At 46.1% G+C, this 71,525-nt stretch overlaps 2 protein-coding genes across 2 annotated transcripts in view; both read right to left on the bottom strand.

Moving 5' to 3' along the window:
- ANXA8L1 (annexin A8 like 1) overlaps positions 1-3,951 on the bottom strand; it is a 10,974-nt gene extending 7,023 nt beyond the window's left edge. The window contains exons 1-5 of the mRNA XM_088528905.1: positions 3,869-3,951; positions 3,715-3,761; positions 1,060-1,150; positions 689-783; positions 93-206 (exon numbers count right to left, since the gene is read on the bottom strand). Of these exons, the coding sequence (XP_088385031.1) occupies positions 93-206; positions 689-783; positions 1,060-1,150; positions 3,715-3,735 (321 nt within the window). The 5' untranslated portion in view covers positions 3,736-3,761; positions 3,869-3,951. The remainder of the gene's footprint in view (positions 1-92; positions 207-688; positions 784-1,059; positions 1,151-3,714; positions 3,762-3,868) is intronic.
- A 14,152-nt stretch (positions 3,952-18,103) lies between these two features.
- On the bottom strand, positions 18,104-68,474 carry ANTXRL (ANTXR like). The gene is made up of 18 exons (XM_088528802.1): positions 68,218-68,474; positions 57,580-57,651; positions 57,373-57,444; positions 55,681-55,762; positions 55,547-55,580; positions 53,800-53,879; positions 53,600-53,668; positions 53,305-53,385; positions 53,147-53,207; positions 47,634-47,732; positions 45,687-45,756; positions 43,931-44,009; positions 40,476-40,571; positions 38,799-38,837; positions 35,901-35,999; positions 34,074-34,241; positions 33,026-33,106; positions 18,104-18,841 (listed from the first exon to the last, which is right to left on the bottom strand). Exons 1-18 carry the CDS (start codon positions 68,376-68,378, stop codon positions 18,611-18,613), a joined length of 1,674 nt encoding a protein of 557 aa, XP_088384928.1. The 5' UTR covers positions 68,379-68,474; the 3' UTR covers positions 18,104-18,610.
- Between the last annotated feature and the right edge of the window lie 3,051 nt (positions 68,475-71,525).

Here is a 71,525-nt window from a genome sequence, read left to right as displayed (position 1 = left end):
TCCAGTCAATATCACTTGCATCACTTGCACAGTCACAGGAAATTAGCACTGGAGCTAGGCTGTTTCTTAATAGCAGCATGCAAGTAACTCACCTTCATGGCATCATAAAGCTCCTTGGCCTCATACTTGAACGGGGGATACATGAGAGCTACAATGAGCCTCTCAAAATCACCACTCAGCTCCGACTTCAGGCTTTCAATCAGATCCTGTTAAACATGCACCACAATTTTTAAAAAGGCACTCTATTCATTGTCCCATGTTACTCATTTGTCCTCCTTTCTCACACCACACACATAGCTGCAACAACTACAGTTTGTTTTCCTCTTGAAAATATCATTAAAATAGGTCTTTACTTTGATTTTTTTTGTAAAAGGGCCTCAGATAATTTTTAATCCAAATGACATTTAAAAGGATAAATTGTTATAGTTTCAAAATAAATTATGCTTTAAGTCAAAGTAGATTTAAATATATATGTTTCTGGTAAGGAAAAAAAATGCCATTTTCAGGAAAATGGCAATCTTGGAGAAAATCCAGTTTTTCCACTACAGCATAATTTAACACATTTGTCCCAGACCTTACAATCAAATATCAATGTATTTCGAGAAGAACTGAAAACTGTTTGAACCATACACCCATCTGCTTCATTCTGGCTTTAGTGAAACGTGACTGAATATTGTTTTGAGAGAACCTTTCCAAACTGAGCCTTGAAGGATTTGGCAATCTCTTGACGCTGCCTATTGCTCCTCTTGGTTAGGACATCAATTATAGCTTGCTCATCAGTCCCTAGGGAGAACAATAAACCATTAACACAGTGCACAGTATTAGTTGCGACTAGTCTCAAATTCAGTTTCAAGTACTCAAGCAGCCTTTCCTAATTCACTGCCTTCATGATGTAGAAATTCAAGTGTTTCTTAAGGAAGCTTTAATTTTGACTCCTCCACATAAAAACATGACATCTCTGGCTGCAATTTTCTTAAGGAAGGGCTTTCAACTGAAATATTATAAGCCTAATACATAAGAGTTTACATACATGGTTGATATTAAATGAAGTCAACTCACCAAGTCCCTTCATGGCATTGTACAGAGTCTGAGCATCAGGCTTGGGGTCAAAGCTCAAAGCACCTGTGACAGACCTGCCCTCCTCTTCACTCTGAAAGAAGAATATGAGGCTTTTTTTTTTCCTGCTGCTTTTCATTAGCTGAATAAAAAGCATTTTGGAAAGGAAGTTAATGTTATTATCCCTGGCCTACACCTTGGGAAGACACAGAGAAGTGCAGGATTTGCTTCAGAGTTATCTGTCAGGGCAAAGCGCCAAGCAGAACATGTTTCCTGCCTCTGGCTGGCTGTACTGGCCCATGGCTCCTGGCTGAAATGTGAAATGCAAAGCAGCAGAGCATAACCTACCCTGTTGTGACAGCCTAAGTGCAGGCAGCCCCAACAGGAAAAGGCTGAAGAAGCCAGACTTTTTGATGCGCTCCTTAAAGGCAAAGCTTCAAAGCATGTGCGTTGTTCTACTCTAAGGAAAAGTGGTTGCGACTTACTTCATACAAGGTCATCCAAATTCTGCCTTGGAAAAATTGTCCCTGGAGAAGAGCCCTTCCTAAGCTACCCTTCACACAATCATTGCCAGGCAGAAGAGCTTGCTAAACTTTCATCCAGGACTTTCACTCCTGTTTTTAATGACAGTCTACAGGATTAATGCTGGACACTAACTGAGCACATGGCCAAAAAATGCAAAGTCAAGCCTAGCACCACAGGCAAGGCATGAGCTGAGGCTCGGGATGGCTGTGCAAGCCAGCCCTCGTGTCCTTGCGCAGCGCTCTGCTGGTAGTCACAGCTGGCACATGCCTGCATGTGCATCGAGCTCTGGGGGCAGTGACAAGCAGCTAAAATGTAATGATGCCCAACAAGAGAGAATGATGTGTGCAAACACAGAAGGATCTGGAAGCCCTCCTCTGTTCACAGCCTGACATCAGCATGGGACTGTGTGTCACACTCTGTCACGGGCAGGAAGCAGTTGTGGGGAGGAGGCTGTGGGCGAGTTCTCAGCCCTCTGGTTCTGTTTTCACCAAGTGAAGATCCTCTCTAGCTACATGCTGCAAAAAAAAGCTCTAGATCTGTGCCCAGTAACTCCGGGAAAGAGGTAGTGTAAGCTGAGCTTTCATTTACATAGAGGTTGGAGTATGTGGGAACCAGTCAAACAAAGGACTCTCTAAACTAATTCCAATAAAGATTTACAGCCCATGGTGGCTCAAGTAGCTGACTCATGACTCGCATACTACACCTCATTTTTGTGCAAATACCTGTACCTTTGCTGAAGCAATCGCATGAGTTTAACACAGAAACCCTGTTCCATTTGGTCTCTTTTCCAAGATGAAACTGATCCTATAATTACCTGACTGAAACTAATCAAAGTATCTGTGTAACTGTCAGGTGAAGACCAATAATTGGCAGGAAAGCAGTGAAATCAGTTTACCTTACAGCTGGTGCTCTGAAAAGCTTTAATTTATGAATGGAGGCAAGGGGGATAAAAAATCCTATCAAAATATTTTCAAATCTAAATTGTAATTTATTAAAAATCCAAAATTTATGGGGACAGGCGGAGTTAGCCTTTTGTTCTTTAGAAAGTTTAAGAATAAAATTCATGTTTTTCATTTATTCAGCTTTGAATTGTGATCTTCGTGAAGAATTTGGAAAAAATCAAAATAAATGTTCTACCCTTCTTCCTTTGGCCTCTCCTATTCTCTCCACAGCTCTACTCTCTGCAACACCAATACATAGAAGATTTCTCAAGCTTTTAAACGCTTTACTCCTTTTACTTTTTCACTCTGTTTTCAAAGTATTTCCAGCTTGAAAAAAAAAAAGGGGCGGGGGGGGGGTTGGTGAGGAAAAGCAAGAACGAGCATCTTCCTCCAAGCAAAGCCTGCATGGCACTGGCAGTGCTGCTGGTGGCTCTGGAGACCCAGCTTTTCCATCACAGCTCCTCCTTCCCATGCTGTGCTCCCGCTCGTCTCCAAGACCTGGGCTCACAGGAGTCCCCACGTCCCAGCTGCTGGTGTGAAGCAATGCAAGCAGCCCTGCTGACATAGGTGACAGCCCATGTGGCCCCAGGCACCCTCCGCTTGGCCCTGCTGAGGCTGCTCAGGGCACAGGGCAAGCGCCCTGGGCCATGGACTGCCCAAAGCCACAGGAATCCCAAAGGTGCCCTGCCCAGCGATGCTGCCTTCAGCAAGACGATGCCTGCCCCATTGCATGTCACAGCAGGCAGCGGTATGCAAAACCCAGCGAGAAAACGGGCACGGCAAAACCCAGCGAGAAAACGGGCACGGCAAAACCCAGCGAGAAAACGGGCACTGCAGCTTGGTCAATCTCCCTCGGTGGCTGTGATCTGCTCCTGCAATTGGGAACCAAGATGGAGACAAGACCAGTGCCCTGAATCACTGCCCAGAGCAGGGGGAAACGGAGCCCAGGTCTTTTGGAGCTCTGGCAGAGCTCAGCATTTTCCTCAAGCCAGGAAGCAGGTGAGTGCCTCCTTTAATCAAAGCTTTGGAAGCCCTTTAAAAACTGTTTTAGTCAGATAAGCAGCAAATACATCTGTCAGATTTCTAAAGGGAAGCATTTCATTTCCACACAGCAATTAATGCAGCACAATGTTATCTCATCGTGGTGCTAAAATGAAGGAGTCTCACTTTGATATCAATTTCCTCTACTTACCCAGGCCTTCCACCATGCCATTGCTGTCTCAGTAGCTGTTTCTTGGCCTGTTAATGAGTAAAACCACACATTTCACAACTTGCATTAATGGAACTGGGTTGGGGAGGGAGGGAGCAGAGAAGGAAGGAAGAAAAGTTCTTTCCAATAAACTTACCGCAAGAAAATTAGAATAACTGTGCTGCTCAAGAGGTTTATTCCCTCTGGAAACTACAGGGGTAACTGGCTTCTCTGTGCTGGGAAAGCACAGGTATAAATCACCTTTAACTACAAATTCCACAGGGCAACACCCTCAGACATGGCTCAACCTGTTTTTCACATATGATCTCACAGGGAGAGATCAAGTTGCTTAATAAACCTGGCTTTCCTTGTGAAGAGCCCTATATTCAACCTCAGTTGACTAAAATACACTTTAATTTTTCCACTGAGCCTCCCTTCTCCTGCCCCAGCATTTTGGCCTCTGGCACTGACACAACATATAAACTAGATCCAGGTAATTCCCGGAGTAAGACTCCAGTGAGACTCAGGGAGTTCTGCCACAACTAAATAGGCCACTCACTGTTAAGGACTGGTTCCCTCAACCAATGTGGACCACAGCAAAACAGGACACTAAAACTTTACAAACCCTCCCCAATTTCCCTTCCTTCAACAAGGCCTACTAAAATAAAAATCATGTCCTACCTTTTGCAGTAAAGCAGCAGACTGGACAGAGAGACTTGAGAGGTCTCTCCCCTTCCCTTGGCTAGACTTGCATGACTAGAAAAAGGAAAAGTCTCTAGGCTAACATAGAATCAGTACATTGAGGTTCTCTACTGCCAATGATGCCCACCTCGACAAGATTATCATGGGACTTGCATTAGCTACTGTATTTACATTAAGGTTCAGCAGGGGACTCCTCTTTTTTTTTTTCTCCCCTTTTTATGTTTGTTTTAAAAAACAGCTCTTGACACATTAATTCGGGTAAGTGTTCCTATGAAATCAGCTGAAATATCTTATGGTTGTAGCAATATCTTCCTGTCTAGACTTTTGTCAGAATTCACCCATGCCAGCATTTATTTATTTTAAATGGAAAGCTACCCCGGTGGAAACATTCCTACCAGCTCTAATCTTAACCCTGGCTATAGGGGAACTTTGTCCCCTCTCTGTCCCCTCTCCCAGTTAAACACCCATGTGGAACCCATGTTGGGTTAATGCCAAGGTGGGGACCTCCCTTTCTGCCTTCCACATGGTGGTTCTTTGTTTAACCCAACAAGATCCCCTATGGCCTGGGAAACTGCCCTGGTTATTCCCACTGGAAGTAGCTGTGCTGGCTGCTTCCCTCCAGACACATCCCCCACATGGAGGGGACAGTCTGACTGCAACAGCGCTCATGGGAGGAGGAAGCATCGCTGTGGCGTAGTCAGCACAGAGCTAGAGCCCGCATTGCCCTGCCTTGTCACGCTTCGGAGGCAGGGCTAGGATCAGCACACAGCAGCATGGCCCAGGAGCTGCCCTCCATCCCAGCCTCCAAGCCAAAAGCAGGCCGAAGCCGGTGGCCTTGTTTTGCTGGATCCCATGGCTGCGCCTGACTAGTTACACAGGCCTTTTCCCTGCACTGGGATTTAATTAGGTCAGCCTGCCACAGAGGTCAGTTTTCTTGAGGGCTGCAAGGACAAAGAAGCCCTTCAAGACAGAAAATTGCAAAGTTACAGCAAACAGCTATAGGTCATAGAGGGGAGCAGAGACTAACCCAGACAGAGAACAGGAGAAAGTCCAAGGAGACGTTTTTGCAAGAATGAACGGGAAAGACTGCAGGACACTCATAGGGCATTTTAATAGGAGAATTGTTTCAGTGTGCAGAAATGATGGCCAGATTTTAAAAAATCTGTACAGACAGGCAGGGTAAGGCCTGGAGAAGCTGAATAGTCTATATCCAAGTGCAGTAGTACTGCTCTGAACCAATTCCTGCTCCTCCATATTCATTGTGTTTTAACATGCTAAGAAAAATTGATGCTTTTCTCATGCGAGTGATGAATCTTATTCCAGCCTCAGCATCTGGTGAACGGAGCTTCAATGCAGCAAGGCTCAGAGCAAGGCTGAGCAGCCTTAACAGGCCAGAGCAGCGGGCACCCTCAGGCTGCTGCAGCAAAGGCACCACTGCAGATTGCCCTTTCTTTTGCCAGCGCAGAAGTTTTGCTTAAAATAGCTCAGCTTAACATAAACAGGCTGATCTTCTTATCTTGGTTCTCCCTTAACACATGACCTTGCTTACCCACACAGCCTATCTGTGGTTCCCACACTTTACTCTGTAGCAGAGACACACATAGCAGCAGCAAGCTAAGGAAGGTGTAGCCTGACACGTAACCCTGATAATCTTCAGAAATATGTGAAAATTTGGAAGACAGGCAGGAGATAATGAACAGATTGTCCCAAGCCTCCCTGACACAAACAAAAGTCATTTCCACATCACAGATAATACACATCTTGGAAAGCAATCTCCACTATTAAGACTGTCAATAAAAACTCCACCCCAGGATCACCCTAAGGTAAATTTGACTCAGACAGCAGTCCTGGCTGCCCAACTCTGGAGTCCTTGGATACCCCACAAAACAGTCACGCCTCAGTTACATGCAAAAGGGCTACCTGGGCAGTGAATCAACTGCACTGCAAGGACAGCCACCCCCAAAGCATCTCCACAAAAGAGATTTTCTCTGGCCTCATTCCCCATCACTTATTGCTGCCCCCGGCTCCTGCTCCTCCTGCCGTGCCCAGCTGAGCCATCATCTGGCAAGAGAGGGCACAAACCTCCAGCAGGAGCAGCACATGGCCCACAGTCAGGTTCGGTTTGTGGGTTTTAAAGCCATTTGTTTCAAATCAGCTTTCAGATGAAAATGAACAAGCTGCGTCTGTGCTTGAGTTTTCTTGACTCTGCCCCTGGGAATTTCCAGGCTTGGATGAGGCACATTGGAGCTGCTCTTGATATATACACACAGCCAGTGTATGGGAATTTTTATGAAAGAACTCACATGCAAGATGGCTCAATTTTGTTCAAAATCATAAAGAGTTAAGATATTAATTAAATGAGCTGATAATCTTAGGAAGATGCTTTACTAGCATTGAATCAGGAAGCTTTCACTGCCCATTAAACTCTGGCTCTTCTGCTTAGGTAGAATGAGAGCTGTTTAAAGCATGCTTTAATTCAGACTGAGGTGATCAAGACTCCTAGGGCACAGAGGCAGCCCCCTGTGTCCCCTTTGCCATCTGTAGGTGAGCACAGTTTGGCCACATGCCTGGAAAGTTTCAGACCAGCCATTGCTGCTTCCAAACGCAAGAGCTTATTCCAAACAGGGTCTCAGCTGTTCAGCTATTTCACTTATTCCATGGCTTTCCTTTTTACTAAAATTGTATCAGGCAAGTCAAGAAAGGCAAAGTGGGCTAGAAATTCCACCTTTTTTTTTTTTTTTTAAATAAAAAAACTCCCTCTAACTCCCCCTCCTCAACCGAAGTCAGATGTTTAGTGATTAGGGAAGTAGCTGACCAAAAGGACAGAGAGGCCTTTGTACAAAACGATAATCTAAGAGTATAGTATGACTACATAAAGTTCAGAAAACTCGAGCAAAACCCTCAGACCAAGCAGGCAAGAGGTATTCTGTTGCAGAGCCAACAGATGAGTAATTTTCTCCAGTCCAGCCTGTAAGTAACACCACACAGAACTGTGGCTCTGACAAGGACCCAATTCAGCAAGCTACAGGATTTTCTTTACTCAACACTAAATGCTTAACACCTCAGTCAGTCCTATGCTTTCCAGGACTAGACATTACCTCCTTTTTTACATTCTTCCCCCTCTCTCCCCACAATCAGCATTACTCTGTCCTACCTTCCAAGGATAGGTCAGCCTCTTGCCCCAGTGGCTGCCAGAGTTTGCACCAAGCTTGCAAACCTGCACTGCACTACCTGTACTGCTGCAGACTTTAAGTCACTCTAGAAACAATTCTAGAGAGCAAGCATGCTCCCCCACGACTTCTTTTTATCCCTGCCCATCCTCCCCTCACTTTTTTTTTTGAATTAATTAATTAAATAAACACCAGCAGCTGAATGCTGTCATGATTCTTAAGAGAAAATGCCCTTGCCTCTACTAATCAGGTCATCAGCACCTGAAACCAGATCATTATAAGGGAGGGCTGTGTAAATTTGCTCACAGGCCAACCCAAACAAAGATTTACTGTCTGTTTGTGCAAGAGGTGTGGGCTGAAGGAGGAGAACAGATGGAGAGGACAGACATTTTGAGCAAGGCAAGCATCCATAGTGCAAAAATAAAGTCACTACAGCCTAAAAACATTACACTCACATACTTGGCAGCTCCCTGCTCATCTCTTGCATTTGAACCATCTTACATTGTGAAAATGAGCCAAAAATAGGATTATTCATTTTCAAAAATTACTAGCTCAGTTCCACTTCCAGGTTTCCTTAACAACATACAGTAAGCAGCTTTTTGCCTAGTATCATAGGAACAAATTTGCATCTTACATATTTTGGAGGTTGTTCAATTATGGAGGCAGCAGCAGATAAAAAACTTAGGATCTGATGCCACCCAGTACCTTGTAAATCATTAGGCTGAGCCCTGAGGTCAGTGGGGATGGTCAGTGCTGTGTGGGATTGCACAGAGAGGTTATTAAAGGGTGTGCCAGCTTCATCTTTACAGAGCACCTTTGCCACGCAGAGCCCCTGGCTGCAGATGGGACAGACAGGGTGAAGCACAAGCACAAGTACAGCACAGCACATCATCCATCTCGACTTGCTCTGGCTCTACTCCATTTTCAGTCTGATTCAGTGCTGCAGCATTTTTCTCTATTCTTTCCTTTCTTGCACTAGTGTTAACATCAAGGGATTGTTTGGTGTCACACTAACAACAAAGATGGCATTTGCTGCTCTTGTGTAACCCCAAAAGCCAACAAAGAGGGAATCTTCTGAATTAAAATGGACAAAAGACATTCACTTGGGCCTGACAGGGACATGACAGATGCAAGGAGTCTGAACACCAGCAGTGGGTACAACACAGCATGAGGGAAGCCTTCAGATGCTTGTGTGTAAAATGTTTTGTGTATGTCCTCACCTACCTCTATCTGAAGTATTTTTTTATTTAGCCTTTGATGGAATGAATCCTGGCATTGGTACATAACTAAAAACTCCTGCTGCTGAAAATGCCCCAATGATGGAGAAGGAGGTTTACAGAGTGGCCTAAGTGAGACGAGAGTAAGTCCCCGGATGTCTCCAAAATCCAGCTACTTAGCCTTCAAAGGAGGAGGAAAGTAACAACATAGCCTTTACTGTTTGGAGTCTGACAGGGACACAACAGATGCCAAGGTGCAATGAACAGAGCATCTTGGAGCAGTCCCCATGAGATACTAGCTTGTGCATCCACAGGTAGACTCAGAAACAGAAGTGGGCAGACAATCAGGGTTCATGTATCTGGAGGATTTTACTTGGCAGATGTTTCAGTATTAGTCTGGGGCTCTTCAATAGTAGCAAGCACATGCCAGCTCACCAGTGCCTGTGCCCGCTTGGGAAGTGCAGCGTGGAGCATAGCCCGGGCTCATGAGAGCTGCCCCGCTGCCAGCTCAGACCGTGCAGAAACTGCCAGTGACAGGGACACAGCTGAAAAGGAGGAGCTCTGAAGAAGGGGAAGGAAAGAGCCAGGAAAGAGAGAATGACCATGGCGAGGGCTGAAGGAGGAGCTGAGAATGGAGCATTGGATGGAGGAAGGGAGGCGACAGTGCGGCCTGCTCCAAGCTGCCTGCTCGCTTCAGACTGCAGCAGGAACAGAGCGCATGGAGCAGCTGAACTACTAGCATACAGTTACCTGGCTGCAGGTCTGCCATTTAATGCCCCAGAAATGAACTCTTCGAGGTCCGGAACTGAACATCAGCAAGAGCCCCTAGCCATCACTCCACTTTTATTTGAGAGGAGGAGGGGGTCAAGTTTGGTGCAAGATGCATAACAAGAGATGCTACTGGCCAGGAGGCTGGGAAACAGTTGTGTTCTCCACCGCCGAGCACGACAATGCTGCAGAAACAGTGTGAGATCTGCAGTTGGTTTTTCAAAGTAAGCCATGTCTGCTTTTGGTCATAGAGGCATCTGGGAATATTGGCCGTGACTCAGGCAGTTCCTATATGAGTGGCCATATATACCACCAGCATCACAAATTGATGGTAACAGGGAAACAAATGAAAACTTATCCGAGGTGACTTAGTTCCCATTTCCAAATTTCCTGCCAAAGGACAGTCCTTCAGTTCTCACTGACGTGAGCATGTGCATATGCGTGTGCGTGTGTGTGTGTGTATGAAGTAATTCAAGCACAGGGATACGCTGCTGCATGAACTCCCTCCCACGAGTACAGGCATGCAACCCTGCAACAACAGCGCGCCGACCTCGCTGGGGCAGCTGCCCCATGCGCAGCAGCCCAGCCGAGCAGGGCGGCCTCGTGGCAGCCAGACACCTGCAGCGCGATGCTGGCCGTGGGCGCAGGGCAGAGGAGCAGCGGCTGAAAGGCAGCAGAGATGCTCCTTGGTAAGTCAGACGGCAAGAAAAGAACCTTGGCAGCGCGTTCACTTTGTTGGCAGTAGAATGGGCTATTATTGGGGCTGAGACTGCCAAAATAACTAGGGTTGCCATAGCAAAAACAGCTTTAATTTGATTTTTTTTCCAGCAGTGCTGATATTTTCCTGTTCTGTTTTGAAGAAGGCTGAGCAGGCAGCTCAGCCTGCCAGGGCTTCTGCTTCACCATGCGAAATAGGTTGTCACGTCCTGCCCTCCAGTGGCAGTCCAGGCCAGGCCGGCCTGCGCCACCGCATTGCCCTGCTCCAGGGAAGAACCAGGCTGCTTTGACCCCCACCCTGTCACCTGGAAACACGCCAGGGCACACAGCCATGTTTTGGGGAACAAACTCCCTGAGGGAGTCACTGATGATTGATAAATACATGGATAAATACCCTTCAGAGCAGTCAGACCATGGACGGCCACGGAGCACGCTGGAGTCAGGGAGCAGGGGCCCAAATGGCCAGTCTGGGCAGTGCCATGTGCAGTGACCACTTCCAATCAACCCCTGGGCCCTGGCTGCTGCCTCCAGACCTTTCTGCACCCTCTGCTGAGGGGAAGGTCTCCCTCCACCTCCAACCCTTTGTCCTGCCTTAGGAGAGGGCAGTGAGACATCATCAGGAGATGATCCTGAGCACAGCTCCTTGGTGGGGCTGTCACCTGCAGGAGCCAACAGCCCGCTAGGCAAGGGCGTGCTGGGCCTAACCCTGGCAGAGAAACATGATGCATTTTGCTGCAAAAACACCCACAGGCTATTTTTACACTTATCACCTGCTGTCGAATTTAGGCTTCTCATGACCTATCAAAGATACCTGAATGCCAGGCGTGTATCACGGATATGGCCAGCAGTGGGACCCTGTCCCACCTCTTCCCTCTGCTACAGGAACCCAGAGAGAAAAACTGGCATCTGCTGAGTTTTAGCACTTACAGCTTGGGATGAGCAGTTCCGTTGTGTAGGAAGAGAGAATTTGCATCTAAGAATCATGTCCCAGAGATTTGGCAAGATGCAGGAGGGCACCAGCACGGACAGAGGGCAGCTCAGTTGCACTGTGGAAGTGACAAGGTAGCATGAGGAGAGCTCATTGCATGACTCTGTGGCAGACACACAAATGGGGTTATGTAAGGATGAAAGTATTTATCTATGCATGCCAGTGATGCATCTCTGAAAGCTTAACCGGAAACATTTCTCAATCTGCATGACACGCACACAAATCCTTTCAACCAGGATTTTCCTTCATTCACCCCCCCCTTTTTTTTTTTTTTTTTTTTTTTTGTAGGATTTGTAGGTCTTTCATCTCATTTTGGGGGTCTCAGCTCTTCTCTCCTAAGCAGCAGTCAGGAACGAGTGTAATACTTGTCTAGGAGACTTTGAGGGTGCTCTCCCTTGCAGTAACGGGGAGTGGATCATGATCAGCATGAACAGAGAGAGGAACTGTGCCACGGAAATCACTGAAGTCTCGGAATAGTCTTAAGCCAAGGGCCAAAGCATGCTCCCACAATAAAGATTAGACAACTTGAGTGCAGGCAACATGCTCTGCCTGTGGTGTCTATAGGAATGGGAGCACAGAGGGAAGGAGCATTTTTTTTCAGTTCCTGACCCAGATGCTGAAACCAGTAAAATTCTCAAGACTGATTCTTATGCAGCCAAAGAGGGATGCTGGTATATGTGTTTGCATGTGGATGCTGCTCCTGAGACTGTGAAGTATGTTTGATGAAAGGTGCTAGATCAGCATTACTAGCTATTTATAGACCTGCCTAAAACCACAGCCCTGGATCTGCACATTCCCCATCCCTGGGGAAGCTCAGGCCCTAGCTGAGCGCTCTTGTCTCAGCCATGCATAACGCTAACTAGCCACAGCTGCAGCCAGGGTTGGTTTTTGTTAACGCGGGACACAACTGCCCAGAGCTCTGGCTCCAGGACGGCTTTTGTTTATCTGATCTCTTTGGAGAGCCCTAGTTGCCTTTCCCGTAAGGACCAGATGGAGTAACAAAATAAAAAAGAGTGAAGGCCACAAAACCCTTCTGGATGAGTATTGTCTTGCTGTCAGCTTGAGCAGCAGAGCAGCAGCAAACCCAGCTCTTCATGGGGACGAGGATCCTGGATCCCACTGTGGGTAGAACACGGCTGCCAGGCAGAGGCTATCGGCTCCCCTTAACCACATTGCACGTGGGAGCAGCCAGAGTTGGGTGCCAGGTGGCACCTGCCTCCGCTTTGCCATGAGGACTCGATGCAACGATCAGACCCCCTGTGTATTGCAGAAGGTGAACCCGGCTCCACAGGGACCCAAACTGGGCTGGACTCACCTTTCCCACCCCAGCTCCTTTACTGAGGACAGGAGCCACACTTTTGGCCTGGCCTGGAGAGCCTCCTATTCCCAGTCAGCTGCCAGGTCCATGCTGCCTTCACAGATACAGGGAGACAAAGCAGGTTTGGATCAAAAGCAGAGTTTCCCCCCCGTATAACCTTTGCTAGCAGCAGAGCAAGAGAAACCTTTCCTCCTCCGCAGCTCTGAAGGAAGTGGCTGAGGCCTTCAGCATCGAGGTGGCTCCAGGGCTCCTCAGCTGGGCTCCCATGGGCTCAGCAGCCGCACGTGTGCCAGGACCATCTCCCCCTCCCCACACGCGCGAGGCTGCGGCTTCCACGCTCTGCAGAGTGCACACTGAGCACAGCTCAGCAACTTTGCAGCCGCTTTCATTGCCCATAATTGCAGCCTACCAAGGTTGAGGATTTTTGTGGCCTACCCTTCCTGACCTCCTTGCTTGCAATGTTTCCAGCATGCCACCCTCATCCCCTCAACTCCTTAAATCAGGCTCAGACAGACACAGAGGGAGCATTTGTAGAAGGAAATCTCCCAGAGGAAAAGAAAACTTCAGAGAACGTGAGTGAGAAGGGGTTTTAGGATCAAGTCCTGTGTTCTTCAGGCAAGGCTCCTAAAAATGACTATTTGTGTTTGTGTACAGATGATACCCAGACCTTGGTTGGTGCCTGGTGTCTCCAGACTTTATAGATGTAGGATTTGCCATGGAACTTGCTCCTTAAGACATGAGCATGTCCTCCAGCATCTTATCTTGCTTGGCTTTTACTTTGTTGTTCTCTAAGTTGCTTCTATTTTGTTAGGTCTTCAAGATGGCAACAATACTGCTCAGATCTTGCCCCACGTATTAAGCAATGTTCGAGGACCAGCTCCATTGGAAATTACTCAGGATTTCTACCCAGTTACATGAGATCAAAAGGGATTTCCAACATATGATGCCTTGCCCTTGAATCAGCAAGGATCAAAATTCTCATACTAGAAAATCGTGAAACTGGAGCACACAACACCCCATGTCCTGAGTAAAATAATGAGTCAGGAGCAAGTCTGGTAGCCCAACTCCATGTTCTCCTTCTGATCATAGGATTGCTGAGCTAATAAAACCAGTCTTCAAACACTCTTATTCCCTTTCAAAATGACCCTTAGAATGAAATTTTTGGTATTATTTAACCAGTAGGTATTTTTATTGTTGATTTTGAATCCATTAATGCTACATTATGTTGGATTATAAGACTTTGGCTACATCTCCCACATTTTCATGCAGGTATTACAACATTTGCAAGGTTTTCTCAGAAAAATGGAGCAGGCACTTAAAATGCATAAAGGTTACATGATTATAACATGGAAGCTGCATGTTAGTTACAGAAATTTGTACCACATGTACCAGTAACAAACCCACACCCTCCATGTAAAACTTCCTTGACCTTCAATAATCTGCCTCCTCTGTCCCTCATCTCCATGGCCCAGCAGGCTGTCAGCCCACATCCCCCGTTTCCGAAAATAACACCATTTTCCAGAAAAGTTTAGTACAGTACATTGTTTTTCCTTTAACAACTAAAAAAGTTTCTCCTCCACTACCCCACCCCCCAAATGAAAATCTATAACCTGCACATTTGTTCAAGCACTTAAATGTTACAAATCTCTATTGCATTACTCAAAAGTATCAGAACAGTAACAAACTTCTAAACATACTAAGATGACCCTAAAATTCTTCTTCCCCCCAAACTACAGAGAACTGAAAATGCTATACTGCATTGTCACACTTGCATGCATGTATCCTGAGCCACCTCTATTTATTCACCTTAAGCCCCTTTTAATAAATAACTGTCCAGCAGTAACATCCAGAAGTGTGCTGTCTCCTCCAAATTAAGCTCTATATTTACAGAAGTAGGGCTGTTTTCTCAGTGAAATGTTGTGTTTTCTTTTTTTTTTAAAAAAAAACAAGAACAAAATAACAATAAAAACAGCAAACATTTAAGAGAGAAAGCATATTACCAATCAAGTTTGTTTAAAGACCAACAGGAGTAAAAAGTATTAGGAGCACCAGGTGCGCATGCATCTGAACTAGTACAGTTCATGAAATAACATCATTCATCATCACACTCGCTCACTCAGATGAGGAACTGACTCTTCGCCTTTTTTTCCCGTTTGCATCGAGGGCCGTCTGCTCCGCAGCCAGCTCCCCGGGTGCCAATCATCCACTGAGGTTGAAAGATGGCCATGAACATGCTTTGATCAATGTGGTTCTGTATCAGCATTAATCATATGGGGTTTTTGTTCCCCACTGCTTTGCATCTTGTGTCTTTTCACATCTGTGCCAAGGGTGAGCCAAGATTCCTCAAATCCTTATTTCTCATTTGGATGATGCAAAACTTTAGAAACTCACTTTCTGCAGGTTTCAAATGATGCTATGAGCTTGAAAATACTGGGGAATCATCCCACATGAGAACATTTCTTAGTAGTGCAAGTACTGTAATCACAACTGGCCTACAAGTGTACCAAGGCAAACGAATCCAAACACCCAGTCAGCAGGATTTCGTCCCTCCGTTCATGATGAGCCAGTTCTCAGCTGACAGACACTGGCACTTCTGCCTTGACTTTGACTGGCCTGTGTTAGCTCACACCAGGTGAGGATGAGCTCAGCAGACTACCTAACAGCAACCAGCTTCTCCTCCTGCTCTGTTACAGTGCCTGAGATCACAACAGACTGACACGTTTGCAAAACAAAAAGGCCCTTCTGTAGCCAGTGCAGTACCTTCTGCCCCACTCACTTTGCAAAGGCAAGTCATGCTGTTTCACTTTCTTTTCTTCCCGCTTTGCCTACAAACTGTAACTGGTATCTGCAGTGCTCCCATTGCAGAAGCTGCAGGAAAAGCCTGTTAGACACCAAATGCCTAATTTTACATTGTGAGAATGCTGAAAGCTCCATTTACGCTGAGTGTAATTTTCAAATCTATGGTGCTCCCTACTCTATTTTATATGGACTTGATTACCTGGAATCCCAAACCATTTCTGCCTCTGCTGTACTTGCAAATTACACAGAAATTGTTAAATTCTGCCTCTGCAGAACTAGGCATATTCAAGCAAAGATTCCCCTCAACTACAAGCAAGGGATTGTGACAAGCCCTTCTCAAGCCAACATCTCTACTTTTACTGAAGTTGAATCAGACTTTAACACCAATGCAAGTCTGCAACCAGAGGTCTCTACTGCCTTCCCCTTAAGAACTATACACGGCCAAGCCAAGGCAGAATCCAGCCTTTGGGCTAGATGTGCTCAAGTTTACTCCTGATCCATCAATTCAACTTTACTATCAGTTACTAATTTGGCAAACAAATTTTCACCTTGTGTCACGGGCTCCGTTCCATCATGTGAGTTTCATCACTGTGTCAATTCCATCACTGCTTGCTGCTGAAAGACTTGGCATCTGAGATGCCTGCATGTAGCAGAGATACTGCAGACACCTGCCCACCTCACAGGCAGCTGAACCTCAAGGCCATATTTTACCCCGGCAGGGCAATTTGTTATCCTCTGCCATTTCAATTCCTGGTTAAAATTTGCTGGCTAATTTTTCTTAGATGGCCAACATGAGAGACTGTTACAGCCAACTGTACATGTCCATTAGAACAGGCCTCAGATCTAGCACATTCATTTCATGTAGTCTTTCACATGACCATAATAGCTTGAGCCAATGATCTTTGTTTGCAAAGCCCCTTCCCTCATGCCCAGGTCCCCATCCTCTCTCTGGAGCAACCCATTTCCTTTCACTAGTGTGAGAAGTAGAGCTTCAATGAAAAAAATTGACACATTTTAGTTTTATCTTTCAACTGAAATAGAGATAAGCAAGTAATGACCAAGTGTTGCACTGGCTGCAAAAGGCCTTTCTATTCATGGGAGCGCTACTCCCCAACCAGATTTTGTAAGGAAGAAAAACCAAAAAGAAGCCTACACAGTTTCTGCACAGAAACACACACTTCTCCAAACAGAAATCCATTTTTAAGGACCAGATTATGCAGTCTCTTCATTCAAGTGATTAAAAGAATGAGGACAGGGCTGAGTACATGCCAGTTATCCTTTCTGTTCCTGAAGAAGTCACAGGTCAGCAAAATACATGGGCATAAGGATGTTCATCTCGACCTGCAGGAAATTTTAAGGCATGTAGAAGTGCTTTGCTGGCTCAGGCCTAAACTAGGAACAACTCCAAGGCCAGCAGGTACCAATGAGTGTGATTCCATTACCTGCACCAATATACATGAGGTAAGAGCATAACTCAAGAGAGCAGAGCAGTGCAAGAGCAGAGAGAGGCTCTGTGGTTCTTCCGAGTTTAGTCTTTAACAGCCCCAGCTGTGTACACACGGCATGTCACAGTGATCAGCATAGATTGATGAGAGCTTGGTGTTGTGTTCTGCATGTGGGACTTCCATGGGAAGTAGTAGCGTGATTCCTATCCGTACCTATACAACTTTATATTCCTGTAGCAACAGCATGAAGAGGCTTAAATTTGGAGTAACTGCATGATACAATTAGTGTTTTATCTTTGAGTTATGTGCCAATAACTAGCCTGATGTGCTGTACGACCATACCTATAGAGATGGAGACATCGTAGCACAACATAAACAAAATTTCTACAACTACCTTAGTAACACAGCCAGCAACACCCAGTGTTCTGCAGGTCAAGATGAACCAGCACATGGATCTGCAGCCACCCTCTCCATTACCACATAGCTGGTGGTAAAGGAGAAAAACAACCTTGGGTGTTAACTTTGATTCACTAGGGACTGATCTGGTGCGACCCACACAGGTGTTGCTTAGCAAACACAGCTCATGGGCTGTCCCACAGTCCCGCGTCAAAAATCCCCACCTCTATGCAGGTGCCAACATCACTTTCAGATAGCACAGAGAGATAAAAGTGATCAGCAAGGAGCCACCATGTTTCGCAGAAACCCAACTAAATATCCTGTAGGAGAGGGGAAATGCTAACATTGATACCAGACACTGTTTTCGGCTCAACTATATGCTAACGGGATCTGGGCTGTCTAAAAGAAAAAAAAAAGATATTCATATTCATTGAAGGATTCATATTTGAATCATCAGAAGATTAAATGGCAATGGAATTGATTCCAGTATGCTCCTGCTGTATACATAAAGCACACTGTGTGCATATGGTAGCAATCATGTTTAAGCTACATATGTCTTTGTTCCATTTCAGAGCATGTTTTATGCAAGTGTAAACTAAACACTGAACCAAGAAGTTTTTGTCTAAATTCTGCTGACATCTGGACAAATATAATCCCAGGTCTTGTTCACAGTTTGGACTTTTAGAAACAAAAACCTGACCTTCAATGACTACTCTATGCAACCAAATCTAACCACTTGACGGCAAGTTCAATACTGATTTTCCTCAGGAGAAAAAGATACTCCTCCTCTATGCTAGATTATTAAAGCTAAGTTATTGGCATATAACCTCATTTTACCTCATTAATTTCAACTTACATGGAAATTCCACCTGCAGAATCAGACAAAGACAAAAAGTTATTCTTGCAACTATTGCTCCCTGTTAACAGCTGGATGCAGTACTGTTGGGGAAAGAAAGCAAATTCTTCAATGAACTATGTTTAACCAACTTGCAGGTGGCAGCTATCAAAACAACCGATGCGCATGTGTCTGGCTAAAGTTATTAACGTATGATCTGACATACCAAGTCAGACAAATGTCATATGTAAATAGATCTTCAAAGGTATACATACTAAAGCTGCAGCTGTATCTAGATGATCATTTTTGGTTTGTTTCTCTTTCCCATAGCTCTGAATCTATCTACTGAATGTTTACTCAGCACGTGTGGTATAAATATATTCATACATTAAAATTGACACTTGGCAATTTTTTCTTTTTTTTTTTTTCATTTTTTTGCTGACCAGCAACAAATTCTGATATCTTTAACTGTAAACCAATACTCAATAAATATGCTGTGTTCAGCAAAAAGACGTGTTTTTGTCAACCTGGGTTTTGCCACACTCTAAGCCATGGGCTGGGGGGGCGGGCGGGAGGGGGGCGGTCCCGGCGGCGCTCGGGCTGGGGGGGGCCCGGGGGGCGGCTGCCTGGACGGAGGCTGCAGGGACACGGGAGGAGAGGGGCATCTCGGAGCGTTGTTGAGAGGAACGTCATCGCGCTTGGGCAGCTTCGGAGGGGGGCTGTAAGGAGCGGAGGTCCCGTCTGATTTCACACGGGTGAAGTTTATGCATCTTCCCTGGAGATTAAAGGAAAAAAAAAAGTTATTTTTCATTAGAAAAATGTGTCTTGTCTCAGCAGCAGCTAGACAAAGGGGCTATAAGCAGAAGGATCAGACTGTGCTTAGCGATCTTCATCCAGTCCCATTCTTTGGGTCCTACACATGATATTCAGAGCATGCTGCATTAATGGACAGCACTAGAAAGCAGTGCTGCTTCTCTTGGGTTTCAGAGCTGCTGCCTATAAAGAATAGCCTAGGAGCGATTTAGGCACACAGGGAGCCCGGATTGTTCCTGTTTGCCCTCTCCTGCTGGAGTTATGCAGAATGAGACTAAAGCCACAATTCCACAACACAGTCCTGCTAGCCTTGGCAAGATCCCAAACCAAAGGAACCAAAACCTTCAACCAAAACACAGCTTTGCAGAGGTTCTTGTTACTCAGGTTCCAGATGGACAGAGGGATGCACACACCCCAGGTCCATGTGGGCAGTGCTGGGCAATCCTGCACAGTAATCCCAGTCTTGCACCAAGATCTCTGCGGTCAGCCCTCCTCATCCCCTCGAGGCCACTACATTTTGTTACCAAGTGTCCTGCTGTCACTGTGGAGGCCTCCAGACACCGAACGCTGTGTGTGCATGAATGCAGTGCTAGTTGCCTCCATTGCCTTGCACAGCAGATACGGGAGGAGGCATTTTGCAACAGTCTGGCTGCACAGGCTTGGCAGAAGCCTTGTGCCTGCAAGTCAGAAAGGCCTTTCACTGTCGCGAAGAAGCCTGGAGATGAAGGCTGTCTGAAGACGCAGGAGTGACACTGCCAACAGCCCTCTCAGAGGAACCGTCACATACCTGATGAACTGGCTAATCCCACCAACCTAAGTCCTCCCTACCTTTTTAATATAGCAGCATTTCACACATCACTGCTGCTCTGCGTCTGAACGGCTCTTCACAGCTGCCGCTACCGAAAAGCGCACACTACAGCTGCCTTTTTGCTCATCTCAGCTGGAACTTGGCTTCCAAGTAAGTGACTGTGGGCTGGAAGGGATGAGCTCCACCGGTCAGCACCCCTTCCTCCTGTGCAGCAGGACTGTGTTGTGCCTGCAGCAATCATGGCAGGAGCAGCCAGTTAGCACAGAGGAGAATATAACCTGTTTGTTTCTTTCCAGGACAAACAGTAACTAGGGAAAACCAAAGCAGTGGTTTGGTATCTGTCTCAGAAGGCCCCTTCTTCCCACTGCTCCAGGAGAGCTGCCCAGCCCTGTGCCCTGGCTGTTGCCTGCACAGGGGATATGTTCAGTAGTTCTCAGTCCCAGCTTCAGCACTACACTCAAATAACAGTCTCAAAAAGGGAAAAGTCTCCTTCCTAAAGGGCAAACTTGTTACAGAGGTGTTAATTTATGAACCAGGTTCGAAGCAACACTATGCTGGGGCCGGAGCATCTGTGCACGGAGGCGTCAGGAATGGAAACCAAGCAGGATCCTGGCTACTTCTGCAACTGAGATGAACCACTGGATCAAGAGTCAAGTCAGTGCTTTGCTCTGCGTTGTCATAGGACACGAGCCCTGGACCAGGGCTGCAGCAAGGGGCCATCTGCATCTGTGTAAAGCGGCCCTTTTTCTTCTGCTATGTCCCACTTTATTCAGAGCACACATTAGGTTACTAGGAAATTCAACGCTATTTATTCTTCTGCAGTGAAGACTACAGAAATGTTTAGCAACTGCTCTGCAGATAATATTTAAGAAGTCAGCCTTGGTATTTCTAAGGTTTTGAGTTCAAAGCAGCTAAATCACCCAAGACAAAAAAAACGCCATTCCGAAGACAGTATCTGTACGAGGAGCAGAAGAAAAAAATAAAACATAGAGCAGAACAAACTCCCTTATAGAAAATGTAAAGCTGCAAAGCAAACCCCAGTGCTTTTGCCTACAAGCCCTTCCTGCCTCCGTTCTGTCTATCTCCCAAACATCAATTCCAAATATATTCATAGTCTATAATCAAAGGGGATCCCATAAATCTGTTTGCATTACTTTCACTTCAGTTAAAGTGATAGGCGACGTCAAACTGCTGCCAGTTTCTGCCACACTCGCTGATTTGTCAGACAGATGGGTAATTTAAAGGCCATGCGCCGCATTGTGTCATGAAAAATACGGTTGCATTGGGAGAGTCTGACAAATAAAGGCTTGGATGATCGATGTATCTGAAGTGACACTTCCTCACAAAAGATTATTAGTGTTTGCCTCCACTCTCATTTATCTACAACATACTGGAGTAAATTCTTCTGAGCACTTCACGCAGCCATTGATAAATCAAGGCCAAGCTCTTAGCTCGTGGAGGATTAACAGCCAATAGCGAGGGGAAGGCACGAACAGTTATAAATCACAAGTTGTACTTTGAACTTATCCATTGTCTTTCATCAAAAGATTTCCAGGTTGAAGAATTGGGTTCTGTGCTTATTGCAATGCATACAACAGAATGACATGTCTACTCTGCTGGAACATGCACACTCCTCTGGGATCAACTTCAAAAATAATAAAATAAAAAACCCAAACCACACAAGTTTCTTTCTCAAATAATTATTCTGCTTCTTAAAGTAACCATAGGATTTTTAATACTGTTTAAAAGGATTAAGTAATTTCTGCTCCAGATGCACATAAATTCACTTCAACAGTGTAAAACAAGGACAGAAATATTCAGATATTATTCCAAAGGTATCCTGCACCCTCACTCTCCCCACATGAGTCAACACAAGTGATTAGCGCGGACAGAGAGTCCTCAGCAGCGTTACCTTCTCCTGCAGGACGGCGCACTGCATCCCTTCGGGAAGCATCCCGGTAACGCCGCGGTGCTCCCGGGCAGCCACAACAGCTGTCGGGAGCTGCTTCACTTCATGGGAAGCAGCTGATCCATGCAAATGGGGCCTGCCGGGCCCGGCCCGCGCGCGCAGCGGCCTCGCTGGGCCGCGGGAGCTGCCCCGCGCGCCTCCGTCCGCGCGGCGCCAGATGGAGGGGCGCCCGCCCGCCCTCCACCTCGCATCTGCACGCTCGCCCCTGCCCATATGTCCGGTCACTTGTTCGGGCCTGGTCACGCCGCTTGCCAGTTTGGCTTTTCAAAAGGTACAAATGCTGAAGCAGCGGGATGTGCCCTTGCCCCGACTCCAGCTTTTATCCCAGCTAACGATCACATGTGTCATTCGGGCACTCAGGACTCCCAGGCAGTGCCTCCTTGACCACCTAGAATGCGTTTTTGTGTGCGGTTTAAGGGGGGAAGGAAGGGAGGAAACTCTTGAAAGCCTTCACAGCTTGTTTCTCAGCTATTTTGATCGTAATGCTCAGCACATCTTTTCCTAGCAGAAAATCTCTTCACCTAATATACCAAAAGCACTTTTAAGCAAAAAGAATTTTGAAAATCCACTCTAACTGCTGTCACTAGCTGTCACCTTGCTCCATTCTTTTTAATACACATTCTCGTATTTAACAAAAATCAAATGTAGCCTCACCTGTCCATGCCAGAGTTTTTTAAGCCACTGAAATCTGAGATTATCATAATTTGCTCAGGTTCAGGAGTCAAATTTCTCTCCAGGTTGCTTTATCCATGTTATTGTTCTTTATCTGAGATGACTCTGTCCCAGTTTGTTATAGGAATGGTTTGTCAGCATTTTGCTTCGCTTCCTAAAAATCTGTCACTAGCTCAACAAGAAATTGGAATTTGAAAACTCAAAAGAATAGACCCAACCTTTTATGATACCTACAAAGCGTAAGGCATATAGAATGATGCATCTTCAGATCACAAGGCAAGAGAAGATATTTAAGAGCTAGCCTACAGAGAAAGTCAGAGTCAGTTTAGCTGGGTGAAAGGTTTGATCTAAACATCCAGAAACCAAAGGGGCTGCAAAGCTTTTTTGGTCAACAAGTTTGAGTCAGGTTTGTTTCGACTTTTGTGTAAGCCAAATCTTAGAAAAAAAAATCAAGAGGACAGTGCTTAAAAGAATAAATTTTTAGCAGATGCACCTAAACTGAATATCCTAAAGCATCAATAGAATGGGAAGACTGCTCATCAGATTTATGAGTGAGGCAGATTATGGATACAGTAATTTTAAAGAGCTGATCCAAGGAGGCCCAGCATTCCCACTATTCCGGTTCCTTGGGTTGGTACTAGGCTTAGCAGCTGGCTCCCAAGGAGCCTGGGTCCATGTGAAGCAGCCTTTGCTGAACGCTTCCGCGCACAGCGCTGCCTCACGCTGCCTGTGTGCTGGACATGTCACGGCTCATTAAAACCTTCACCAATTTCCTGGGAATTGCACTGATTAGCCTGCAGCATAGAGGCTGGAAATTGGTGAGCCACCAAAACAGTCTGTCCCATAAAATACAAGCCTGCCTGGTTTTCAGGCATATTCAACTTTCACTGGTTACTCTTACATTTGCAACCCACACATTGCTTTTGTGTTGAAGGATAAAGTATTGGATAAGTGAGAGATTCCTATAGCAGCTAGTAGGTGGCTGATCACACTGTCTATAAATATATAATTTATATTTATACTTATACTAATCTTGATCATAATATCATTAATCGTATAGTATTTTAGGTCTTAAATCATTAACTTGTAATTTTTCATACAGCCAGATTCAGTTACTAGGTATCAAAATAATAACTAACTATAAGCACCATTTGTTTGTATGGGAGGCTAGAGTTAGGCTCTTTAAATATTTTCAAGTTTAAAAAAACATTCTTTGTCAATAACTATTTTCTGGGTAATCTATTTGTCAGTTCAGAATTAACACCTTAAATGACAGTGATCCAAAACCAGGAAGAGCTGACAGAGAAACGCGTTGACTGAAGAGGATTTTAGATGCTAAGATCCAAATACATGAAGTATTGGTATCCAACACTGAGAATATGATTACTATTTTCTTCAGCACTACTTTTAAAAAGGAAACTCAGTTCAACCTTTTCTTTATCCAGTGTATTATCTAGCCCCTTTATATGTAAATTGCGAATGCCTCCAGTTCCTCCTTTTATCATAGACTTTTGGACTTCTTAGAAGGAGAGGAAAATCACTACATAGGAGTGATCTATAATCCCCAACAGTGTCCCAGTCGGGGCCCTATAGCTGCCTTAGGCACACGTGATAGCTCAAATAGAAAACTGCAAAGTGATGAAGGCACCAGGACGATTGCAGAGGCAGCCGCGAGCTGTTTGCGGCCCAGCGCGCGACGCGGCACTGCCAAAGGTGTCACGTCCCGGGCCCAGACACACTTCACACTGCAATGGGAGCTTTAACACCGTTTTCAACAGGAAGGTGCAGTGATATTTGGAAGCGTAGCACCAAAGGCATGTCTGGATACTTGACAGAATTTGCAAGGACACTTTTTAAAACAACTCTCATGCCTTTTCACTTACTCTGCCACTGGAATTAAGCCCCCTATAAGCACATGTCACAAGCTCACTGTGGGAAGCACCAAGGAAACACAGCTCAGAAAGTTAGTCCTGGCTTCAAACAGCCTGATGCTCAAGGACCAAACAGGGAATGGCTGTTGCATACAGACGAGGCAGCGTGTGACACAGAATCCACCAGACACGAAGACAGGGCTACCAGTAATTTCCATCAGGCTTGATTCTGTAGGGAGCTGAATCCTGTTTCCAGCCTGGTCTTAGAAGATAACTGCAGCAAAGGCCTAAGACATCTGAAAGAATGGCCAGAATCACAGGATCCCCTGTAGGAATGTACAAAACATCACATGTCTTGGACCTTGCTGAGATTGTGGTTGAAGAAACTCACGGTGCAGATCTGATTCTGAGCCCTAAAAAGTCCAAAGTAGCAAACAGACCAGAAATAGATGACAACGGGTATAAAGAAAGCTTAAGTTTAGAAGTCATACTTAATATTAACCATTGATTTCAAAGTTCCCTAGATGAAACCCCATCTGAATCTGATGGAAATATTTTTCTGAACCTGCATTTCTTCACCTAACCTAAACGTGTATTCACAAAGCAAAAATACATTGCCTTCCTCTTGGCTGCCAACCTTTTTGGATCAGGCTTCCAGTAGGAAGGAAGTAAGGAGAGACATTACCAGGTCATGTCATCTGCCCAAGGTCATCCAGCAGCTTGGGAAAAGAACTGGCATTTACAAGGTCAGGACTCATGATTCACATCCCTTGTTGTGACCACAGCACCACACATTTCCACACTTGAATGCTGACCAGACTGGAATGTGGTTCAAGAAAAAGAAAAAATCCACAAAAAACAGTGGCTGTTTGCAAAAGATTTTCTCTTCCCCTTAGCATATTCAGGGAAAAGGAGGTTGTATGTGGACATCACCTAGAAAGGGGAGCATAGCAACAGGAGCAACAAATATTTTCTGGGTGCAATAGGCCTACACTTGAGGTATTGGCAGCTTGCTAGAAGAAGCCAAGGAAGCCACAAAAGACCATAACAATCCTGCTCAAGCTGTAGTTAAACGTCATCGGGCTTTCCGGAGGGAATTGTTTGTCTCTTCAGGAGCAAGCAGGGACTCTGGTGTGCACAGAGGATGAATACGAGGCTCTTTACACTGAGGGTGTAAGATAATGCTGTAGACTCTCTTGAGAGACTTCTGGTGAACATGTTCATTCTTCCTTGCCTCAGCCAAAAATTAAGATCTTGGCCCATCACACAAACTGCCTCTTTGTTCCTTTTCCCAGTGTTTGGGGCCAGAAACAGAGATACAAACGTCTAAACTCCCCATGCGTGGCTGGTCCTGAAGTGGCTCTGCTGCTACCTAGAGCAAGTAGTTCTCACATTCCTCTCTTGGGCTGTCTTGCAAGAACGTTACTCTCCCTGCATAAGACTTACTCAGTTCAGTCAGTAACAGAGCTGACATATTCATAACGAATATCAGAAAATTTCCCCTCTTCCAAAAGCTTTTACTTTAAGTTGTGTTGAAGACCTCTTTGGGACATAAATACTTTATTATGTCTAGGAATTAATACACCAGGGAAGTAACGCAAGCATTCAAGTCCTGGCATTGACCTCTCCTTCCTATTTTAAGTATGCTATAGAGAACTAACACTGCAGGCAAATATATCCCTACCACGTTTCCTTTATGCAGCTTAACCAGCCCATCTGGTGCCAGCGCTGGGTTTTGAAGCAGCAATTTTTTGTGAGCACCCCACTGCCACCCCTCTCAGCCTACCACCAGTACAGAGCAGTCTCCCAGCTGCACAGAGAAGCAAATGCAGCTCTCTTCACTGCTCCTCAAAGCTCTGCTCCAAAGTGGGACAGCACTCTTGCAGGCTTCACTTTACAATTCCCAACTAGCCCAAGCCTGAAAGTCATCAACCAGTGAAGTCTTCAGTTTCTACTTAGGTGATTATATTCCGTAGAAGAAACGCCAAAAGGAGAGGAAAAGCAATATTTTCAATTAGGGAAAAAAAAAAGGCAGAAAGATCTTAAAATGCAGCAGAAACCACCAAAGATTTTGTGGCAAACAAATGCACAACAGTCTTGTAATTGCAGTAGGGCTTTCTGTATACCTCTGAGACTAAAACTGGCATATAAAGTTGGAGGATTTTCATCTTGCTTTGAACATAAACATCAGCATAATCTTAAGTGACTTAATAGGCATAGATCAGAAGCCCTTCAGGTTAGGTAGTATCTTTCTGTCACACATGAACAACTGCAGATACAGTGATCTGGGTTTTCTTCTAGTACCACAACACAAACCACAGTAGTTTATGTAAGAACAGAGGCATCCAGAATTACAAGAATTACAGCTCCTCTGTAGAAAGCAGAAATAGGGTATCCTTTGGTCCTTAGTTAAGTGACATTCAGGATAATAACTCAGTATAAGTAACAGCAATAATACTCAGATCTTGCATAATGCATTTTATTTCTAGATCTAAGACAGCTGTGGAGGAAGTCACAGCATTACCAATTCTGTACACCAGTAAACAGACTCCGTACAATTACTAGAAGTTGCACAAAAGCAGAGAGCTGAGGAGGGCTGGTTAGGTTAAGCTCTGGACTGCGATGCAACTCAGAGGGAAATGCAAGCTGCACAGTTCCCAGCAGTCCAAAAGAAACAAGGCAATTTAGCATTGACCTAAGGGTGCTGCCAAGAAACCAGTAAATATAGTGGCTGCCACAAATGTCTCTGTGTGCCTCCTGGATCTGCACATGCAGCCCCAGGATACAACTGCACTTTTATTTATGCATTTGTCTTTTAAAAAATATGTACATTCTATTGTGGGCTTCCCCTGGAGACCAAGGATGGTCAACAGGGAGCTGGGCCTGTTCAGTCTCCAGAAGAGAAGGCTGAGAGGGGATCTAATCAGTGTCTATAAGTAACTCAAGGGAGGCAGTGAGGAGGATGGTGCCGGCCTCTTTTCAGTGGTGGCCACCGACAGGACTAAAGGAAACAGCCAGAAACTGAAGCATCAAAAGTTTCACAGGAACTTAAGGAAAAATTTCTTAACAGTGAGGGTGACAGAGCACTGGAACAGGCTGCCCAGAGAGGTTGTGGAGTCTCCTTCTCTGCAGATCTTCCAAACCCGCTTGGACGCAGTCCTGTGCCACCTGCTCTAGGTGACCCTGAGTGTGCAGGGGGGTTGGACTAGATGACCTCTGGAGGTCCCTTCCAACCTTAAGCATTCTATGATTCTAACAGACTCCAAATTAGGCCTGCACAGCTTATATACCTCATATCATAAGCACAGTCACAGAGTAGCAGTGCAGTGCTGCCTGGACCCCGTGATGAGGACGTTGAAGAGCTATTCTCCTGATGGAGACTGTCGAGGTCACACTTCACAAGGGACTAAGTCACCAGCTCTTATCCCAAAGTCCTGTTCTTTGTGAACACTGAAAATGAGATCTGCTAAATCTGTCCTTTATCATGAAAAAAAGTATTGAAATGGTACCTATGCTTTAAGAAGAGTGGGGCAGCTCCTCATCTGTTGAACAGGGGCCCCATCCACTTCTGAAGTCTTCAAAATCCTGCTAGGAGTACAGTCCCGCTCTACCAGAATTCACTGTCAACCTCTCTATCAGCAGGGGGCCAGAAGTGATGTGACCTACAAAGGCCATAACGAGGCCTCCAAAGGCACAGCTGGGCTCATTAAACCACAAGGCCAACCCTCCTTATTGCCCACCAGCTTCCGTGCTGCAGCCCGTGCTACGCGGCACAGCGCTGGCGCCAGCGGCCCTGCTCCAGAAGGGCCTCGCGCGGCTGCTCCGACTGAGCGTGCCCCTGGCTGGCCAGGGACAAGCAGGTGGTGTCTATCCATGAAGCTCGTCTGCGGGATCTTCTCCCACATCAGAAATAACGTGATCCCAGCATGAGTGAGAGGTAATGCCAGAACATGGGCTTCTTGCAGGGCAGGAAACTCTTCAGGTACTGATTGCACGTTCCAGAGCTCAGCACATCCTGGGAACTGAATCAGGGCACCGGCCGCTCATCAGGGACCCTTTTCCCCCTGTTCTGTGCCTATTACAGCACAACGGAGCCTTACACATACTGGTCTCCTTCACAGAAAGGAAACAGAAAAAAAAATACAGTTACACGGGTTCTCCATGTGTCTCATTTTCATCTAAAGTGACAAACTGAGATCACCTACTGTGGCAGGCGCTGTCCCCTGTCTCTTTAATTTTTCAGCGGTTTATGAAGGTAATTGGCTCCAGAAAGGTTAAGCAGAGGGAGAACAGCCCGAGCATCAGGCAGAGCCCTCTGATGAATGCGCTCTGAAGGAGCACAGTGCTGCGTTTCCAGCACCCCCTGTAGCTCTGCCAATTACTACTTGGGCAATTACAACACATCTCGGAGCAAGTGGCAGGGAAGCCTATTAAAGGCCATTACTTAGCCTTGAAAAGAATAATTAGCATGAGCTCCAAACAGCACTGGTATGCGGGCAGCGAGCAAGCAGTGACAGGCGGCTGCAGGCCCCTGGGGCTGCAGTCGGGCTGCTAACCACCTGTGGGCAGCAGCCAGGAAATAATTACTAGTCATTAATAATCCATCGTCTTGGTGTCCACCTCTCATCTGAGGGGCCTCACGTGCTTGGCAGGCATTAATTAATCCTTACAGCTGTATGGAAGGTTAAGGACTGTGTTCTCATGATTATTCCGTGCTTGGAAAAGATGAGGTGTGTAGATGTCAAGGGCAGCACTGTAAAGACTGACTGATGATGGCCAGATCCGCAGAGTACTAACAAACGCACAAACAATAAGCAAACATGACTGGTGTCTTGGAAAAAAAGGACCCACACAATAATGGTCCCAAATATGTATCTTCTCCCGAGGTGTTTAAAATTCCAGCTTCCGTGGCTTATTCAAAGCTGCAGAGTGACTCTACGGTCAGGACTTGAATCAACCCTGAAGTCCTGTCTTGTACCACAACCAGTAGCCTCTAGTCCTAAATTTTTGACTGTGCATCAGCCTTTTTTTTCCCCTCAGTTTTGGGGAATGAGGAGAAAAAATAAATAAATAAAATAAAAGGCTACTGTTATATTTCAGATTATTGTAGAAAAATCTGTTTCTAGCCCCTTTTCCCAGGGGAGAGCTGTGCATGCACAAATGCACAAGCTACAGAATAGTACTGGTAAAGTATTGCTTATTTCTAAGCCAAGTTCCATGGGTATGCAAGATGATGGTAAGAGCAAAATCCCATCTCTCACTCTCTGTTGCAGGTAATTTTCAGTGACAAAAATGAGATTGCTTTCTAAAGCTTAAAGTAAACAAGAGCAATTCTGCCAGGCCAAAAAAAATCTTTTTTTTTTTTTGTCTGTGGTTTTTGGTAAACCAACACTCCAAGAATTTCCTGTGACAGTATGCGCTGAAATGCAAAATGGAATGAATTTGCTGAAAGCAGCAACTAAGCAGACGATTTGAAAGCAGCACCTCACCTTCCACTCTGCACAAATCGGAGCTTTTGGAGTTTGCTTGGTGTCCCCAGTAGCCCCCGTTTTGATTCGTGAGGCCTGGAGGAGCTGCTCGAATGTTCCCTTTCGCCACTCTCTAACTCGGCCTCTCGCCCGCTGCCCGCCCACTGCCGTGGTTTCTGTAGGCTATATTTCTATATTAAAATACAGAATAAATGCAAGACAGGCACATCTGAGCAGTTTCCAAACTCTACTGTGACCTTCTCCTGACAAACGGGAATGGCCAGTATCAGCCGTGATGCTGAGCAGAGACAAGAGTTGGAGCTGGTTGCAGCCCCCACGCAGACATTGTGGGCACAGCCCCCAGGGGAAGGGGCATCAGGGCTTCTGCTGCCCAGGCTTCTAAACCTAATTCTAAACCTAATTCCTCACTTTCAAATGATGAAAAAAATAGCACTTTAAAGAATAGCTTTTAAAACATGTTTTAGTGTCAAAAAGAACTTCTTTTCCCTGCCTCAAAAGCCTTGTGAAAACATTTGCTCCCCTACTGTGCATGTTCCTTCACTATAATTTGTATGTTCATTACGTAAAGAAAATGGTTTGCCACAATTTCCCCCAGTGGCTCCAAAAAGATAACACAAGTTCTGATGAAATAGTTTAATTGAAAAATAAATATTTTTTCCCTAAAAAATGAGATAAACTATAGAACACATTTGGAAAATATTAATTTTGGTGGATTATCTTTTCCCAGTAGGAAACATCCTGCATCGCCAATACTCCCTCCCCTGAGTTAAATCGTAATTTAACTAATTTCTGGAACTTTCTGAGCTACAACCCACTCCCAATCACTCCCAGCAACTCTGTGTTGTTTTTGCCTCCTGACATTTAAGTTGTCTTGACCAGCTCAGGATGACTACAAAATTACCTTAGATATAAACCAAAAACAAGGAATCACTCCTCCGCAAAACAACAAGAAAAACCAAGGAACCAAAAATGCCACCCAGGGAAAGCGGCTCCCCTCTCCCCAGCACAGTCCCTGGCCACCAGAGAATGGAGTCGCCCACCGGGACGCCGGCCTCGGCTTCCCTACGCGCACCGGAATGGAGGAAGACGCCCCCACTGCTACCGCACGCGAGAGGCCGCGTCCCGCCAGGCCGAGGCTCCTGGCATCGGAGCCGGGATCACCCCGGCAGCCTCTGGCGCCCCGCTCAGTTTCCACACGCCGGGTATCGCTCCAGCTCTGGGGCGGCCGCCCGTGTCACTGACGGCGTTCCCCCGTTTTTCAGACCAGCACCACACGCGTGCGTGTGCACACCCCCAAACGTTATGGCTCCACATGCAGTTGTGCACATTCGCCTCCCCGCTTCTCCCCGAAACTGCCTAGCTCCAAAAGGGACAATTCGGGCCTGGGGGATTGCTGCTAGAAAAGTCAGCTGAATAATGCTCCTCTCTGCTCTTTTCTGTGATGGCTTTCTCCATGAAATGCAGGACTGTGATGCCCTTCACTTCCACAGCAGAATGATGGCAAGTCCCTTTCTTGTTCCCTCTCAATATTCTTTGGCATCAGTTGGTTTCACAGAGCAGGGAACAGAGATTATCCTATTCTTCCACCCAATCTGTCTCAATAGGTTTCTTTCCACCCTTTTCCCCAGATGTACATTTGATTTTCTGATGTTCCCTCTAATACAATAATCCTTCAGCTTGGTCTGTTTTACATAACCTCCTTTTAAATCCCTTCTCCTCCCCACAGCAGAGCTGGAAGGAAAGTAACTGAGGATCCCTGTTCCGAGTCAGCCCCCTGCATGTTTCTTGGCCGCTTCAGCTAACAGAGACTCTCTTGTGCTCTGCACCGATAGAAACGCACCAACCAAGCAAGTGAAAGGCAGAGGATAGATTCATATTATACAATGTTAGTGCTATCAAAATACAGCTGGGCCTAAAGAGCCTATTCACAGGCTCTAGATCGTGCTTAAAAAGTAAATAAGGTGTCTCGGGCACAGCTGCCTAGCAAAACGCAGCTTAATAAAACAAGTTAAGAGACCATTTTACAAAGTCACATAGGAAGCTGAGTTTGTTCTCTCAGTTCCTTCACACAGCAACAGCAAATTGGAAGACCCCAAAGTTTAAATCCTGAAGATGAGGTGCTCAGTAATAACTAGCCAAGCGCCACACCATATTTTGCCAAAAACTCGAGAAATGCGACTCACTTGCCCTAAATGATGCCGATCAGAGCCACCTTTCAAGCCTGGTGTTAAGACTGAAATTCATCCAGGCCGACAAGTCCAGCACTAGGGCCTACGTCCCACTTCGACCCCAGAAAAAGCACTTCTTGGCCCCTACTGCTGTAACTTGACCCCTTTCCCTGAGGGCAGGGGGTGAAAAATAGAGATTCTGGACAGAGAAGGGGGTATAGAAAGGGAGAAAAATAGTTCTGTCTTAGCTTGACCCTCCTGCATCAAGGCTCTGCTGCAGGAAGTCAAATTTGAAGGTGAAACAGTTCAACACAGCAGTACTCAAGTCTTAGAAAGTTGTTTCCCCGGCAAAAAAAGGGCACAGAGCTGTAATGATGTAAGGCTCGTGTGGGGAAACTGCAAGAGAGCTCCTATCTGAACTGCTGTAACCCAGAGGCAGAGCACAGACAGACAAGCACACAGATCCAAGAGATGCAGAAGAAAATCTCTCCCTTTTAAACTATTTCTTTTTCCAAAAAATCCCAATTCTACAATGAACAGGATACACTAGAAACTACTCTTTGGGAGCCTACAGGTCCAGGTTGCTACCTACCTCCAGCACCTTCCAGGCTACAGTGCTAATCTTCCTTTTAGCCAACAGAATTTAGCAAGGCAGTAAATGCTCTGTCTATATACATGATATAACAGATAAATGTGACTTGGCACAGAACTCTGTTCTCTTAAGTTTGCTAGAATTTCTTCATCACCTGCATCGTTCACTATTTCTCTTATTAGGAACCACTGTTAAATCCACAGAGTGCTTTTTGCACTTATGCCCAAGAAAGTAAGGCAAAGAACCCAGAGTGATGAAAAGATGCTCATACAGTGCTGCAGCCACCCAACTCCTACTGTGGCTGCTCCAGGCATCTCAATGGAGACATTCTTGTCAAGCTTTTGGAATGATACTTTTAAACATATGCCACAGCAAACACTCAAGCTCATTTTGAAATTTCTAGATTTAGTGGCAACTTTTACAATTATTTTTATGTTAATATGGAACAAGATGAGCGCACAAACACACAAAAAGATAACAACAGTGACCAAAAATAATCCCAAACAGCAGGGCAGGGGGTGGGAGGCAGGAAGAGCACTGCTGCTGCTAACAGCAGTGCTGTGGTGGTGTGTCTTACCTTATCCCCTGGCTGCGGTCTCATAAGAGACACTTGATCATAGCCTCGCCGAACCAGAGCCCACAGCGCATCAAGCTTGCCCTGGAACAGAAACATCTGCTGTGACCAAGAAGGCTTGAAATAACAATAGAGATTAAACGACAGCTGACTTGACTAAACCTTTCTGTATTAAAAGTGTTTGCACATAACTGGCTGCTGAGCCCTTGGTTCTCTGTGTACTGCCTATCTGGACAGTGAGAGCCATGTGCCCAGCAGGCAATGTGCCCGTGACCTGTGATGGCCAAACCCACCCAGCTGGGTTACACACAGGGCGGCTGAGGCATGATGTGAGCAGCTCTCCTAGCCGTATAGTTAGGAAGGTGCCACATCCACAAAGGCAGGATAACAAAAATCCGTCTGCTGCACTGGACTGACTGGAGATTAAACATAGTGTGGGCAAGCAGCCAAAAGACGACCTACCAAGCTACCTACGCACGCTTTAAATATCACAAGTAATTTCCAGACAGTAAACTGAAGTCCTGTGAAACCCGCCTGCAAGTCGGCCAGAGCAGGGCGGGGAGGTGGACCCTGCACAAAGCACTGGTTTGGGACGCTGCCACCAGCTTCTCGGGTGACCATAGCATGTCACTCACGTGGCCTTTAGCTTCCCTGCCTGCCAGGGGAGATAACAGCACTGCGCTGCTCCTCAAGGGTTGCGTGAGGATACATACTTCAGAGACAGGGAGACATCAGATACTATAATGACACGGGAGAAAAAGGATGAAAAAGCACATAGAGGGCGAGTGATTTGCCCAAAATCAAACGCTATGTCTTGTGGCTGAACTGGAAGGGAAGAGCAACCCGAGGCCATTGCCACAGTGCAAGCACAACGAAGGCTTCATCCAAACCTCTTTGTGCTGCCTTCAAGGGGCACTGCCTTGAACAGGGGCCCCCAGTAGATTGCAACAGCAAATCTTCCTCATTTGTCTATTCCAAAGCACGTCAAAAGAAAGGTTGAGCTTAGAGAAGATCTCTGCTCCCCCCATCCAACGTGGGATGCAGATGTTACCTTGATCGGTGTGTACCATTTCCGCTGAGAAGGGGGTTTTCTCACGTGAGGCTTCTTCGGCTTGGGTTCCCATGGCTCATATTCCTGCTCTGGCAACTTAATAATGGCATTTTTGGGCTTCTCCAGTTTTGCTCCTTCCTCTGTTGATCCTTTGTCTCCCCATCTCACCTGAAGTCAGGAGAGCACACTGTAAGTAAAGACACTTCAGCAGTCCCCCTCAGCATGTAGTTTCCAGATATTAAACTGGGTCCCATTAGATGGCCCAGATGCCACCAGAGATGAAGCCAAGTTTACAAAGGCACCTAAATCCTACTGTAATCTGAGAAACACCTTTAAGAGTCAAATAATTTCTCTCAAAACCAGCCTACAACTATCAGCATTCGCATTTTCTGGTAACATAAGATCATGGGGAAGTCACAACACCCAGGACAGATCAAGATTCAATTCCAAGGGAAAGCTGAAGCACTCTGCTAGGGTAGGACATAGCTGTAATACACTTCCCACTGTCTTTCAAAAAGCAGCAACACCAGCTGAAAAAAAAATTCTACAGGAGCTCCTGTTATTTAGTTCAAAAGTGGAAAAAATGAATAAATAAATAAAAAGGGCAGTGGACAGTGGACAAGGCAGTACTTGAAAGGCTTCTTGAGAGCTTCAGGCTTCAAACTGGCTGTGCAGCTACTACTAGAACAGCTCTGATAAAGACGACCTGGTATAGCCACAGAAGAGGACAGCAGCTTTTTGCTCACCTACTATACAGTGACTATTTTATGCTGAAATTCTGCTTTTGCGAGCCAAGTTGGTCACAAGGAGACATGTTCTGGCATTTGAGGGCAGTGCATGATCCACGGAGCTGCTCAGCTGCTCGGCATCAAGAGTGACATTCTCCAGAGACAAATACCACAGGAATATTAAGATTGAGCATGTCCACTGCAGATTTGCAGGGACGTGTGGAGAAACAACTGCTTTCACTCTGCTAGCCCCAGTTTGGTCCAGACCCTCGTTTGGCTCACATTACTATACCTGCGTGAGCTACTTTTTAGACATAATGCAGTTTTTGGTGTGACATACCTGAAAGACATCACGAGACCCTCAGCAGATAGAAATAAGTGCCAGTTCCCTCCCTTATATTAGCCACAGCTGGGAATATTAAACAGATTTACATTATGCCAATTTACAGGTGTTAGCGGCTGATTACTGTGTTATCCACTGGCTCCCTGGAACACACATGCCACACAAGGGCACAAGGCACATTTCTTCCACAGTAATGCCTTATTTCGCACCTCAAGTCTGGCTTGTGCATGAGTTCCAGGGTCAAATTCGATTTATTGGCCAATTTTTCTATGGAAGAACTAGTAAAATTTTCTGCAGGCAAATCCTCAGTGCATTAGGAGTTAGCGCTCAACCGAAAAAATTGCTGCTTTTAATTCTCAAACAAACTGCTTCTAGCCAGGTACCATGAGCACTGCACCCTCAAATGCTCAAAATCTGCTTATTTCTGCTTGAGTCGAGAGAACTGGACCCCACTGCACCAGCAGAAGGATTTAGTTCAGTAAATTAAAACTTCATTTGGTGCTTATCCCACTTCTGAACTTGTTAATTTGCTCCTACTAATAATGCTAGACTCAATTAATTACAAATGCAAATGATGACAGCTTGATATCTGCCTACTTGGTTGGCAGGTGCAATCATGTGGTCAGGCCAAAATTAAATTCCAGTGTCTACTCCCTCAGAGTAGAAACCATATGAAATATATTGCTAAAATTTAAAACTAAATGTTCTGATTTTAACAGGAAACAAGCAAACGAACAAACAAGCTAAGCCAAATACCTCCATCCTCTTAATTCCACCAACACCTCGGCCTCCATAATAAGAGGCATCCACAGTTGGCCATTTCTTCTTTGGCAATCCATCTTCATCATCCGATTCCTGTGGGAAAGACAGAGAGATGTTGCTGCTGTTCACACATAAATCGCATAAACTATGGAAAACAAGCGAGCATCCTATGGTCCGATCCTTGGATACTTGGCTTTGTGTGTTACATTTTCATGCTGACAATAAACAAAAGTGTCTTGTCTCTGCAGCTGCAATTTTAACGAGGGAAGCCAAAGAGGACTGCTTATTCCCCTTTCCAGGCTGCTTTTATTTAGTCAAATATGCATTCAGCTTAAAAATCACAACTGACTTTTAAGGGAAGGCAAAGCAGAAATGAATTGTACATTATACTGGCTTGCCACTACACTATGCAGAAAACATGGCAATCAGTTTACCCAAAGAAATCATTTACTAATTGTGTTTTTAGAACTTAATTTCACCTAACAGGGTAAAAAAGATACCACTGTGAAATTTTGAACATGTGCATCAGACCCTCCTTTGTGGCAGCTGTAACCAGTTAGTTTGGGCTGCTTGATGCTTTGTAGAGCCTTGCTCAAGCTGCACAGCTTGGAACTGGGACGGAGACTGGAACATCTCCAAGTCTGCAGGAAGCTCAGATCCAGAGTTCTTGCCCTGCAATTATAAAGACTGCAGATTTTTCTTCTGGGATGTGGGAGAGTCTGAACCAAGGTTACTTTGAGTTTCTCCTCCTTTTCTTGCTTAGCTAAAAGCTAGCAAACAGCTCTGGTTGAAGCACCCTGGGAACACATCCGCAGAGGTGCCTGGGGCTCGGCGGGCTCCCCGGCCCTGCACTGGGCCGGTGCAGCTCGTGGCCACGCTGCTCGCCCCAGGGATGTCGGCCCCACGGAGGGCCACAGCTGAGGCAGGGCCTGGCAAGATGCCCACCATGCCACTTGCATTCCTCACCTCTTTAACAAAAACAGAGAGAGAAAAAAACCACCCTAACCGAGTGCTGCTCTTGGACGGGCCATGCGCCGTGCCCTCTATTTATTTTCATCACTGTAAGTATGATTTTAGAAACACTTTGCTTGGAATGACTTTGTGTTCACTTTGAGAAATCAAGTGAAATCCAAACACTAGAGAAGGGCACAACTTATTTTTGTATTACTGCATGACATTTTTTCAAAGTTATCCTATGTGTTTTTTTAGAATGTGAAAAGAATTGAGAGTCCAAATGCTAGCAGCAACTTTAAAAATACATAGCTTTTTTTTCTTAGGTTTTTCTTTTTTTTTTTTTACTTCACTGCTAGATTATGCTTTTGAGGAAAGGTATTTTCATAACTTATTTGGTGACATCTGATCTCTTTGCTAAGGTTCACGAGCCAGTTCCACCAACAAATTATTTAGTATTACTAGGCAAGACCAGAGTCGGGCTGGTGGTGATGGTTTTTTTAAGGTTAGAAATACGTATACTATTAGCAATGCTTTTTTTTTTTTTTCCCCCCCCTTGGAAGAGTATAGTAAATAAATCAATTTCCTCCCATTTTGTGCCACCTCTAAGACAGTATCTGGTGAATTATATCAACAGTTTTAATTAATTTGCTTTCACTTCATTTTGAAGTATTATATATAACACCCTGCCTCTTCCATAGGATGTAACACAAAATTCAAGCCTTCAAGTGTAACAACCTTCACTGCTGACAAGCCTGAGAGCTGCACTCTGTCTGACTGCACACAGTTAACAGTGTTGGCTTATACTTGTGCAAACGAAAAAGGGGTTACATCAATATTCTCTACACTAAACACATAAAACCACATACAGAGTAGCAACAGCCACCACATACATTTCTTAAAATTATGAAAATTTAAATGTTTGTGGTTTAGAACAAGCTTTTATAGGTAGCTAAACACAATTCAATAATAGTAACGACAGATTATAATAGGTAAAGGGCAGGTCACAGAACACTCGCAGGCTAAAGTTATATATAATAAAGCAACCATCCACAGCGAATAAAGATATGGTCAAGTAAAGGAATAGACAACATCTGTATTCTGTGTTATTTCTGGAAGCTGGTATACTGTCAAAAAGGCTGAACTGATCTACAATCTCTGCTCATGAGAATAATCCCAAAGCATCTGAGAATTCTGCTCTACAGCATGGCTGAAATCGCATGTCTCATGACAACACCAGTCACCCAAAAAGAGGCAAGAATTTTGGTGCATATTCTAAGTAAAATTGACACAGTACTGCTGCTCAGGATTAACACCAGCATCACAGAGACAGTAGTGGTGGCCTCTGGCAACCTCAGAACAGCAGCTGTGGTTGCCTCCTGATATTCATGCCAAGTTACAGTAAGTTAGCAGCAAACTGCATGCTTCTCTTGTGGATTAGGCAAGTATTTTTCCATGGGTTAACTGTCTGTGTCTGGGAAAGAAATAAAGGCAGACATAAATTCACTCTGGAGATGCAGAATAGCACAGTGATACCTCTGCTGAGGTTAAGGCCTCTGTACGTCACATGCCAAACCCAGCTGAACACAACCCTGCCTCGAAGAAGCTCCAAGGCTAAGCAGAGAAGGGCTGAACGTCCTGCCAAGGGTCAGCGCAGCACCCGCGCAGGCTCCCGCCCCACAGCAGCAGGAAGGCGGCTCTGGCCGCCCCTTGCTCCACGCGTCGGCCTCCATCCCTGCGCTGAGCTGCAGGGCCGTGAGCTTCTGCACTAGACGGCTCTTCCCTCTGTGCATGGGAACCGTGGCACTATGTGTGTACACAGCAGCCCGACAGCCTTCCTCTCGCAGCCTTCACGGTGTCATTATGCCTCCCACGGGACTGACCCTTCTGGGCAGCACCAGCAGCTGCCGACACAGCAACAGCCCAGAATAACTCACTCACAGGCTCCGGGGGCGGCGGCGGGGGCGGCTCCTTGATCACCTGGATTACAAAGAACAGGAGAAATCTGAGTTAATGGCAGGGTTCACCCATCTCCCAGGGCTGCGCCCTCTGCTTCCTCGCCAGCTGCACAGACAGGCTGCCCTGCTCCACTCTCCCACATTCAACCCTTGCACTAGTCCCACTGCTTTTCGACAAGCATAAAACAAATGTAGACGAGAAGCTAAACGCACGCATGGAATATCCAATTAGTCAGGCAGCACCTCATTAAGCAGCTCCATAGTCTGGGAGCTCTGCCTTAAATATGCCATTTGGCTTTCAAGCTACTGCAAAGTATTCGCTCAGTCTGCAGCTTCCAAGAAATAAAATAAAATAAAATAAAATAAAATAAAATAAAATAAAATAAAATAAAATAAAATAAAATAAAATAAAATAAAATAAAATGTGTTGTCATATCTAAAAAGGGCAGTAACAGCACATGCACATATTCGTGCTATGCTCTTTTGCTCTTTTTCAGCAGATTTCTAAGTCTGTCCTGAGCAACATATCTGTATCCCTAGAGAAACTTGGGCCAAGCTCAGGCAGTGGTAGGAAGAAGGACAGGGACAAACTCAAGGCTCTCTCATACAGTCTAATCACCTCCACCATGATCCATACATTTCATTTATTATCCCCTTCTGCAAACACGAGACTTGACCCTGCAAAGCAACACCCATGTGAGAAACTCACAGAAATTATTGCGATTCTCATGGCACAGAGCACCATAATGCCTGGAACCAGCAGACTAGCTACTCACAGCTAACAACGTTCAGTTTGGAGCAATGGGGGCACCACACATGAGAGTAGAAAGGCCAGGGCTCCAGGCCTATCAGGAGAAAACTGGCTCCTGTGAGATGCCCGGAACTTTCCGCTCCATGTATAATTCTAGGACTTGCATGCTTGACAAATAACATGAAAGCAATAGCATTTTATGATTTTTTTTTAAAAAAAAGAAGAGGCATGCAGAAATGGTGCTATGCAACTGTTGAAGATATTTTGCAGAGTTTCTCCCAGTGGTGCAAATTTCAAATGATCTCATTAGCTGGTTTCTTTGTCATCTGCAGCATGAGTACTTAGTGTCCTACATTACACTGACTTTAAATAAGATTTAGATCTTGTCTTTGCCACATAACGAAGCACAGAACTGAATCCATGACACCCTGCAGACTCAAGCCACTTGGTCCAGTGCTATGTGAAGAAATGAGAAGCAGCACGATGCTTTCAGTAACAAGCAAAACCTAAAGTAACAATCCCTACATCTTGGGTCCAGCTGCTGTTACAGCTGCCAAACATCTGATTAAGCTTCTCTCCTCATATTCTTTGCTACTCAATGGAAGCATCTCCAGAAGCTCTGAACAGCCAGATTTTTAACAATTCTGCATTCTGCAAATCTTGCCCTAAATCGTTAAAAGATTAATTTCTCAGTCACTGTCAAAATTAGGCTTTGTGATGTTCAAAAAATCTGGACCAAAGTGACCTAAACAGGTGTTTTAAGCACTTGTATCATGGCCTTACAAGCCAGACAGCAGTATTTAAAAAAAAAAAAAAAAAAAAAAGTCCAACTGCCCAGTCCAACACTTTAACTTGGGCCTTTGGCAGAAAAGAGAAGAAATAAAATCAAAAGACAAATTCTGTACTTACCACTGTGCAGCAAAGAGGCCAGAACCACCAAAGAAGAGCCAGAGCCAGCAGCAGAAAGAGAATCAGCAGAGCAATGAAAAGTATCGTCCCAGTCAGCTGCAAACAAGAGGATTACACGTTAAAAACACGTCAAAGAAGAGGGCTGGAGCCCCCACGTCACGCGAGCAAAGCGAGCCGTGTCTTCCTCTCTGTGACTCTGCAGGTCAGGACATTGCTGTCGCTACGGTTGTGTCAGTATTTGGTGCCACCAACCTGTACCTGAAGCTGTGATTCAGGGAAGCACCTCCTTTTAGCAAAGAGATTTATAGTATGCTTATAGCTGCTTGGCTTAAAGGGTCCTAAGTGTGCACGTGAACCATTTCCAAATCAGGGCTGACAGGTCCCGCAATATTGTCCAAAGGGCATTTCAAACCACATGGCCACGTTCTCAAGTGTTCAGAGCAACCTTTCTTTGCCAGAGACACAAAACACAAATGCTGGTATTCAGATCACGGGTATTTTGGAGTGTGCTTGCACGTCAACAGAGCTTCTACAACAGAGCAGGCTGAGCAGGTCACAAGCCTGTCCACATTGTGTCTTGAGCCAAACTGCCTGCACAAACCCAAACTGGATACTTCTGCACACTAGTTTGTAATGCTGCGGGTTCTTGGGTAAACTTGCCTGGTTCTGGTTCAGCTGCTTTCATGCCACATTGTACTCATGACCTTAACCATTTTTATAAATTAGATGTTTGATTCATATGAGAAGCAGCACGCTAGAAACGCTGTTTCCCTAGACTACAACGGACTTGGAGTGATGTTAAGATTAGCTCCAGCGCTCCCACTATTTAATTTATAATGTCAAAAGTAATTTCTTCAAAGCTGGATTTTTCCAAGTTTCATTTTGGCATCAGAGAACAGAGAAACAAACTTGAGAATGGCCTGGGACTGGGAAGAAGTAAAAAGAGCCTAAAGAAAGGTCTGTGAATCAGGCTACAGGGAATGGGAACAGGCTAGAAAGAAAACAGAAATTCTAGAAAAAGGATGGGTAGAAAACAAGAAAGTTCCAAAAAAGATTTATGGAGGACACAGTCCATGAGTTTCCCTTTGTTAAATCTGAAAGCAACTTTCTGAACTCCCACAAGACAACATACACTCACGGTTAATCCCTCCCTACAACAGGTGCTCCCCTGTTTGGTCCAAGTGGGCTTGTTTGCCCCTCAGAGAGGAGAGAAGCCGGGCAGGTTCCTGCACACCCCCAGCACAGCATCATCTCCATGCAGCCCTGTGACTCCTTGTTACAGGGGCAACAAAAGTGGCCGTTCTGGGCCGTGCCATGCAGGCCAGGGCGCCGAGAAAGGCGGGCGAAGTGCTGTGATCCATGCACGGCCTCCGGCTCCAAGGAGGCCTCACCCAACATGGAGCCGGTGCCGCTCGCCCGGTGCTGCAGCGCCCTCCCTGTCCCTCTCGTGCCCTTGGGCAGCGCTAACCCATCTGGGAAGCAGACACTTGGGAGGCGTGAATTCCTCTGTTTGCTGAGGGAAAAAAAAAAAAAAGGCAGAAAAATCCCCTTCTAATGAGCAAGTACACACAGGGTTGTAGAGAAACTGGATCTGGAAAAGGAAAAGGCACACTTGGTGCAGCTGAGCTGGGATGAGCACAGGTACCACGCAAAGGCTCAGGAGTAAAGTCAAGAGAAGGTACTTACGGTAAAGAAAGGAGAGAAGAGGCAGCTGGGGAGGAGAGCAGAGCAGGCCAGCTGAGTGCCACATGCAGAAAAGAAAACAGGAGAGAAAAGGAAGCGGAAGGAGCCTCTAAAACAAAAAAGAGCAGAATGTGTGAGATTATGGACAAACTAGGAAACCAAACTGCCCACCTCCTACTTGTGCGAAGCGAGGGGATCCAGACAACCTGGCTCGCATGGCTGAGAATCAGGCCCCCTGCCTCTTTCATGTTCAATCTACACGAGCTGGTCAAAAAACGCCAGATTGACAGGATTGGAGATTGGATTCCTCTCTTTATCCCGAGGCAATGGCGATGAAAGCCTCCTCCATCCCTGCTCTGGCCTGTAGGGACCCCAGCTAGGGCTAAGACTTCAGTCCCCATCAGAAATAAATGATGTATGAGTAACTGAATGCATCAGTTCACACTCCTGTTTCACTGCAGACTCAAAAGGTTTCATTGTACCTGAGGTAGGAGACGAGTGTAAAATGTGAAAATGTCAGTTTTCTGCGTAGAAAACTTGGAAGAAGGATTTGTAAAAATCAGGTGAAGCAGCAAAAACATTTCTGCTAAATTTTGAGTGCTCACACTCCGCAGTGCTTCAGTCGCTGTGTGAAATTTCCCAGCTTCATTGCTGGAAACATCAGAAAAATCAAATTTGTAAATTACAGTTGCTGTCTCTTTAGCCTCATTCCTGCCCTTCTCTTCTGTGGCTGTCAAAAAGGGCAACAGTGATTACAAACCAGTATGACAGCATTTGGTATAGGCCATAAAAATCCTTTTAACAATGAATTTCAACTTTGATTCTCATGCCAAACATTTTGTTACTTTGGCAAACTTTGTGTATTCCATTAGCATAGGGCCATATTTTTGGGTACTAAAACCCTGATAATAGATCAATGCTAACTCACACCAGCTACAGGCATCACCTATTTTAACCTCAAGGCAGGAATAAGACTGCTTATTTACAAATACTTAGCTTTTTCATATTGATTATTTGATTCCAAAATCAGATTTTTTTATCCCTACCCCTTTCCCTGGGGCTAGGTGGTCTTCTGACATCACCGTGGGGTGCCACGTTCACTACTACCACTGGCACCCAGCAGCACTTGATCCCTTGGCTATCCTGCAGGATGGCTCCTTAATGAGAAGCTCACCTCAGGATCTGAGGCTATGACCGTCTTTGAGTCTTCCTGCATGACAGCAAAAGAAGGAACCTCTTCCTGCCATTGCAAAACTTTACAAATGCCTTAAGACAGAAGCAAACTGAGGAGGCCTAAGAACAAATGCTATAAGCTCTAAACAAAAAATAACCTTGACAGTTGAGAGGCTCTTCTGTGATGAGGCCCTCCTAGATCCAAGTCCAGACAGTTTTATCTTCCACTCAAGATCCTGTAATGGATCCCATGGCTCTACAGAGTGTTGCTTCCTGACACTCCTCCCGTGGTTTTCATGGATTCCCTTCTACTATCATCTTAGATGTAAACACGTCTCTTCCCTGGGACAGGAATAGCCAGGGAATCCTTTGTTGCAATTGCTTATTAAGTAATCTCTCATGATCTATCCATCATCAATAATAATTCAATCTTAAGAGGCCCTAACTGTTTTCCAAAGGTTTGCTGGGGTGCACTCAATAACTGCGATGCAGAAGCCGTAGAAAAGCTCGTGCTCATTCAAGGAGGCTTTGCCTGAAGAGCAGCCGTATCTTTCCGAGATCGCATGTTTTCTCTGTCAAGCCCCATTGCAATTACTTACACACTGTGTGCTGGTGATGCTGACAGAGCTGGAGATGAACGTTAGCCCGTTGTTCATGCTGACTTGTAGGAAAACCACCCTAAAGCACAAACAGATACACTTATTTTTAGTGTCATCTTTATACCCATTGTTCCCTTTATTCCGGCTGTGTTTTAGCCATTGGCTTGTGAACATACATGGATAACATGTCCTGCTGAGTCAAAGCAGTTCAGGGCTTCAGGTGCTTACCTGCCTTGGTCTCTGTGCTTGCCCAGGAGCCAGCCTTTCTGTGCTAGTCTAATTGAGCTGGGGCATATGCTCTTTTTAAAAAAGCTCCATCCTACCTGGGGCAAAGGGCACTAGGACAGTGGGTCATAATGTAGCCTCAGACATTTGCAATACTAGCCTAGATGGCACAAAAAACTTCTTTAGGGTTTTACTTCCCCCCGCTTTGCCCTTCAACACCCCACCTCTGCAGCCTAAAGAAACAGGCTGCATTTTCTTTTCCATTCAGGCAAAACCACAGTACCTCCACAGAGGTCAGAAGACTCAAGTGCCAGTGAAATTAAAACAAGATCTGCCTCCACGCATTCTTCAATATTATAGAAGGGGCCTGAGAATTTGCATCATTTTGGCATCTGCTCTAAGCTGTCTCTTTGGCGCCTTATGCTTTCTGCCCTACAATTACCTACAAGTACAGCATTCCCATCTCGTCCTCAATGCAGTATTTGAGCATCCAAAAGATAACCATGGAGGAAGTCAGAGCCTTGTGCCATCTCACTCGGGAGCCTGGGGCACTAAAACAGCTGAAAAGTGCCAAAACTAGAAACTAGAAAGCACACCACATGGCAAAAAAGAGAAAATAATACCAGGAATTAACAACAGGAAAGGAAATAAAATAAGCATCTTCCTTTTTAATCAAAATGAAACGTTTACTTAGAATTCAATCAACTTTTGGTATAAAAAATGGGAAACAGGGCAGAAGAAAAGTCACATGTATTTATTCAAAATTCTTCTTCCCATTTTTCCCACCAACATTGAAAACCTCCTCCTCCCTATCTTTCTCATTACTCTAGTTTTCTCCAAGTCATCTCACAACACCAGCTGGTCATATGAGTTGACTTCCGGGATGTCCTATTAGGAAGTCCCATGAAGGTGGAGTTTTGAAATTGCTGAGATGTAGCAGAGCAACACCTGAAACTTGCTGCATTGCAGGTTTTGCTGCAGATTGGAAGCCCTGGGTTGCAACACAAGGGGCAATCCAAACATTTACCAGCATCCATTAAAGCAGAATGAGACTTGACACACAGCAACACCGAGTGAATGTAGACATCTGCATGTCTACACCTGGAGACGGCATGACATGGGCACGAGGATGTAAGTGCTATTGTGGCCCAGCTGATGTGAGAGTTGAAAGTTTCAAGACCAGCGCTTTTCCCTCTCTTAGCTACAACACTATATGTGGCTGCAATATTCCGACCCCCTTTTCCGCCCCCACCTACAGTGCTATATGATCAGTACATGGGGACATGATCCTTACGTGGTGACATGATCCAAAAGGGCTTTGATTAAGCTGGACCAAAGACCCAGCCTAGCACAAGGTTATTCTTTCTCACATCAGGAGAGGATCTGGCACATAAGGGATGGCTCTATTCCTACCACAAGCAAGTCTTCCTAGCTGGGCACTTCAGGGAAAATTCTACGTGTCTGGCTTAGTAATAGCTTCCTCACCCAGATCCACCCCCTCTCTTAACATGTGTTAGAAAAAAATACTTACTGTCCAGCATCTTCTATCACTGGAGCAGGACAAAGTAAATAAGTATCATGAACAATGGTCGGTTTTTCATCTGGAAAGAGATTAAATTTACTGTCAGGAATGTAGAGCAGAAACCGTCTCAAGCAGGCCAAGGCTTTCTCCCTGAAGAAAGGCTGACCTTAATGAGGGCCACAGATGAACTCAGTGCACGAGCAAGTGTCACTACTCCTCATGGTACTGCTTACTCAAAGGCAGCTTCAAAATGGCTGATACCTGCTGTCAGGGACAGCGGCATTCCTCCATTTCCTAGCGATGGCATTTCCAACCTACCAATGTTATACTAGGATCACAAGGAACAGTCAGCCCAGTGTTTGGCTCTGAAACACGGCTCTTGTCCATCTGAAAAGTGCACCCAAGCCCAAATTTGCCCCCACAAAGCCAAGACCCCTGAATGCAGAGTGGAGGCCGAGCACTGATGCTTGCTGCTTTTAGTGGCACCTTCCTCTAAGCGTGCGGCTGAGACACGAGAGCAGAGCAGGTCACTGCTGTGACTGCGGCTGAGCTCCACATGGCCCAGCAGAGCCACTAAGGTGCATGGCACAGATGGACAGCAAGGAGTGAACCTGGGCAGCAAGTCCCCAAGAGTGTCCCCGATGGGAATTTAGGGTGGGTAAAAGCTGCCAGTTTATGTGTACTGTAGAGACTTGATTACTTGTTCTGTCCAGGGAAAAAGGAATTCAAGCAACAAAACATAAGAGCTGTTCCTTGATGCTTCATGCTTTACCCACCCAACCACGCATGAAGGCAAAACTCATTTCCACATCCTCCTCTCTGTTAAAGCAGGGGAGCTATATTGGTGACTTTCAGGCCAACCTGGGGGCAAAAAGCTGGCCAGCACAGGTAAGTGTCTTATCATAACATCAGATTATAGCTGTTGCAGACCTATCCCAAGGAAAACAAAGCACGGAAAAGACTCAGGGTAGTTTTCCTCTTCTGCACTTGGAAATGCAAGTCAGCCATAGCACTCCCCAGGCAAAATCCAGTCAAGGTGCTTTTGGAACAGGGACAATGAAAAAAAGCTTGAAATCTGGCTACCTGGCAAACCACAAGAAACAAACCTCTGGCAGAAAGCATCTGTAAGTGGAATGAGAATGAGACCACCAGAGTTTATTTAATGCAGCCTCCATGGTGGCAGTCAGGATGGGAAATGAAGGAGCAATTCATGTACTCCTTCTTGAAAGTGAATTCAGTGCTAGGAAGGCACCAGGCTGACTGTGACAGAATATAAAAGCCCCTACTGTGCTCAGCCAACAAGGGCAGCATATACAGAAAAAGAGCAGAATTCTCCCCACACCATGCTTTTCCCTGCCAGACGTACACTGCTGCTTGGGAATAAGAGACTGCTGAAAAATTGGACACTCAATCTTTTTTGGCCTTTCAGCCCTTTGCCTGGCTGCCGAGACAGCAAACAAAAGTCCCTGTTCAGCACCACAATCAGCACGAGTTTCTGTGTTACAGGCTCTCTGCAATGAGCCTGAGGATTGCACTCCAGAGCAAGAGAGCAGGCTGGGAAGGGCCCTGCTTTGTGGCAAGTATCTCCTGAATCAGTCTGAACATATCACCAGAGCATCACAACAGCATTTTTTTTTAAATGGTGATGAACAAGGGGATATGGAGCACTTTGAGCCATTTTAGTCCTCCTTCTTCAGTCCGCCCTGGTTGTATCCATCACACCCCTCTGAACCATTAAGGTTGTAAGGCCACAACCCACTATGCAGCAGCACATCCCCCATGAGCTGCTACAGCACAACGCTCACAGGTGGAAGATCAAACAGGGCTGGATTTCCAGCTTTTCCTAGGCAGTTTCCTGCCCAGCTCCCCGACCTGCAGCGCCAAGACTCCCTGACTTGGATGGGCAGTGGGCTGTGCCCACATGGGACACTCGCTCCCAGCGGCCTGCAAACTTACTGATGGTAATGCTGTCATTGAGCTTGAAGCTGCACAGGACCTGGTCGATATTCCTTGCGTGATAAAAGCCATTGCCTCTTACCACAACTTGAAAAGATTCTGTAAGGATAAATAAGAGAGAGTTAGGAAAATAAATAAATGAATTAAAAGCTAACTTTACCCCTCTAATGCAGCATTTCCCTCTGGAGGGATCTGAAATACAGTGTGACCACGGCTGCTTTCCGCCACTCTCAGAAGAGCGGTCCCAGCTGCGCTTCCCTTCCCTTAGCTGGCACCGCTGACCACTGTGCTGGCCAGGGAGCTTGTGCACGACCTGAAAAATAACCCTCTGCTGCCAGTGGGACTGGTAGCGTGAGCTGACTGGTGGGCACATGCTGGGAGCAGGAACACGCAGGATGGAGCGGGCAGAGACACCGCGAGGGCTGGCAGCACCAGCTGAGCTGGAGGTGGGGCAGCCAGGACAGCTCAGAAGTGGGAAAGGTAATTTAAGGAAGAAGGTATTAAAAAAAGCTGACTTTGTTTCTCAGTTTCTTCACAGTAAGCTTTTACAGCTGTATGGGTAACCTCTGACGTCCTAGCTGGATATCAAGATATATTCCTGATAACAGGACAAGACAGCCTTCAGCTGCTCTTCCCACTGCAGGAGGGAACAGGGCAGCATCGCAGCTGCTGCCTGGCACGGCCACAGCAACAGCACGGGGCCTCTGCCCGGGACCGGCCCGGAGCCGCCACGCTGGGCACCAGGGGTAGCTGGGTGGGAAAGGGCAGTGGGAATTTCCCTCCAGGTCACCAAATCCCCCCCAGCTGCTATGCTGACCACAGCGCCAATATCCTCAGTGCAGGCAGAAAGACAATTAGGAATTTGTTCTGTTCTAAATGCTTTTTTGGATCTCTCTTCCACACTACATGCAAGAAGCCAGCTGTGACCCACACCACACAGCAAAACAAAGCCAAAAATGGGTTATACTTTTATACAGAAATTTCATGCTGTAGCTGAAACAATTTCCTCCACAGGGCTCACGCAGAGCAGCTTCTGAGTTGCATCTGAGACCTGACTGTCTTTTCACATCTACTAAACACCAGCAACCCCTGGGAACAGTTAATCTTCACGTTACAGAGATGAGAAATCAGAATAAACTGCAGAGAAGTTCTCAGCTAACAACAATTAAAACTATGAACAAGTCCACAGGCACCATTCCTTCTACTGAGGCCAAAATACTGTAAATGAGAGGAAAACAACTCTGATAGGATTTAGGGAAGCAGTACCTAATTTACAGTGATCTAAGCGAGCTCTAGCTCTCAACATCACTTCATACGATACCCTGACACAGTATTTGTGTGCTTTGGATGAAGGACTGTTATTGGAAAACACAATATGAGGCCCATCAAAGGTGCCTGAAATGCATAGTATGCTTAGCCTGCCTGCTCTGCACAGGCAAGTTACTGCAGGGCAAGTTAGCATGAGAATGTGGAGTGCTTTAACTTTTCCATACAAACAGCTTGTTCTTGCCAAAAACAACCTCACTATATCAAAGTTTAAGGCAACTTAAACTTTGCTCAGGGAAAACAGGGCATGGACATGTGTACAACGAGTTGGGATCAAGCACTGCAGACCCACACTCCAGCCTCTGCAAGGTAACTTGTCCTGACAGCAACACTCTGAAGTGGCACCGGCTGCAGGAAAGGTGGGTTTCGGAAAAGATAGTTTGAGAGGAAAGAGGAAAACACCCCCTGGAGCGCATATTAAAGTGGAACATGTGCTTTGGCACTTCACTGAAGACAGATGATCAGATTTGAGGGCTCAGTGAGCATGCCAAGAGCCAAGGAATAAACTAATATCAAAATTGGCCCGTTTCTTAAGGGAAGGGTTCTGCTTCCTGGTTCCCACTGGGGGGAGGAGGCGTGTCCTGCTTTAACAAATACAAGTGGATTGTATGGCAAATTCAGCTGCTTCTTACTCCAGGATACATCTGGAGCTCCTCCAAGTCTGATTCATGCCTTGAGCCACTCCACATTTAACTCAACTGACATCCTGAGAGTTATTCCCGACGAGCATCCCTTTTCCGCCAGCAGCGCTGACTGCAATGGCTGGCCCCAGCGCGAGCTTGGCTCGCGTTCACCCACCAGAACTATTTGGTTGCGACTGCGCATTGCACCGGAATTTTTTAGCCATCCCACTCCACAGCAACATCCCCAACCCAGCTAGCATGATCATTTCTTTTTGTCTTGGTTTTATACAAAAGCAGCTTGCTGAAATAAAAGCTAGATTTTTTTTTCTTCCTCTGAAATACCAGTCTTAAAAGGTAGCAGCCAAAGGCTTAATTGTTAACTATTTCAGCAGCTTTAAAAGTATGCAGCAAATAAGACTTTTGGCACAGAACATCCAAGATGAAAGCTGCATCCAGGACTTTAGTCTTGTCAAGACAATTTATTTCTCGTGCCCTTCTTTTCGCTGTCATCACCGCTCTGCACAGTCAGTTGTGAAAGGAGAACATCTCCTTTGTAGCAACCTGTCTGCCAACACAAACTGACAACATAGGTTCAATACCCAGCCTGCATGAAAACGTGAATAGCTGGTACTGGATTTGGTCGTTGCTATTAAGAAGTCTGTCCCTTCAAATGCTCCGAAGCATTAATACATTCCGGATGATGGTCTGTTGAAATGGCTAATTCTATTTAATTTTGCGCCTTGGCTCTGGCTGCGTCCTTTTCTTCCTTAGTTATTGTCAGATCGTAGATTGCAGCTTTTGACAAGACAGCGAAGGGAAAAAGGTCAGCACGGAAACAACGGGGCAGCGCTGGCAGCGAGATGGTAGGTTGAGGCTGGTGCGCGCTGGCTGCGCTGTCGGCTCCGCTTCTGTGACTCTGATGAGGAGCTGACGGCTTGCATCCACACCTGGTGGGTGATGTGGCCACTAGGATGCCACATCCAGCAAAACCTTTCAATCACATCCGTGTACCGTGAGCGTAATCAAAGCAATGATGCTGTCAAAGGGGATAGGAGGCACCTCCAATCCTGCACTGATAGCCTGTTTACAGGCTGCACGTCTTGGTCACTTTAAATCAGAGGGAAGAGAAAGGACCCAAGTACGTTTCTCCACATCAGGGACTACAAATTTGCAGGGTCAAAAAGCATTAAGCATCAGATAGCTGTCATAACTCGACTAGATCAATTTGTAAGCAGCCTCTCCAGAGAGCTTCGTCATACAGAGCCAATGTCCCAATTGGAGCTGTCATAATGCAGCTACACCCGCATGGAAATAGTTTCATCAGCAATTTACTAAACCTCTAGCAAATCAAAACTGAAGCTGAGATCACAAGTAATTACCAACATGGAGGTAATCATGAGTTTCAAGAATGATTGCAATGACCAGGTCAGAGCCTGTTCTAGCTCCCAATCAAGACTGGTTTCCACTGAGTACCACAATCTTTATAGTCTCACACGAGATTACTAAAAAATAGTAATGATGCTCAACAGACACCAAACTGATCATCACCTCCTTAATTAGGAAAGTTGCATATAAAATGCACAGACAGATCCACATTTCAAGCCTATAAAAAAGCAAGCTGCTTTAGTGGGGAATGTCACTATGTATAGCCCTCTTCCAAAAAGCTAGAATTAGGGGTATATGCACTCACACACTTCTCTGGAGAAATACAGGCACACCTCAAACACTTACCTAGAGAAATACACGCATGTACACGGGTACACACACAGACAAGCACTTAATGATACCCTCTCTATGGACAAATGTCAGAGTTGATCCTGATTTCACATACATTTATTGATGTCTTGATTTTTTTATCACTATTTTAAATTGCAAATTTCCAATACATTCTTTCCCAAATGCTAATAAAATTCTGAATTTTGAAAAAAAAGATCAGAACTCTAAATTTCCAGAAAAGTCACGCTCTAATTTGCAGACACCTCTAAATGTGCAATATATACATTTATACATAGCATTCAATAACCATGTGGCATTTATCATCTATTATTAGATACTTCTTTTCTAATCTATTACTAAAGTATATTTAAGCGATTACCTTAATTTAAAGTATATTAAAATTCTTAGATGGCTCCATATGCTTCAGTACTTTTAAGTATTGAAGCTTGAATAATAAACTACACGAATCACCTTTACTTTCAGAGATGAACTACATTTGATTGTCCAGTGACCTGGCTTCAGGACCCAGATTCACACATCCTGAAAACAGTTGCTCAATCCAAGGAGATTCTCTACAGGAAACAGTGGCAGAAAGAGCTGCAGAGATGTATCTCTAGCTATGTTGTAGTAAATGGGCTTACTCAAGACAATAAAGCCAAGAAAAAGTGTGAATATTGACAACGTCAAACAATTAAAGCCTCTTGAGGAGTTTATTTCAGAAAAAGGCTGTCAGGACCAGGCTCTTGGTAAGATCTTCCACAGACCCAACTCTTGTGTCCAAGACCGCTTAGCCCACGCAGAGAGCACACGCTCTCAACTCTACAAGGAATTATTTTTTCCCTTTTTTAATTGTACACAGATAAGATTTTATGACTAATACCTATTCCAGAATTATATCTGTAGGAATACATCAAAAGACAATAGAATATTTCATTTTAAATTTAAATATTCAGGGAAAGATCATAGTGTGATTGACATCTGGAAATAAAGAGCGAACAATTTTTCTTCTCTATTTTTTTTTTTTTTAGATTTACTCCAAAACTCCCATTTTGATCTGAGTGTTCAAGGTCAGCCTTCATGCATCAATGCTGTTTCATTTACACGCACTCACTTTTGTAGTGTATAAGGAAATGAACACAAGACAGGAACTAAATCAGTTCTAAATAGCCATGCTGTAAACTATACCTTCCAGCAAACTTATGGTGGCACTCTTATTCTGCTGCAATAGTCTTTTATGTAGGCAAAAAGAAAACAAACAAGTCACTAACATAGACAAGAACAAATACAAGTTAAATATACTGAACATGAAAGGAGGGAAATTATCAACAACTCCTCTGGGGATTCCTCACATTTCCAATAGCCACTAACAGCTCCTTTATGGCAAACAAGCAAAACACTAATACTTTGGGAAACGTGTCAGCTATCTTGGCCTATGAAGCTTCTCACACCTAGTTCACTAAACCTACAAACTCTGAATGTTTTGCAGATCCCTGTCCCAGTTGGTGGCAGGTCCTAGTGCACCCAAGAAACAATTTTTGCAGAAATCTGTGAATTGGCCCCTCTAGACAGTTAGATATTTTTGGCAACAGACCTTTAATCTTTTGTGGCTCCTGTTTTCTTGAGTATTTTAAGCAATGGTATCTCTAACACCCTGAATGCTCCTCAGTTAGTTCTGCAAGGGGTATTCAGTATCTGTGCAGGCTTGTCCTGAGATCAGAGAGGACTCGTGGGGCTTCACCCACCTCCTGAAGGGGCTTCCCAACACATCCATGGGCTTCAGTTCTGACACCATCAGCTCACCACTGACACCTCATTGCTATTGTGTATTTGCTCCTCTTGCAAACTCACCTCCCGCACAAACACTTGATGGTTCAGCCGCAAGGATCTCAATGCAAGACTTCTTGAGAATCTGAAAAATTGAAATGATGGCATTTTTGATAACCTTTTTAATTACACTTTCTTAAGACAGGAAGAGTGTCCCCTAGGTTTCAAAATACTCAGCTTACCGAATCAATGGTTCCTCTTAGGGCATAAAAACCTCCTGTTACTGGGAAAACATGATCGATGCTGTCAGCAATCGTCGACAGCTGCAAAGAAAGACAATCATAAATCAGGAGGAAAATAAAATTATAGTGGATAAAACTGGGCTGTTTCATACTTGCTAAAAGACATCATACTGACATGAAATGATTTATGCCTTAAGTAATTAAATAAATGCCTTCATCTGATGCTGTTACTTGTGCAGGACCATAACAGAAAAACTAGACAAGACCAAGCAAGTAAAGTCAGATTCAAAATTACCTGAGTTTCATTGAAATCTTTCACTCCAACACAGTAAACAATAGCTCCAAAACTCCTTGCTCGGTTGGCCTATAGGTAAAAAACCAAAATGATAACAGAAAGTCAACATTAAATACAAAACCATATAAAGCAGCGCAGCCAACAGTAAATGCTTACAGGTTTAGCATAAACCAGTCTGAATGAATGTGAAGGTGACTTACTTCTTGTTCTGCATAATAAAACTGAACATCTTGCAATTCTCCATCCGTCAGAGCTATAATCACACTAGCAGTTCGAACTCCTACATGGAGATATTTAACACAGTTAAGACTGCATATGGATGACAGTATGAAACAGAAAGTTTGAGGTAATCCATGCATTTTGCTGACAAATAAACTGAATCACAAGGCCAGATCGCTTGCCTGACTTGCATCGTCCTCACTGAAGATGCATTAATCTCCCCCAGCTGAAGGTCAAATGCACAAGAACACGCAGTGCTCCAAAACATTCATCACGCAAACGGTGCCAAAGCAGGAGCACTGCTCTACCCAGGGCCTTGGACAAACTCCAGGGCCAGGCATAAGACGGCATCTGTATCTGCAGGTCACCCCTCCTGTCCTCTAAAGATGAAGCCTAGACCTTGTGCATGCAAAAAGGAAAGAAAGGATCTACAACGGAGAGGGCTGCTTCACACCCCCTCCCCACTCTGCTCCCACCTAAACTTAAATGAAAAGGTGGATAGACTTCGGATAGTAGGTATAAGAAATAGAGTATATACTACAATATTACCCCCAAAATGCAAAATATTAACAAAATTATCACCAATTAATATGCAAAATACCATCAGTCAACCATTCTGCTTCAGTATAGCTTTTAAGCAAAGTAGCTGAATACATGCATCTTCCTTTCAAAGAAGTATTTGTTATTAAAAAAAAAGTTACAATTTCAAGTGTCTTTCCTGATATGGCCTCAAATTAAAGACTGATGAGTTCTGACAAGTTTCTTATGCCATGCAGTTCTTCCCATGTCACATCAGACACTGAAAAAAGCCTTAAAAAATGACTTGCAACTGGGAAAGGGGTTGGGGAGAGCTTCAATTCCCCTATTCCTCACAATTCATATATATTTTTTTCATATGTGTATATATATTTCTCATATGTGTATATTTATAATTTTTTCTCTCCAGTTCAGGATACTTTAAAAAAGCTGCAATATTCGAGCTTTTTTTTTTGTTTGTTTTGCTTTCTTTTGAACACTTGATTCCCTCCTGATATTTTATTTTATAATTTCATTTTAAATTCATCTACTGCTTTATCTTTCCTGAGTTATCTGTTACAGAGAGGTAAAATAATTTTCAGTTGGACTCTTCAGAACTCGTGCTTTTTTCTTGCAGAAATGCCTGAGAAGCCACACAAAAGAGTTGCTGCCAAGACTCCACACTCACAATCTACTCTATCAAAGGCATTAACCTATTTCCAGGTCTTCCGAAGAGAAGATATATTTTCCTCTTGAAACTTAGGGAAAATTTACGTTCTGGGGATTGATGATCTACTCCCAGACTGTTCATACTCATGCAAGATCCCCAGATGGTCACATTCATACTGACACCAAACCGAATGAGAATTGGGGTGCGCGAGACAGAAAAGGTCGAGTGCCTCAAGACACAACGATGCCTGAAAATCATGGTGTTCCCATCCTCCAGATGCAGCACGGGTGACTCTTGCTGCAACGCTCTGGGGTTCGTGTTCTGCACCGGAGCAGGTCTGTGATCGCAATGGTCTCCTCTGGTCTTAATAAACCATGAATCACTCATGGCAAAGTCAGGCTCCAGCACAAATGGAATGCAGCAGTTGTGCAACACCAGCTCCCTCTCCAGCTCCCTCAGTGGGTTTACAGCAGGTCATATAAGAAACTACCACCCTGCCTTTCCAACGCAGACACGTAACATCAGTAACATGCAGTGCCTACCTCCATAGGTTTCGTGGTAAATCTGCTCATTTGCCTGCAATAAAGTGTAGAACATTGTTAGCTCTCGAGAACAGCACCAGTAAAGCAAAGTTTGTAAGTATAAACCAAAGAAAAGGAGGTACTGTGAGGCGCACCCTTTTAAAGCCTTCGTGCATGAACGTGTCTCCTCCGGGCACTTCATACTGAAGAATCTCAAGCCCTCGCCTTATGGCTTCCCTTTGGATAAAAAATATGTATATTTATAAATAAAATCATGAGAAAGTAATTTTATTAGAAGTTTTTTTGCTGCTTTGAGATATTCCTATAATACATGTAGATTAGGAGCCCCTTTGGTAAATTACACAGAGTGCATACAAACAAGCTAAAGGACTGGCAAAAGCAAGGTATTTCAAAAACACAAACTTGAGATCAGCCAAGAACTCATGGAAGCACAGAACTGGACAAGATACAACATCAATGTAAATGCATTTTAAGAGTGCAGTTCCAGCCCTCCCTCCTCCTGGTATACTGTCAGCAGGGATAAGACTGAATTAAAACAAATGCCAGATATAAACTGTGACAAAATGCAGATGGAATGACAATTTAAAAGCCGATGGCCCTGTCATGACAATGAGACAAATAAAAACTCATAATTCAAACGGTCTTCAGGACAGCTGGAATCCGGACTTGCCCGTTATAAAGACAGAGGCCAAAAGGTATGAAAAGAGAATGGGAATGCTAAGCATTTCCTACCCGAGACCAGGGCTGACCAACCTTCTTTCCCATTTATAAGTTCATTGGGCATCGGCTGTTCCCTGGCAATAGCGAGATTTTGATACCATGAGTGCCCATGTGTAGCTTCTTACACCCCAAACAAAATCCCTTTAGGCAAGAAGATCACCCAAGGAAATTAATATTTATCTTCCACAAGCTGATCACTGGAAGACTCTGTTCCTTAGGAAAGTTTTTAGATGTTGATAGAATACAAAGAAGACCACTATAGTACGAAACAAATATTCAATAGGCAAGATGGAAATGGAGGAAATGGAAATCGGTAATGCAGACATCGGCCTCAGATGTTGTGGAATTTTCTTTTCTCCTTTTTTTTAACAAATAAATGAATAATAATGACAGCCTTTCCAAGCTCCCTTTTGCAATGGGGCATTTTGGATGGCATAACCATAACCAGTGAAGGGTTGTATATGGATTGATGGCAAAATTTAAAATTTGGGGCTAGGAGGAGAGATGTCCTCAGGGAAAACACATTTTTACCCTTTCCAAGTGTAAAATAAGCTGAAAAGGCACACACAAAAAGCCAGACAGAGAACAGAGGTTTAGGTCAGGGGACATTTCAACACCGGCTTCAACATATTGCCACAGGGTTTTTCACCTTGAAAGAGCAAATCCACTTGGGAAGAGGGAACAAGGTCAGGCTCTAGCACTGAGCTGCAAAACTCATACATGCTGAACCAAAGCAGGGTCAGGGGAAATCCAAGGCTCCTGGAGGTCTCCAGCTTGACATGAAGCCCCAGAGCTCCAAAGGGCTAGGGGGTTTCTGGGCTGCTCCAAACCCCCTTCCTCTAAGGTGCTCAGTTCAACAGGCACCCTCTTGCACTAATGGAAACAGCAGCAGAAATGAGGAGGTTTGGCAGAAATTAAGGGAAATACTCAGAAAACAGAAACACAACTAAGATGGGGCTTGGATGTATGAGTCAAATTAAATACAAGATATGTTGGGGGGAAAAAAATGTAGATTTCATTGTGAAGGTGGCAGCAAAGATTTTGCTCTGGCCTCAGACTCCTCCTTTGCCCTGAAGGTTTCTGGGTGATAATGATGAAGTACTTGCCTGTTTTCAGTTAATTTCATGATCGTGGTGCCTCGTGAGGAAAAAACGATGAACGACATGCGCAGCATTGGACTGAAATAGAAGAACAAGGCAGATCCATGTCACAATCACATTACTTGAGTAGAATTTCATTTGCTAAGAAATAATGAATATACATACACACATGCATATTTATATAGTTGAATTTTCATCCCAAGAGAACTTTACCTTATGAACTTCTCAGCCAGGCTTTCAACAAAAGAATAAATCTCTGTCCAATGGTTTCTGACACTTCCAGACCTGAATATAAAATAGAATTTATTATGTTCATCTTATTCCACAGTGAACTGCCTGTATCACTCATTTTTTAAGGTAGGATATTCTAAAGGTGGGTAAGGCCACAGACTCAGTAAAGGCCTATGGAGATCCATCATGTAACTCTCTTAAGGCTTCTAATGCAACCACGTTTGAAAGTGTTAATAAGAGTAATCATAACAAAACCCACAACGGGGAGCAGGAATAGGTCCAAAGCAGCTTACCATAAAATTTTAAAGCACATTTGGTAAATGTGCTCCCATATGGCTTTCTTCCTTTTATAACACAAAAAAATGTAAATATTTTCTTCCAGTTTAATTAATTTTGATTTTGCTAAATCATCTGCTATCAGATTATTTACTTTCCTAGAGCACAGCTCTGCTCTTGCCGCCACACAGCAAGTCCTGACTGCTCTACTCTCCCAGCATGCGTGGGTGAATGTTTCCATGAATTACTGCTTGTTTCACAAGAGGAAGCTTTTGAAGTAATTCAGAAGGGAAAGGCCATTCTAATGGCTAACACACTGGACCATCATTCTGGAAAGTTAATCCCTGGCTCTGTTACAGACTCCTTGAAAAAACTTGGGCAACTCATTTACAGGCACAAACTTAACATGTTTGTGCTCCTATTCCCAATGTACGAAATTGTGTTACCAGCATTTCCCATTTCCTCTTCCCCCTCTATTTAGATTTTGCATCTTAGAGACTCTAGTGCTTCACAGTAAATGACACTGGGTGGGTCCACGCCAAACACTTCCAAGCCATTAAAAAGGCTTCAAAGTCAATGGTTTCAGAGCTCTCCCTTGGGGTCTGCTGTTGCAGACGGGCAAACTCATGCACCCTGTGCCTTCAGCATAAGCAGAGGTGGACAGAAGGATGAACAAAACCACATGTGCAGAAGGGTCACAAGGTTTGGAAACAGATTAACTTAAAAAATTCTGCCATGTAACCATGAAAATTAGAGGAACCTGAGCTTTCCTCTAAGTGTCCTTAGAAATTGTTCTGTGTAAATACATGGAAGAAAAAGAAAGAAAATATACAGTGAAAAAGTGAAAATACTGCCCCGTATCACAATTCTCATCTCCAGCCGGGTTTTTCACACAGCCCTGCCCACACCACTTCCAACTCCAGGTGCCAGGGCACAGAGTGGTGCACACCAGCCCACATGAGCAACGCAGCAGGGCCCTGCCTGCCGTGCACAGGAGGAGCAGAGGGACGAGGAAGGAGAGACACTGATGTAAAGGCTGCCTGAAGAACTTGCGCAAGGCCGGGCTCGCGCGCCTTCTCTTCCGGGGAACCGGTGAGTCACCCGCAGACGACGCTGGTTATCAAAGAGCGACGCGACCGCTTTGGCGAGGGTAGCGGCGCTGGGACCGCTCGCACGAGGGGCTGCGTCTGCGCAGCTCGCGTCTGCGTGTGCAGCGTCAGGTCAGACAGGTGTGCGTGCTTGTGAGCAGTGCCTGGGAAAAGGCGCAATACTACTAGCAAATAAGCTCCTTTCTCGTCCTTAAGAAGCAATCCACACATATATGAGGTATGTACTTTAAGGGCTGCTTTTTCGAAGTGATCCAAGGCAGTGCCAAATCTGTAGTTTCTCTGGGTCCTTTTGAAAGTCCTACACAAAATCTAAATCAGCTGAACTTGTAACTTGAATAGATTCAGGGAAAATCTGTTCATTTGAAGCCCTTCCTACCTGCCCCCCTTAGATTTGTCCCTTCCAGTTTCATTTAGAGCTTGCCATTCCCCTTAAGGGCCATATCTGCAACTTCCCGTAGGATCACTTCTCCACATAAAATAGCCACAGCTTCTTATTTGCAAAATGCTGATCTATTTTGGATGTGATACCAAATCTCTACTGCCAACTACAGAGGCACTGATGCAATCCAGAAAGGATGGTAGCGAGGAGTTTCTTTAGAGAGGAACAAATCATCGTTTCCAGTACCTTAGAACTGTCTGGATTATTTTTCATTTAACTCCTTTATTTTTCTTGGAACATCTAACCCTCAGAAAAGCACAGCTTGCATAACAACATCCAAGACACTGGAAATTTAAAAAAAATCATAAGCCAGTAAGTGGCAAAATGAAGTCTTTTAGAGTGAAAATGCACAGATAACCTTCTTACTGTGTATTTTCATATACTCGCATAAGAAAGATCATCCTCTTGGATGAGAGGCCAGCTGAAATTTTGAGACAACTGAAAATAAGAGTGGCTAGAAGGCTAGAGGTTGCAATAAATCCATAGGCGCCCACTTCCAAACAGTTAAGGAAGCTTCAGTCATGCGCAAGTCTTCACAGGGCATCCTCTGTGCTCTCAAAGACCCATCTCCGCATCACCAAGCTACAGCTCTGCCAAGCAAACCTTGACCCACTAAAAGTGGGTCCAAGTACCTGCTAGAGGGAATTCTGCACCTAAATATCACTCATTGCTGGTCTATCAGCTGTCAGACAGAAAAAAATAGCTGTTGAAAAATGCCATGTAGAGGGTGCCAGTGAAGTTCAACACTGAGTGAACATGCAGTCACTCTCCTCAGAGCCCAAAAGTGTCCCTCAAAATCTTAAACTCCCCTAATCTCTCTCTGTAAGCTTGTACCTGACCCTATTCGAGAATTGAAATCCATACCCATTTTCAACATCACACAGCATGACTTTTAGAGCAGCTCTGGTGCTCTTGTTGCTTCCATTAGAAGCTCGGTCCGCAAATGAAACACTCCTGTAGTTTCCAGAGGAAATGTTGTGCCTTCCAAATAGTTAGATGTAAATCAATCATGGAAAAGTGCATACAGAAAAAAAACACCGGGTCTGAGACCCACTCTTCTACCCCCACCAGTGAGGAGGGGAAGTTATGAAGCAGGAAAGTCTTAAATTTCCTGCCATAGAGATTCAAACCAGTGGATACACCGAATCAGCACAGCAGCCATCTGCAGAGAGGACGTTGTTCCAGCTGGACCTCCCTTGCTGGCTCATACTTCAGAGATTTCCTGCGTCTCTGTATGCAGCTACCTGGTTCAGCTCCTCACACCAGTCACGGTGGCAGCTGCCACCATGGGCGCCCTGGGCTCGTCCTGCACCAGTCACGCTGATCCTCCCCGTGGCTCACTGCAAAGTGACCCACAAGCCAAAGGCCACTGTGGGTAACGACCCACGGCTCCAAAGCAGCATAAGGACCTTTCACAGTCGAGTGGGAAGATGAGGTTTCAGTCCTTGGAGCTTACATAACTCTCATGGCAAGGAAAATGCACGGCAATAAGCAGCTGCTGTAGGCAGCCAGAAGGCAGCAGAAAACATTTCAGGGATCATTTCTGCTGCCGGTTCCACCGGGGTGAACCTGGAGCAAGTCCAGTAAAGCAACACAATTTCCCCACGTTCAGGCCTACGTAATCGGGATCAGAATGAGGCCCAACCAGCGTAAAAAACCCACAGCAGCCATTTGTTGTGAGCACATTCCCGGCTCCGCCAGCTCCGTCCCTCCTGCCCGGGAGACGGGGAGAGGAGTCAGCAAACCACAACACGGGGAGGAATGTGCTCCTGGCCGCTGTGGGACCCAGCCCCGGGAAGCAGCTGCTGCTCCCGCTGCCTTTCTCCCGGCTTTCGCAGAGCTACCGCTGGACGGCGGGGAGAGGAGGCAGCAAGTATTCCTGGGGGTGGAAAGCAGCGTTGTGAGCTGTGGGGCCTGACTCTGCACCGGCTGATTTTAGAAGGACTCCTTTTAAGTCAGCAGAGCTTCACATCGGTGTGAAAGCTGGTGAGCGTGTTGTCAGAGCCGTGTCCACGCTGATCTCGGGAAGTTCATGGCGGCTCAAGAGACAACGAGATGTGGGGCAGGCCGGAGCCTTCACCACACAGCCGGCCTCCAAGCCGCCGAGCACAGATGGGAGGCACTTGCAGCCCGGTTACTTCAGCAGGCAGAAACAGGGGTCTGCTCAAAGGAACCTGCCCCAGGACACAGGCGATTCAAAGCTAAACTCACTGAAGAACCCCCACGGATCAACAGGCTGCAATGCATATTACGCCCATGGTGCAGCAGTGACAGTTAATGCTCCAGCGCTTTCCAGATAGTAAATATTTTTATTACCGCATGTACCCAGAGAGGAGGCAGTAGGATCCAAAGCCTTTCCTCACTGCTGAATAAGAAAGTAGATGGTGAATGCCTTAAAGGGACTCCCTCTTTTACCTCTCTCCCCCCACACACGTACATTTATTTGCCTGTCCCTTACTGATGCAGAAAAACTCACAAGCAAAGGCAGCAATTCCAAGGGTGATCCTGGAGCAAGAGGCAAACTTGTTATTATAGTACATTATTATTTAAGAATTGTGGGATCATTCTGAGTGTGGTATCAGGGGAATACAATACCCACTGAAATTCTGGGGCCCTGTAAGTCTCTAAACCCCACCTTGACTAATGGTGGCCCAGTATAGAGCCCATTGCTCAGAAACAGGGAATTTACTGTTGTTATTTGGAGCCGCTCTTTGTGGCCACGACCACATTGTAGACAGCAGCATTCTTGCACATGGCTAATAACGGCTCTGCAATAAAAGCAAACCCTGGGGCATCTAGTTTGTTGTGGTTTCAGACAGGCATGCGCATGTTCATCCATTCCTCTGATGCCTTCTTCTGAGGCAGCAGAGCATTCAAAGTGACAAGAACCCTCCTCCCTGAAACAACACTGCTTGCAAGCAGCGAAGGGACCTTCTGTGGGTGATTCATGCAGACAAGGAAGGAAGAGCTTATATTATCTGCTCCAAAGGCAACCAGAAACATGGTCCAAGTCAGCCAGTCTGTACTTGCTTCAAAGTATAAGCACATTAGTGTAGTGGACATGACAAGGACAGGGAAATGGGAAGGCAAAGATAGAAAAGTCCAGAAGACTGGAATACAGATTTCTTTGACCTAGACCAGCACCCTGAGCACAGGACTCAGTCTGTGAATCAAAGAGCTTTTACGACCAAAATCCTCCTTCTTTCAAAGATGGCTTTTCTCCTATAAAAGTACTAACAAATTCTGCAGCAATACAACTGACTTTAGTAAGTCATCCGTCAAGTATCACCCAGTGCTCAGCCACGGGTCTGACCCATCTTGTGTTACAGATCTTGCTACACACATAGTCACCAAAAGAGCACATTGCAAAGTGGTGAAAAAAAGGCCCAAACAAACAAATGAACAAAGACAAATCTCTCGGTAAAGCCTTGAAGCCTCCAAGCATACAAGCCTGGCAGACCCCATCTCTGTTACCTGATCCTGTTTGAGCAACCATCAGCGCATAACACTCTTCACAAGGTGCAACAGATTTCCAGATCCCTGAGCTGTGAATAACTCACAAAGTCACTCTATCCCCTTGCTGCTTGAAATGGAAAGGTTTAACCCAGCTCTGCCCCGTGCGCACTCACGTTGTGCCGCATGCCAGCGCCCAGCCTGCAAGCTCAGACACAGAAGTAACAAAATTCTCAGTCGCTGGGCGCTTGCAAATCCAAATCCAAGCTCAGTGGGAAGCTTTCGGGTTACTTCCTTGGCTCAAGCCCCAAATAAATCAGATTTAGTTACATGCATAAATAGACTGCAAATGACAAGCTGCCATAGCTTTTTCTTCCTCTGTTAGCTGTATGCATTTTATGTCAAATAAGCACTACCCATTAGCTTTGTGCCATGTTTTACGAAGCTTTTTTTTTCTTGGGGCAGGAAGGGAAGATTGGTTTTCCTGAAACTTTTTTTCTGCCAAAAGACAAATCTGGCAGAATAATATCAGACAAAACACAAACAAATAAAAGCTGGTTCCAATAACATAGGTATGTCTGAAACTGAGTAAAAATTTGTTTGAAACATTCCAAAGAGTTCTACCTGGTTATAAAAAAAATAAAATAAAGAAAAATAACAGCACTGGTTGCAATAAAACCACAACAAAGAAAGATGGATAGGCAAAATCCCAACAGATTTTGTTTTGAAAACAGTAAAGATTATTGCTTGCAGGCATTTGCAGAACATGAAGGGGTGGCATGTAAGTGATGTGGTTAGGTTATAGGGGAGGAAGAAGGCAAAGAGGAAGGCAGACACAGCCATTTTTAAAAACGGAAGTGCAGCATAATTGATGGAATCTAATGAACAAGATTGCTACTTTTAGTCAGACAGTGAATGGATCCTGGCAATCTCTAGAGGCAATTTACCTGCATTAGATCCTAAACGTTAGGATGAACCTAAGCCTGGCTGCAGTAAATAGATATTCTTGCTTATCAAAAAGAGACTTCATTAGTAGTACAGCCAGGAGTAAAGGATGATAATTTCCAAAAGTAGTGATGTTGGGAGACACGCACGGGCAGCCACATAAGCAAGCGATCTGCTTTCTCAGCACAGCACCTGAGACTGCAAGATACCAAGGTATCCAAAGATTAGGAATGCAGCGAGTTACCTTGAAAAACTATGTCCAGAGTTGGCCAGTTTCCAAAAGACTTTTAATTCTGATTGCTTTCTGGCCTGCATGAATTAAAGGAGTGAGCTTCAACCCACTTTCCCCTTCTCTGCCAACAACTGACTCTTCGAGGGGGAAGTTCAGACGGAAAAATGAGAGCAGGAGGTGGAACAGGGCGCCTGATCTCCCATTAGCATGTGGCAGTTGTGCTCTGCCCCACCAGTCCCTACCAGGAACCCCCGCCTCTGGACTGAGGCTCAGCAAGCTAAAAGGGGCAGCTGGAAAGCAGAGGCCAAGGCAGGAGGCTCCGCTCTCCACATTCACTGTCCTCTTTGCCAGAGCTGCCAGGGGCAGGGAGGCTCCTGGGAGGGCAGGAGGAGAAGTAACAGAACTGGGGTGAGTGGCCATACTGCTGTGGGCCCGAGGGGCATGAGCCTCCTGAAGAGCGTGCACCAAAAGGTCAGGTGGAAGATGAGGAGGGGAGACAGGGTCAGCCGTACTTCCCCCCTGAAAAATGAGAAAAAAAGTTATGAATCGTGGCTCTAAAATCAGTCAGGGCCTTACACAAGACATTCGGACTGATATGGTCTGTCCTGTGGAAAAAAAGAAAAGAAAACATTTTCCCAGGGCTGTGCGGCTCATTTTTACTCAAAACACAAATGATTTTTTAGCAAGCGACCCAGCAGGAAAAATGCAAAAATACTTTTGAGAATCTCAAATCCCTCTTTTTCCCTCCCATTTCCCATCCTGCCACACAGTCCAAAAATAATCAAAGGAATGTCTTCTTATTATTTGGTGAATAAGAAACACAGATAGCTCTGCAGCTCAGTTCTGCCATGTCAACCATTGCCAGGAGCAGATATTCATGGCACAGTTTGAAATGCTTTTAAAATAGAGGCTTATAATTTTTGCACTGATAAACAATCAGAACGATGCTACCAGGCACTGCTATAATTAGAAAACACTAGAGGTCAGTCATCTTTTTGCTGTGCAAGTACATTGAAACATGATTACAAACAACAGCTGGATGTTAACAACAACCCCGGGATGAAAGGCAGATATTTACATACTCCAGCATGAAGATGTCACTGCAAGATCAGAATGAAGTCAAGCAATCAAAGCGAGGGAAGCAACCAAAGCCAGTGAAAAATACTCAGCTAGCAGTTATGCTGACCATAAGACTATACTTGTTTAAAGGTGAACAAGAGACCTTTGGCATCATGTGTGACCAGACCATACACTCTCAGAGAGATTGCCCCCATCAGTTCAGGGGCAAACAGAACACACTGCTGCTTCAAGGCAATTTTGGAGTTTTCTTTCTCACACAGCTTCAGGAGATTCGCTCCTTTAAGCGGTCCCAGAATGGCTCTAACATGGTCAGACAATCCTGAAGAGGAGGGTGGCAGGGCACCCTCCACCCATACTGCTTTTCCCTTACACCCTGCCACCTTGTTGGACATCCAAGGCTTCATTCCCCTGCTCTGATGCTCCCTAGACCATGGAATTATTATTAAGAGCTGCAGTCGACTTCAGGAAGAGAAAAAAAAATGGAAGAAGTCTATGAGTTTCTTCTTCTAATTGGCACCATATATATTATACCAATAACTCCAGCAGCAGCTGATCTTTTCCCCTCTGCTGCTGATGTCTACAGGATTAGATCCCCCACACTCTGCCTGGGAGAATGAAAAGGAAAGTCATCCCCCGTTAAAGTCATCGCAGTAACACACAGTGCACACGCACAAAGAGAAAGGTTTGTTGCCATCTTCCAGTTTACCTCCTACCAATGTGAGATCACGTCTTTCTATGGGGAAGCAAAGCAGGGAGGATTTAAAGTCCCTTTGGTTTACCCAGGCTGACTTTGTAGACAGGGCCTGTCACTGAGCTAAAGAGAGAACTGCTGGGTCATAGGACCAAAGCCTGGAATTTTCCCAGAAGCAATACTTTAGCCCCAGCATTATGAACCTGATTCCAACTGAATGCATCCAACGCCACACCAGCAAGACACCAGTGACGGGCAGCAATCCCCAAGACATCCTGTGGTGCCTAGCGCTGCTTTTTTTCTGGAGATTCTCCACTAGAAATTAGAGGCAGACCTCTTCCCAGATATGCATCAGCACAAATATAATTCTAAAATATGCATCCAGGCGTTTCCAAATTTGATCAGCTGCTTCCAACTGGCTTCTTGCCTTCTGCCTATCAGGAATATCCTGACCCTTCTGAACGCAAATGGGTTATGCGAGTCCTTCCAACGAACCATCCCAAGATCAAGAGTCAACCCATTAGAATAGCGCTCCCTGCCACCAGAGAGCCTCCCTGTGCCATGTCAGATGTCACACAGAACACCACCTCTGCCAGCAAGCACACCTAAGTGCCATCTGCACGCTGGTACAGCAGGGGAACGGCACGGGACCTATGGATCACGAGATCTGGCACTCCAGTATTACCCATATGGACTGTAATGCAATCAATCTCATCAAGGACAAAAGCAGCTTTGCCACTGCATTGCTACTGCCTTCAGTAGGAACAAAGTGGAGTCTAAAAGCATCTAAAGGACCAAACAAAATCTACTGTAGCTCTCTTACTGGAGCCCCTCTTTAAGCCCCTTGGAGGTTTATAAAGACTCAGATTGTGACTGAAGTCAAAGAATTTTCCCACTGCAGTCCTGCTTCTAAGTGTAGCCTTTTACACCAACCATAATCAAGATTGGTCTGCAGTGAAGTCAACATGCAGAGTAGACAGTACCCAAAACCAAGGTACTAGATCTGTAGCCAGCTTAAAAAAAAAAAAAGTACATCCACAATGCTGAAGAATTTACCAAACAACTTCCTATTCCTTCATATATAAGTAACTTTGAGCAGACCATTCTCCCCTCTGCCCATTCTACCCAAACATGACACAAGTAATGACAGCAGTTGCCTCAGTAAAGTGGTTTGTGATCTACTGAAGTACCATAAAAGTGGTGTGTTACGATTTCTGGAGGTACACAATGACATTTTAGAAATCATACTGTAAAAAACAGATATTGTGGCACAGAAACAACGCTTATCACCATCACCATTTATTCATTTTTACTGCAAACTTAATACAGGGAGCGGCCCTAACAACAGTTTAGGTCAGGGCCAGGTATGAATGCGAGCACCTAACACGAGTCCTTTGCAGAGCTGCTTCTAGGCATGAAGGGGCCTTCGCAAAGAAGTTCTGAGCGGAGAGAAAAACAAACCCAACCACCACGCACCGTGCATGGTCAGAAAGGCAGGATGCCTCAGGTCGCCTTCGAATCCTCCAGCTCTCAAAATAGGATGATCGGGAATGGCCCTTCTTTCTCCTTCTCTGGGAAGGGAAGGCACGGAGCCCTGCGCGAGAGGGCCCCTCTGCCTCACGCAGGCCGTGCTGTGCAGGGGGCCTGACAGAGCAGCAGCCCTCCCAACCGGGACACGGGAACAACGCAGGCCTATACCCGGCTCTGGGCAGAAGCAACAAAGAAAACGCTCAATCTCTCATAATCCCATCTAATGCATTACCCAGGATATGTTGGATAACACCATGATTGCATTGACCGCACGTGGGAGGCTAACAATTTCCTCAAGTTTAACCCCTGGTTGCCAGCCCTGGTTCAAGCACCAGGAGAGACAAAAGTTTTGCCTTCTGAAAAATATTTGTGGCTCTACCAGTTTACCACTGACTTTGCTAACACTTGCTCTAACATGTCTACAAATGTGAGCTTAACCATGCCCTCGGCCCATATCTACATAGGGTAAATACTGCTTAAGAAAAAATGGAAGAAGAAGAAAAAAAAGTGTTTGCCAGCATATTTTAACAGACAAGTCTCAAGCACAGCTTTAGGCAATTCTGAAGAAGCTAATGAGAAACAACAGGTTTCCTAAAGCCTCGTGGTGAGCCTGCAAACTACCAAGCGTTGCACTTGGCCGGCGTAGCGCGAGCCCAAGCCGGGCACAGCGGCACCGCGCGTGGAGCCCGGCTCTCCGCTCGCCCCCGGCCACGCCGCCAGCCCGGGGGTCCCCGACGCCCCCCGGGGCAGCGCGAAGGCGGCGGCGGCGCCGCGTGCCGCGATGGGCACCGGGGGGCGACCTCGCTGCCGCGGCGAGGGGGCACTGAAGGGTGAATAAGCGCTTGTAAATGTGACTGTCACTTACTTATCCAGGACGAAGTAGAGATCAAAGGCTCCGTGGCAGGAGCGCTGCTCTTCTCGCTCTTCCTCCTCCTCGGCCTGGGCGCAGCAGGCGAAGCTCGCGGCCGCCAGCAAAAAGCAGCACAAAAAAGCCACTTTCTCCGCGCTGCTCCCGCAACTCGCCATTTTTTTCCCCCTCCCTTAAATCTTCCTCTTCCCCCCGTCTCTTCCTCTCCCGGCAGACTTTACAGCCCCTTCGGAAGCGCCAAGGAGGCGGGAAAAAATGGGGGGGGGGGGGAAGAAAGAGAAAAACCAGCGCTGCCCGAGCGCGGCTCCCTGCTCAGCGCCGCAGGCTCCGGGCGGGCTCGGGGCGGGGGCAGCGCTCGGGGCTGGGCCCGGGCGGAGGCCCCCGGCGCCCCGTGCCCATGTCCCGCCGCCCGGCTGGGCGCGCGGAGCGAGGAGCGCCGCGAGGGGACGCAGGATCCGAGGGGGGAAAAGCCGAAGCGGGACTTTCCTGTTCCGGGAGACGGGAAGGGGGGAAAGGCGAGAGGCGGCCGCGCGCGGGGCCCTCCCGCCGCCCGCGCGCGCTGCGGAGCGGGGGCCGCGCCGCCCCCCGGCCCGGCCGCAGCCGGGCGCCCCGCACCGCGGCAGGGACAGGGACAGGGACGCACTCCCCGAGCCCCCGAGGGGCTCTGACAAATCCCTGGGGCAGCGTTGACCTGCGGGGTGGGGGGGAAGGAATCATAGAAATTGCCTGGAGAGGGCGGTTAAGCGCCTATTTCCCCGGCTCCCTCCTAGTGCATTCAATAGCTTTGGTTTCGCGGTAAAAAACTTGGTTTACTCGCACGGGAGAGCGGTGCCTGCACACAGCCTCAGCGGGGAAGCGGCAGCCCTGCATGGGGCTCTGCAGGACCCCCCGCCCCGGGCCGACACGGGGTACAGAGCCCTGCCCTGCGAGCGGCCCCAGCCCCGCGGAGCATCTGGCTGCTGTCTCCAAAGTTGGAATAATTACCAGCCCCGAGCCCTTCCCCCGCGCCCGCCACGGCGCCTAATTAATGAAAAGAGCCACGGGGAGGGATGCGACCGGAGTCACTTTGCATGACGGGGTTGGGACTCGACGTCGCGCTCCGCTTCTTGGGGGGAGGCTCGCGGACGTGACTCAAGGTCGAGGGCAGGAAGCCAGAGCCGCCCCCGGGGGGGCTTCCTGGCGCCTGCCCCAGCGGAGGCCCCCAAAAGCCGCCCCGGGAGCGAAACACCAGCGAAAAGGGGACCCTTCCCCACAACAACCGGGTGTGGGGGGGACCCGTGTGAGTCCCGGCCCGGCTCAGCCCTTGTATGAAGAAAAGGTTAGAGGGTCGTCTGGTTTTCAGCCATTTTTTCAGCCACTTGCTCCATTTAAGCTTTGAGCACGGCTAAAAGTTGAACGCGCAGCTTGAGCTAGCAACTACTTTAAAGGCATTTTTTTTTCTCATGCTTTGGCCAGTTCAGCCCCAGCGATTACTTAGATCATGGAGAAATACAAGAAACCCACATCCTCTGTGTTGACATTCACAAAAAATGAGCAAGCGGCTGCTGGGCAGCAGGAATCCCCCCCCACCCCGCCCCTTCGGCCTCGCTGGTGCCCACTAGTGTCCGCAGTGCGCGCGATTCCCGGCCACGCCGCGCACCCCGCGCGCCTTCTCCACAGTACAAGTGCCAGCAGCGTCGGGGTCCCTCGGTGCAGGATGGATATCCAATCGCTGCGTAAAATACCGTGCCGGGCTCTCCAAAGTGGGATAAAACAGGCACTGCAGAAAAAACAAACAAACAAACAAGAATCGGGGCCGGTGCGCGCTGTTCTCTGGGTGCTGCTCCAGTCCCCGGCAAGTCACCCGTCCCGCTGCGCCCCCTCCCCTGCGAAGGGGCCGGGCCCACCCGCGTCCCCCGCGGGGCTCCGGGCTGGGCGGGGACCCCACGGAGCCTCCGCAGCCCCGCGGGGGTGCGGGGGACCGCGTGGGTTTGCGCTCAGCCGCTCCGGGGCTGCCGTGGGCCCAAACGGGCGGCGGGGGGAGAAGCTGCCTAATGGGGGCAGGGGGAAGGGGCGCCCCGGGCCGGGTGCCTTTGCCAGGCTCCTGCTCAGCGCATCCCGCCGCATCCCGCACCCGGCTCATCGTGCTCCAGGAGGTGCGATCCATGTGGTGCTCCCTAAGGCGGGTGAAATCGCCTAGCGATCCCTTTCGCACGCTTTACAGCTCTCTTTGGGTACTGGCTGCAAGAATGTAAGCGGGTGCGCTAGGAACGGCGATGGGAACAGTTAATCTCGCTTTGTGGAATCTCTATCCAGCGGCAGAAAATGCTCCCAGGGACACAGTGAGACTCCCGGGGCCCAGAAACCCGCCCCCGGCTGGGCGGTAGATGCAGCCCCGCGCGGTGCTGGGGGCACCCATAGACCCCCGTTAACTAATTACTGTTGTCTATTCCGCCTGATCTGAACTTTTAGAGAAAACACAAACTCTTGACTATATTCTCTCTTTAATTCCTTTAATACAGCACACGCAGCGTGTGATTCACTCTTTTTATTGGTATAAGATTACTCTTTAATTGTAGCGAAAATCTATCCTTTCAAAAGCATTAAAGGTTTGACGTTTCTCTTCCCAATACAAGCCAATATTGAGATTACATGGACACTAATCAAATAACTCGGGCTATTTCATTTGTCAACGTGTTCATAAGAATTTTCTACCAGGCGTTAAAGGCATTTATATGGAACGACATCTTTCAAAAGCAATGTTGCTAGTCCAGATTTAGGGAATATTTGATTATGACAAGACGTTTGATGGTTATATTTTACATACCAGCTGTGCCACACATCGCTTGCTATCTCACACGGCTTCATAATTCGCATCCTGCGAGGACTCCGCGAAGCGGTGATTTTAAGTCGTTTTATCAATACCCGCCGCCCCCAGAGTGGCCGTATGAGTCGGGGGCGGGGTGGGGGGTTGTCAGAGGCTGCAAAGGACGTCGGGGAAGAAGGGGTTGGAGGGAAGGTTGTGGGTTTTTTTTTTTTTTTTTAACTTTCAAAGCAACACCCCTTTTCAGGGTGCATTAAAGGGAGCCTCCGGCGGAGCCCCCTCTCCCCCCCCGCTGCAGCCGCAGCTCGCGGCGGCTCCCGGGGCCGGGGGGGCCGCGGGAGGCGGTCCCGGGGCTGCGCTCTGGGCGGGCGGCGTCGCGGGGCGGAGGGCGCAGAGCGGAGCGGAGCGGGGAGCAGCCGGGTCCGGCGCTCACAGCCGAGCGGGGCCGAGCGGCGCCGGGGCCACCCCCGTCCCCCACGCGGGACAGCGGGCGCGGAGCCGC

This window comes from Tinamus guttatus, unplaced genomic scaffold, assembly GCF_059628265.1.
Source record: "Tinamus guttatus ecotype Peru unplaced genomic scaffold, ASM5962826v1 Tinamus_guttatus_pri_ptg000314l, whole genome shotgun sequence".
Classification (NCBI taxonomy): Eukaryota; Metazoa; Chordata; class Aves; order Tinamiformes; family Tinamidae; genus Tinamus; species Tinamus guttatus.
Note: the sequence above shows the minus strand (reverse complement) of the source record. Positions and strands in the feature narration are given on the sequence as shown.

Excerpts from the sequence above, each read along its gene's own strand:
- ANTXRL (XM_088528802.1), bottom strand. The coding sequence starts at position 68,378 with ATGGCGAGTTGCGGGAGCAGCGCGGAGAAAGTGGCTTTTTTGTGCTGC. Across the intron at positions 38,838-40,475 it reads GGCCTCTTTGCTGCACAGTG|GTGATCAAGGAGCCGCCCCC; the intron begins GTAAGTACAGAA and ends TTTGTAATCCAG. Across the intron at positions 33,107-34,073 it reads AATGGTACACACCGATCAAG|GGCAAGCTTGATGCGCTGTG; the intron begins GTAACATCTGCA and ends TTTCTGTTCCAG.